Source organism: Podarcis cretensis (genome assembly GCF_951804945.1).
Source record: "Podarcis cretensis genome assembly, chromosome: 3".
NCBI classification, from domain to species: Eukaryota; Metazoa; Chordata; class Lepidosauria; order Squamata; family Lacertidae; genus Podarcis; species Podarcis cretensis.
Window position 1 is genome coordinate 95,930,935 of NC_137172.1, and position 72,089 is coordinate 96,003,023.

At 43.2% G+C, this 72,089-nt stretch overlaps 1 protein-coding gene and 1 long non-coding RNA gene across 2 annotated transcripts; one reads left to right on the forward strand and one right to left on the reverse strand.

The window, feature by feature from the left end:
- Window positions 1-7,370: 7,370 nt before the first annotated feature.
- On the reverse strand, window positions 7,371-11,167 carry LOC307213494 (uncharacterized protein; the record flags this gene model as incomplete). The annotated part of the gene is made up of 5 exons (XM_079971413.1): window positions 7,371-7,490; window positions 8,814-8,830; window positions 9,816-10,028; window positions 10,352-10,946; window positions 11,114-11,167. The coding sequence occupies 5 exons, from the start codon at window positions 11,165-11,167 to the stop codon at window positions 7,371-7,373; spliced, it is 999 nt and encodes a 332-aa protein (XP_079827539.1).
- A 3,340-nt stretch (window positions 11,168-14,507) lies between these two features.
- On the forward strand, window positions 14,508-21,176 carry LOC307212701. Its single transcript, XR_013837119.1, has 3 exons — window positions 14,508-15,905; window positions 20,516-20,591; window positions 21,067-21,176. It is a non-coding gene; the product is annotated as an uncharacterized lncRNA (long non-coding RNA).
- Window positions 21,177-72,089: the final 50,913 nt, after the last annotated feature.

Sequence of the window (72,089 nt, forward strand, 5' to 3'; positions counted from 1 at the left end):
CAATTGCCTGAACTCCCTAGCTAACTGGACCAGTGGTCAGGGATGATGGGAACTGTAGTCCCAAAACAGCTGGAGGGCCAAGTTTGGCCATCACTGGCCTAGAAGGATGCACCCCTCACGATTACATGCAAGTACATCTTGCATGTTAAAAAGGAAGGAGCTACAAATACACCTACCAGTTACCACACCCAGACCAAATTTTACCAGCTTCTCTGCAAGAATATCATGTGGAAGACAGCCAAGCAGTTAGCTCTTGGTTACAGTGCTCAGAAAATACTGTTTCAACAAGTAAATCATCTAGTGTAGACATTTATAAGATTTTACATGCCTACACATTTAGGAGGTAGTAGCAAAGAGAGCCCATATCATTATAATGAGTGTTTTGTTCAACATCGTGGGTATGTGGGGGAGGCCATTATGTTGAAGTCACAGCATACCAAGTCCAGAGTTCTCAATCCACTCATTTTCAGCAGTTCAACATGGACTGTTTTGCAAGGCAGTTGATTTTTGTGCTCTTTCCATTCACACTCTTTAACAGCTTTATCACCATCAGAGAAGGGGGTGACAGAAAGGGGTGCTATTGCTTAATTATCTTCATTACATACAAACACAGATACTGTGTACACTACAAATAATTTGTGGCTGTTAGGAAAACATATGCTCGTGTTCCATTGTCTCCTTTTTTTGAAAATGCACGCATAAGCTCCAACTGCAGAAAATTAGAACAGGAGAGGTGAAAATGGTGAATGTCACATTTTGTTTCCTATTTATCTATCAGGGCTATAGCGTTTATCTGTAAGTAAGCTCCACTATACCCAGGAAGACTTGCTTATGAGTAAATATCATGGGATCGCAGGGCAAGCAGTGTTCTAGGAGGTTGCTCCTATCAATTTCCCATCCGTCTTTCACTTCTCTTTCTATTCTGTGCTGTCTGTGTCACGGCAAGGTTTTGTAACGCTATGGAATCCTCAGTGGGGAAAGTGGGTGTGCATTCATAGATTTAACGTATTACAATTTTTTTTATATTAATTCACTGGTCTTCAACTGGTCAGGATACACTGCTAAAGCCATGGCCTGATCTAAGGTGGGTTGCAAGAGGAGCGCTGCAACAATGCAAATATACTGTATGGGAAAAGATTCAGAAAGCCCCCCCCCCCCCACACACGCATGTCTAGGTTAAAACCAAACAGTTTTGGGTTAAAACTGGGTGGTCCTGGGTATAAAAAGGTTGAAGACTGCTCTACTATACACTCTCACATTCCAAATCATTCTGTAAGCTACGGTGAATTTAGCGCACATCTTAAGAGCCCTAGGAGTCATGGAAAGCTGTAATGACAAAGGCTTCAGGTAGACTATACTGATCAGCTGGGATTATGTGGATGTAGCTACAGAAGAAGGCCAGAGAAGATGCAATGAACAAGAGGGTGAAATGGTGGGTATCCCTCACACATACACAAGACAGTGAACTGAACCTCCAAAGGAGACCAAGTGGAAACAGCTGCTTTTTACCGTGCAGAGATATAAAATGCAAGGCCAACAACAACATGCAGAAGCAAATTCTAATAATACACTATTACAGAAAGGTTACTTATAAGAACAAAATAACAACAACAACAACATAGCCAGCTGAGTAAAGTTAAGACTGATTGCAGATATTATAGCAGCTGGAAACCAACCGGGGTTCTCTCACACATGCGAACAGTAAGCAAAGGATTTATATTTAACACACTTATGTAAAACTGAAATAAAGGGAGTAAAGCAGAATGAATGCTCATACCCAAAATGAACTTAAAAATCATGGAAAGCCAGGCTGACTTTGCTTTCCCCCCACCCACACACCTGATTTGTGGCTCAAGAAGATGCTCTCCTCCCTGCCTCTGCCCATATTCCCAACCAAAAACTCCAAATGAAGTTTATACAATATACATGCCAAAAATGAATGACCTCGGCAAAATGCATTTCCTTATCCTGACCATTCCCTAGATCTCTGACTTAAAAAAAAAAAAGGAAAATAGTATCTGTTATTTTGACAGAAATCTAGCTGCCAAGCTTGCTCGCAGTAAAGGGTTTTTTTGTTTTGTTTCATAGAAGAGATTAAACATTACAGCTCATTTGCAGAGGGTTCAGCAGGACCTGACATGCAGATCTGATGCAACTCACACATGCCATCTCCCTGCCTATATAGCAGCCCAGAAAAACTGTCAGGGCAGTATGGGTGGCACACCCCAAACAGAAGGTGGTTGTGCAACGCTCGTCCCATGTACTCCTTCCTGTTCACAGGCATTGCTTCCCATTGCTCAAGTTTAACACTGAAGCAGTATATTGAAACTGCAAGAGCCTCCTCTGGTCGTATGTCCCATTATATTCAATACAAATGCAGGAGCACCACCACCGAGATGAAAACTCTTGTAATGTGTGCTAAATTTAATCAGGGACAGCAACCCAGGAAGACCTGTAGTAGTAGAAGGCTGTGTCCCTCATATACAGAGCAGCAGCTTGCAGCATAAATGCTGCCAACAAATAGGTGACTGCTGCTACTGTTACTTCTACCGCTCAGTATCAGGGTTCAGTTTCAGTTTGTTCCTCACTTCCCCAGAGGACAGCCTGAACCCCTACCTTGCCTCCAGCAAGGAACCTTGTCCCAACACCCCAGTCAGGCCTTGTCGTGATGCAGAGAGCACAGCTAATGGGAAAGAGACATCTACTACATCTCATGGCATCAGATGCAGGCCAGGCTATGCATGGAACATGCACGTCGTTCTCCTCTATTGTCAGCTGCCTCACTCTACCCAATAGTAGGGCTCACTCTGTGTATCATACAGGTAATCTCTCTCCCACCCCTCCCAGCAAGATTTCCCTTTCTCTTCGTTCCCATGCTGTTGTCTACACATTGGACTCAGTGCAAGAGCCTTCCTGGTGTGTTATTTGAGTGAACGGGCAACACAGATTATAAGGGGCAATAAATCTGGACATTTAGTTCTGCCCCTGAGGTTGCACAGTTACTCAATATCCTCTTCCAGGGGTGAAGGATAGCTTCTGAAGTAGGAAGGAAATATTTAGAATCCTCAAACAGGGCCCTAAACCACACAGCGAGCCTACAGGAATAGAAAATGCTCCTCAGTTCAGAAATTACTCAACATGTAATGGGTACGAGGGAGATGAGCCACATGGCCTCACAGCTCTGAGTAATGTGTGAAGAGAATCTGATTCAGGTCTGCTCATAATACGGCTCCCCACTCCCCTTTTAAAGGATGTGCTTGCAACAGTGTGTGCACTGATATACAGTACTACTAGAAAATATGACTGACTGCTGCTAAAGTCTGAGGCATTTTGTGTTCCATGTGGTTTGGTTCGTTCACTGTTGGTGTGGCGTGGACTATTACTTAGGAGTCTGCTGTGCATTTTGACCATTAGATACAGAAGTCTCCCATTTTTTCAACTTTTCTACTGAATCTCAGCTTATTCTTTGCACACAACATTTCAACTTACTGTTAAAATTCCTATCAGTCACTCTCAGAAGTCTTCACACACACATTGAATATCTAAACATATTGGTATTATACTGCCATCTTGATGACAAATCCAATTCATGTTCTGGCCTGCTTGCTGTATATTTACACGGAAGACTGAAGTTCAAGGCTAACCAGGCCCCAGATGTTCTACAGATAGGATACGCCATTAAAAGTGCCTCTACCCAAACTTTCTTGGCTTATTGGTTCTAATTTTTTTTCAACTCACAAAGTACACTACAGTGTGTTGCTCTGGCAACTAAGGATGTTGCACTTGGTACACAACGCATTTGGCTTTAATTTGAATTCTTTATCAGCAAACAATTGCAGCATGCACTTATACTACTTTAAAATATTTATATTGATTATGAAATCACTTTAAAGCCACAGTGGAAGATTTCCTCCCTCTTACGAAATACAGTGGTATGCCTTCCTGCCCATTAGAGTGGCGGCACCTTCTTCTACCTAATCTCCTATCTAATTTGTCTAAATAAGATGTAACTTGTTGTGATTAGGAAGACTGTCAAACAATTTCTTGTGGATGGATAGACTCCAATTAGGATGCAAGACCACAACGATTAAAGAAGCCCCTATAATCTCATTTTATCTTAAGCACAGAGGTATGCACAGCTCCTGCTTTGGTCAATATTGTTGCTTTTTTTACACCCATCAGATGAATGTACTTCCAAACCTCTTAAGTTTGAAAAGCAAAGGCAAATCCCTGATCTTTTTATCGTGAGCCAAGGAAGAATGTTGCAAACTTGTGTATTTGTCTGCCTTATTTTCCAGCCTTTGATGTCTAAAATAGGACAGTGTGAAACTGCAGGAATGTGTGTGTATGTGTTTCAAACTTTCAACTATGCTTTAATTTGTGTCCTGGTTTTCTGAAATAAATATTTTCCCCCAGTATTTATTTATTTTTTAATTTGGCCCAGAGTTATTCAGAACTCAGTCTTCTGTTGCTTGTATACATTTGCCTTTTGAGCTACCGTATTTTTCGCTCTATAGGACGCACCACACCATAAGACGCACCTAGTTTTTGGAAGAGGAAAACAAGAAAAAAAACATATTCAGAATCTCAGAAGCCATGACAGCAAGCAGGATCACTGAGCAGCGATCCCGCTTGCTGCCCTGGCTTATGGGATAGCTGTGCGCAGCCTCTCCCGGGCAGGGGATGAAGGCTCCCCCTGCCCGGGAGAGGCTGCGTGCGGCTAAGGCTCCCCCAAGAACTGCGCTCCCTTTTAAAGCCCTTTTCCCTCCTCGGGGAAAAGCTCTTTAAAGGGAGCACTGAGCAGAGCCTCCTGCCTGCATTTGCTCCATAAGACGCACACACATTTCCCCTTACTTTTTAGGAGGGGGAAGTGTGTCTTATAGAGCAAAAAATACAGTACTTATGTATTATTTCCAATATGACAGAGAAAAAGGGTCGCAGCTCAAGTCGTTTGGAAAGCCATGTAGAATAACTGAAGAACATGTGCATAGAACCCTAGCGTTATTTCTTAAAGCTACTTTAATTAAAATAAAGTATATTATAACTGGAGTGAAGCAGTTAGAACTGAGTGGTCAAGTAAATTTGGTTACTCATACTCTTGTGGTTTTAAAGTCACGTGATAGTGATTCTATGACTGGAGAGTCTGTTGGTCAACCAGAATGGTCCCCAAAACCATCATAGTCATTTGAAGTTACAACGTGGGGGAGAAGGTGTTTTCCTCAGTACAATTCATTTGTAAGGAAGTTTCAAATGTTCCAACTCCCATTAGCCCCCAGCCAGGATGGTCAATGGTCAGTGATGGATGGAGTTTTAATCCAGCAAAATCTGAATAACCACAGGTTTCCTACCCTGCCTCTATTAACCAGGAAGGTGCCCGTTTTTGTCTAGACAACAAAGTATTCTGTTTGTTAGACATCAGAGATCACAGAATTGTAGAGTTGGAAGGGACCACAAGGGCCATCTAGCAGCCCAACCCCCTGTGATGCAAGAATCTTTTGCCCAACATGGGGCTTGGACACAAGACCCTAAGATTAAGAGTCTTCTGCTCTACCGACTGAACTATCCCACGTTTTGGTAGGCAGTTTGGCTTCCTGTAAGACTGAGAGGCCTCATTATTCCAATTATGAGCAATACGTAATATTTTAGCTGGAACTACCTGCCCTAGATAGTGCACTCTGGGGGAATTAATGCACTTCCCCTATGAAAAAAGCTACTTAGTTTTCAGACATGAATGCCGCAGCACTAATGAATTCAGAGATCACAAAGAAGAACGTTCAGCCAAAATTAGTAGGCACCTGAAGGTTCCATGTCCCATGTGTAGAAATCAATCAATAGTTCTCCCTCCCGTTACTTTTTAGAGTTTGCTTTTTTCTTTACTCTTGGAAGGAGGGGAGGAAAGCATTCCACCCCATTAATATTCTTTCACAATTTTTTTCTTTCGCTTTTTCTCTGTAGTATGGAAGATGACAACTGGAGGAAGACTTTGGACTACATCAATCAAAGCAAGCAAGCACATGTAAAATCAATACGCCAACAGAGATTTGCAATTAGCAATAAGCTGCTAGAGTGAAGATCATTTGTTGTCCTGCACATTTGTTCGATTGCAAACAGGCAGAATACTGAAAAATCCAGAATTAACTTAAAACATGCAATACTCATTGAAGTTTAATTGATGGGTTTCTGCATGCAAAAGCCTTTTTGCATTGGTAAAGAATTTATAGCTCAGCCACCAGGGGTAGCCAACATTACCTTACTAATACGGTCAACCTGAGCAAGAGATAAATGACATCTTGCCAGCAGAAATTAACTCTACTGAGGGTTAAGCTCCCTCGCTTCTCATTGCCTCATATGCCCTAAAGGTATATATATTTTTGACTCAAGATGAAGTATTATTAAATATCAGAAACTTAAAAGTTTGCCGAATAACAACAAAATAATTGATCTTTCAATCCAGTAACGAAAAACAATTCCAATTACTACAAATTAACACCCATAATACATCACAACTTCCCAGAACATTCAAAATCTTCTTTCTTAAGGCATTAATATTTTCCGCAAGCTAGTTTTCAGATGGAATTCTATAATCAGTTATATACCAGAAACCCAAACTGGTTTCAGTAGGAGTAAGTGAACAGAGCAGAATGCAAGGCTTTCATTTATAGCCTTTGCAAAATTAAGCAAGATCATAGGCATTTTAAAACACATTAAGCAGACACTAACTCTACTTACCTGGGAGTAAATTGAATTAAATACAATGCAACTTGCTCCCGAGCACACATGCTTACAAATGCACATTCACCTGGGAGTAAGCCTCATTGAACTTATTTGGTCTTATTCCTGAGTGGACATGCATAGGACTGCACTATTACAAAGAGTTTTTTAAAGTATTCCAAAATTAGAAAATTACAACAGGATTTAATGGGGGTGGGGGGGGAAGGATGGGCAATGTAACTACTGATTCTCTCCTAAAATAGGTACTTTCCTGATTTGTTGGGCTATAATCAGCAAGCGTTTCCCAGCTGGAAAGAACTGACGCTAAACTATTTTCTCCTTTAACTGACTTTGCTTTGGGATAAATCATCTTATTTCAGCAAGTAAATTACAAATCCATAAGCAATGCTCTGAGATCTTCTGTCACATTAAACTCAAATGGTTACTTTCTTGCAGTTAAAAACAATTTTCAAAGTACTGGAAATGCTCACCAGCATCACATTAATAGGGGTCAAATACTTCTAACTAGCATTTCTGCCTCTGCCAGAAAAGAAATGTGACGTAAACTAATTTCTTTCTTATAGCTCAGGTCTACTTCTCTGGAACATTCCCTTTCCACTGAATCATGTACCCCTTGATAGAAGAGGACTCCGTCATTCTTAAATTTGCTTGTATGAGATGCACAGAAGCACCACAACCACTAAGTGCAAAAGGCAACTGACATACTGAATTATCAACACACTAAAATTGAGAATCTCAGGGTCCTCTTCATGTCTCTCCTGCAAAAGAATTGTTTAGTGCCAGTTATACTATACAAAACTCACACGTGACAGGGACCCTTCCCCGGAAGACTTCACAATCTACATCAAGACTGGAACTAGACCAAGATCTGAGAATTTATGAGGAACAGGCGCCATGAGGAGGGACATCCAGACAACTGAGGGACAGGTGGGACAAGCCTAGGTTGGATTTTCCCTGATAAAAGGAGGATGTTGACTACTCAGTCAGTTAAAGCCTTTTTTGGATTGGCTTGCACCCAGACAGTCTGGAGCTTGCAAAAGCGCATATATATATGTGTGTGCAACAGGCATGGGTCAGTCATACAAGCCTGAAAGCGGTTCTCAAAGACCAATAGGCAGGGCACTTCAAAGTCATAGCAGATTAACTGTTGTCACGGCTTTTCTTTTTTAGTGGCAGCAGCAAGCACTGACGGGACTTTGGCAAGAACCCATGCAAGGCAAGCTTTATCACAATAATGGTTTACAGGATATTTCCCTGTGCTCCCAGCACCATAGCTTAATTTCAAACACTGGAAGGTTCGAGCTCAAGATGGCGCCTTAACTTGCAGAATGTGTTGCTAATGTAAGGACTGGACTAGTGCGCTGCCCAGTCCTTTTCATTGCAAGAAGCATTTGCACTGCCTGACATGCCCATTGGAAGCTTTTCTGTTGCTGCTGCCAATATTTCATGAACACATATTATGGATAACAATGCTATAAACACAGACTTGCCAGCAGGCTCCACTGATCTGAGCAGGACTTAATACTGAGTAAAATTACTCAATTACTGATGGGTTGTTTTCTTTTTTTTAATGATGTGAAGCACCGTGGCACTTTTGTGTGTGTGTGTGTGTGTAAGTAAAAAGCTGCATAGAAATCATTTCAAACAAACAAACAAGTCTTGATGGCTGTGATCCTAAGTACAGATATATTCAAATAGTTTCCACTGAAATTAGTGCTACTTATAAGAAGCAGATGAGTTTAAGCTAGAGATATATCCTCAAGAGAGATGCAAAGTCATCTAGCTGTTATGCGAACTCACGAGGAGAGGAGAGTGTTATTTCAGATGCTGACAGGTTACATTTTGCTGCTTATTCTGTCGTTAAATCTGTTTGTATGGAAAGTTGTTTGAAAAGGACAAGTGGATTATTTTACACGTCATTCCCTAAGAAACTCCAAATGTCAAAGATCTTTTCAGAAGCTCAAGTATGTTGTCTCTATAAACTATCTAGCCAATTCAACCAGAAACAGTTTACAGGGGTTCATTGAAATTTCCTTCACAAACCCTAGATTTATAACTGTCTCTCTTATCAATATACACACCTGGAAGAAGTCAAGATCTGTGTTTTAAGAGGAAGGGGGGGACAAGAGGTTTTGACAAGACAGTTTGGAGAACAGCAGCTAGGAGTCTTTGTTTTGAAGTTAGTAACAGCTTAATATTTATGCATTTGTACACTGACCAGTCAAATATTAACTACCCTTAACACAAGCCTTGTGGGTACTGAATAACTTTAACGCTAGTATTCTTTTGCGGCATGGGACAGCTTGCATGCTCACAGTCACAAAAATACCACACATTTCTATTTCCTACAGCCCAAAGCAAAGGACTGTCACCTTTCAGAAAGCAGGGGATGGGGGAGGGGTAGAGAAAGTACCCCAAGTACTGGCGTCTATAAGGGAAAGGGGTGGGGAACCTATATGCCTCTCCAACTCGCTCCAGCCAGCACGTTCAAGGATCAGGAGTGATGGGAGTTGTAGTCCCAATAACATCGGGAGGGCCACAGGTTTCCCCCCCCCCCCCCCACCCCGGGTGCAGGACGAAGTTGGAAGAGCCGTTCATCTCCCTAGTGAACCAAGTCTCTCTCAGGAAAGAGAAATGTAGGAGTTTGCCTCAACAACCACGAATCACAAAGCGGCAGCCAGAAACACCACAGCGTTGTTGCAAAATGAATTGAAACCAAGCACACACCGGGGGGGGGGGCGGAATAAAAGCTGCTGCCAGGAATCCTGGAAGGGTGTAAAGCTCTTTTCTCCCCGAACTGGTCACATTCATTCAAGTTGGCCCAGAGGCTTGTGAGAACACACCTCGCTCCATAGCGGTCAACCCCGCCTCGTCTTACGAGTCTGGGCACCTCTCTTTTTTTGCGCGAGGATACCTGCAAAAATGCAATGCCTCCGGTTCGAGTCCCGTGACATGGCTGCAAAACCAAGGAAAGTTCCCCATTCGGTTCAAAGAGTCGCCTTGGCGAGGGAGAGGCTGGTCCAGAAAACAACCGAGCCGAGAGAGGACGAAGACCCCGCCAGCCCGCTCCAAAGCCCCCTTACCGGACTCTTCTTCCTCGCTCTTCGCAGGGCGCGGTGGGGCCCCGAGACCGACCGGGAAGACGGGAGTTGCTTGCGACGGGCGAGTCCGCCTTTGGCTGGCTGGCTGGCTTCTGCTCCCTCGCAGCTGCAGCCGCGCCTCGGCGTCGGCGAGGAAGGGAGCCGAGCAAGGGAGAGCGGGAAGGGCGAGGAGGCAGCGGCGGCAGCAGATGCAGCCTGAAAGGAAACGAGGGGAGGAGGAAGCGGAGGAAGATAGAGAGAAAGAAAAGTGCGTCTGAGAGACAGAAGTTGCCAGGCGCGTAAAAAGGGCCGTGCGCCCAGCAGCGCTCACTTCCCCATAGCGCGCACAGCCAAGCACTACCGCGCGTCGAGCCCTCGGGAGCCGCTCGCAGCCTCCGCGCTGGTTTACGCCCGACGGGGAAAAGAAGCCGCGCTCATATTGGATTAGGGGGCGGACCACGCGCGGCCCGGGAGGGGTAGCGGCTTAGCAAGGCGGCTCTCGGCTCCCGCGCGCCCGCTCCGCGTCGCCTTCTCCTCACCTGCCCTCCGTGTCTCCTCCGCCGCGGGAGGGCTCGCCTGCAGGGACCGGGCAGCGCGGCTCTGCCAAGCGGCCGGGCTGGGGCTCGGAGCGAGTTGGCGCCTCCCGCTGCTGCGCCGCGCTTGGTATCGCCTTCCACGCCCCGCCGATACCACGCTGCCCAGCCCGACGGCGGGGAGGAAGTTGCGAGGAAGTCCCGAGAAAAACAAAAGTGACTCGCTGCCGCCGCTCGAGTGGAGGGCGGAGGGGAGTTGTGCGCCGCCGCTGCCCGCGTGGGAAAACAAATGTGCAAGGAAGCGGCCGGGCAGGGGCGGAGGGGGCGGCAGCGTGAGCTCGGCTCGCGCCCAGGAAGAAGCCCGGCTGCTTTCGACTCCGTGCAGAGGCAGCTGCGTTGCCTCGGAGTCCCAGCGCAAACGGCTGTAGCTTCCTCTCTCGTTAAGGCTGCCAGCTAGATAGCTCAGTTGGTTAGAGCACAGCACAGTGCTGACAGCGCCGAGGTTGCAGGTTTGATCTCGTATTATGGGATAGCTGCTTACTCCTGCATTGCAGGAGTTGGACTGGATGATCCTTAGGGTCCCTTCCACTGTTCTATGATTCTATGTCAGTCCATGCCCTGTTACCCCTGAATCCTTATTAATGATGCTTCTTTATTGAGCAGTGCCCGTTCTGTGGAAGGACGACGGTTTCAAGTTAACATTCTGCAAGGCAATTAAAACAGAAACGCTTCTGCAGTGCAGCGGTTAGCCTTTCTATTGCAGCTCACCTGCAACATCACACCCTCAGTTGTTGATAAGGATGGGAAATCTGTTGTCGTCATTCCTTCCCCTTCTCTCTATGTTTTTAACTCTCCACTCGCATCACATCCAGCTACCATGGCCAGAGGTCAAGAATGATGGGAGCTGTAGTAGTCTAACACCATCTGCAGGGCACCAGGTTGAGGAAGGTACCACAGGCAATGACACATATCATGGATGAGGATTGTTCCCCATCCCTGGTTTACATGTTTACTTCCCACTCCACTCCACCGTGTTTCACCTTCCTTTTTTGAAAAAAAGAAGCAGCCAAACAACAAAAGGGAAATGATAAGTTATGCAAGGGCAGCGTGTCCTGTTTTGCTACCTGAAGAAAATCAGGAAAAGTGCCATGCCTTGCTCTACCCCTGCCCAAGCCTCCGTTGCCTGGGTTGCACACAGTGGTGGCAACAGGTTCTGGTGAGATCCTGTGGAGTGCATAAGATCTCATGAAATTTCAGGGAGATCTTGCAAGATCTCACACTGAAAGCCGCTGATGCCACTGTCGCTTCTCTGCCAGCAACAGGGCAGATTGCGTGCCACCTCTTGCGGTTTCGCTGCCTGAAGCAGCTGCCTCCATCCACTTCATGGGCGAGTTGGCCCTGAAATCATTAAGTGGAAACACATCAGGATGAAGACTAGCATGGTGGGTAGTCTTGGAACACTGGGGTTTACAGGGTGTTTATTGTGGGGTGTGGGTTCTTCCTGCATACACATTTTATTTTATATATTTTTGCAGAATTGTAGAATTGGAAGGGACCCTGAGGGTCATCCAGTCCAATACTCTGTGAATACAGGGATCCTGTCCACAGCCATCTCTGGGTGGACTCCAACCACTGGTTAACAGTCAGATGCACTGACCTATTTTGCCACTGTAGCAGTATTTCTGCCCACCCAGCTTAATCCCTAGACGTACAACTTTCCTGGGGAAAATCTCATAAATTAAAAAAACCCAAAACCACTTGCCTGTGGTATCCAGACTTCCCTTAAAATATTAAGCTCCTGTCCAAAAGCTCTCTTAAGTTTAGCTGAGGATCAGAACTCAGATCTCCCTAGTTGTTAAGCAATATCCTATGTGGCTTCCAGAAGCGGGCTTAATATTGTAAAGGGTTGGTCAGCTATCGAAAATGGGTGGTTGGCAACAGGTCTTTTTCTCAACTTAGGGTGCTTCCAGACTGTCACTCATTTTGAGTGGGATTTGATAATATATTGGCAGAGTCAGGTTCTGCAGTTGTAGCTGATTGGGAGGTCTCGCACAACGAACTCGCTTTCTCAACAGATCAGACTTGTTGTAACTGCACTAGAAAGTGTGAGGTAATACCTGCTTTGACACATTATCCTGCAAACGAATCAGAAGGAATTAAATAGCCACAGCATTTAAGCTCCCTGCAAACAAATCAGAATGAATAAACAGGTTACCTGGAAGCACCCCTAACTGTATTTTTCCTGGAAAGGTTAAATCTGGATTAAATTATGGGGGCGGGCAGGCTGGCAATTTGATGCTAAGAACACTGAATCAAAGAATAGACACCTTACCGTCTGACTGCATAAATCAGAGATCTGCACTAGCTGACAGTTTGTTACAGGACCAAATTTAAGGTGTTACTATTAGTATATAAAAGCTCTCAACAGCTTGGAACTAGTTTACTTGAAGGATCATCTTACTGTATAGATAAATATATAGATATATAGATATAGATGATATAGATATAGATATAGATAGGTGATACAGATATAGATATAGATCTGCTTGACTAGTTCAGTCACTGGAGCCAGTATATCTTTAGGCACCAGGCAAAAATGTTTCTCTTATCACCCTGAGGAACCCCACATTGAAGGTGCCGTGAGGCTGCAGAGCACCCCCCAAGCATCACCCTTTGGAAATGTCCATCCAGGTAGGACTGCAACCTCCACAAAGCGGTGCCAACCACCCCTAACTTTAGGGGTGGACACCAGAAGGACACTTCAGGCAATTGTATCAAAAGCTGCTGAGAGGTCAAGGAGAATTAACAGTGACACATTTCCTCTGTCTCCCGCTCACATACTAGCAGACACAGGTGGTGCTGTGGGTTAAACCACTGAGCCTCTTGGGCTTGCCAATTGAAAGGTTCGTGGTTCGAATCCTGGCAACAGAGTGAGCTCCCATTTCTCTGTCCCAGCTTCTGCCAACCTAGCAGTTCGAAAGAATGTCAGTTCAAGTAGATAAATAAGTACCGCTGCAGCAGGAAGGTAAACAGTGTTTCTGTGTGCTCTGGTTTCCATCACGGTGTTCCGTTGCACCAGAAGCGGTTTAGTCATGTTGGCCACATGACCTGGAAAGCTGTCTGTGGACAAACGCCGGCTCCCTTGGCCTGAAAGCGAAATAAGCGCCGCAACCCCATAGTCGCCTTTGAATGGACTGAACCGTCCAGGGTCATTTACCTTTTAGCTTTAAAGGTAAAGGTACCCCTGCCCGTACGGGCCAGTCTTGACAGACTCTGGGGTTGTGCGCCCATCTCACTTAAGAGGCCAGGGACCAGCGCTGTCCGGAGACACTTCCGGGTCACGTGGCCAGCGTGACAAAGCTGCATCTGGCGAGCCAGAGCTGCACACGGAAACGCCGTTTACCTTCCCGCTGGTAAGCGGTCCCTATTTATCTACTTGCACCCGGAGGTGCTTTCAAACTGCTAGGTTGGCAGGCGCTGGGACCGAAAGATGGGAGCGCACCCTGCCGCAGGGATTCGAACCACCGACCTTTCAATCGGCAAGCCCTAGGCGCTGAGGCTTTAACCCACAGCGCCACCTGCGTCCCTCACCTTTTAGCTTTACCTACTAGCAAATTCACATTGCTTAATTAAAGTGGATTTGGTGCGCCTGTATAACAGACCCACTCCCCCCCCCTGTCAAAATCAGACTTTTTGCAGTAAGGAAAGTGACGGGAAAGTGTGGGATAACAATTGCTTGATACAATGTCCTATAGCTCCCCTACAAACAAATCAGAATAAATGTTCACTAAACAGGGATGCGGGTGGCGCTGTGGGTAAAACCTCAGCGCCTAGGGCTTGCCGATCGCATGGTCGGTGGTTCGAATCCCCACAGCGGGGTGAGCTCCCATCTTTCGGTCCCAGCTCCTGCCCACCTAGCAGTTCGAAAGCACCCCTAAGTGCAAGTAGATAAATAGGTACCGCTTTATAGCGGGAAGGTAAACGGCGTTTCCGCGTGCTGCGCTGGTGCCGGCTCGCCAGAGCAGCTTCGTCATGCTGGCCACGTGACCCAGAAGTGTCTCCGGACAGCGCTGGCCCCTGGCCTCTTAAGTGAGATGGGCACACAACCCTAGAGTCAGACACGACTGGCCCGTACGGGCAGGGGTACCTTTACCTTTAAACAGGTAATATTGTCTAACCTTCCCACAAACTTGTGCAAATGATGAATGCTCAATAAACAGGTTATCTACAAGCTAACTCAGCCTCATATACGCAGGCTTGTTGTGAAGGCCTGCATACTTCCTTGCCGCACAGCCCTCAGTTGTGCTTTGGAATTGCAATAATCTTGTAAGGCAGGTCAGTAGCAGTCCTCTCTATACTTATCTAGGAAGCAGCACTCAGAAAGAAATATGGTATGATTTGTGCCCCTTCGCCCTGCACACATTGCTGGCTCTTCTCTCTGGCAGCACAACCTACAATTTATTATAGCTGTTGTATGGACAGAAAGATAACTTGAGGAGACTTTGCACAGGTCTGCGGGGCTTTGGGTGCACCTTGAAATATAAGGCATGAAATCATCTAACGAAACTTCTGTCAGAAACAAGTTTTATATAAAACCTGACATTTGTTAAGACCACTTCTCGGAAGGGGATGTTTGCTTTCAGTTCTTTATATGCACCCCAATAATCCCAGTCTCAGAAAATTATCTTGTGCAAAAACGTTTTGTACAAATCCTATACTAGTGGCACTCAGAGTAGACCCAACAAAGTTAATAGGCACAACTAAGGTTAATGCAATTCTTAAAAAAAAAATAGCTGAATGCAACCCTTAATTGAAAAGTGTCTTCTTGCAAATTAATGCCCTCTTGCAAAATAATTTAGCATGTGGAGCATACATGCGACTATCCAAGAATCACCGGAGAGAATAATTTTCAAACTACACAACCCAAACATCTGCACTATCCCTCATTTTCTAAAATTAGAGCAATCTAAACTGTTGTATATAATCAAGAGCACTCAGTACTAATATTGTGATTATTTGGCAGAAGTAGCTATAGCTAAGAGCTGATCCTAGGAACTATGCCAAGACTAATCTTGAAAAGGAGAACTGTTTGGCTGTATACCATCAAGAGCCAGGGCAGAGGAAGGGGGAAAATGGAGGTTATGGAGCCTGGTTTGATTTTAATGAATTTCTAGGTTCTTTATTGTGTAACCATCAGAATTTTTATTTTATTTTTTGGAAAGTGTATAAAAGAGAGATACCAGAAATGAAGCCTAATCCTATGGAGTAAGCTCCACTGAACCCATTAGGCTTATTTTAGGGCTTATTTTAAAATAAGTATACACCAAATCGGAGGAAAGTCATGTATTTAAAAGGGAAGATCATTATATAACCTTATTGTAGTAGCTACAGAGAAAAAGAAACTTGGCCACCTTCTCTAAGTTTTGTTCCAATACCTTCTTGTTATATTTCTTCTAGAGTTGTGAGTTGAAGCTGTTGGCAAGCCAGGATAAGATCGGACAGATTAGCCAGCAGGGACCTCTCCGTGAATGGCTGTTTGCCCGTGTGCTTCCCAACAATGGTAATATTAATAGAATTTTGTTGTATGAACAAATGAGGTTGGATTTAGTCACTAGAAGAGCATGCTTTTCGGTTAAAGGCTCTTGGATCTATTGCTTGTTCTTCTTGTTATTAGTAATGTAAAATGCATGTCTTTTGGCTTTTCCTTCTTGTTTGTTTGATCCTGCATGTCCTTTTCTGAATTCTTACAGAACACACACACTGGCTAGTTGATGTGTGCAAGGAAAAGGGATTTCTTCTTGAATCCATAGATGGTGATCCATCACACCCACATGCTGCATGCATTGATCATGTGTCAACCACTGTTTCCATGGTAAACACTAAAGTATGAAGTGGAAGTGTATGTGTTCATGGGGGCGACACATGGCATGAACCACAGATATAGAAGAGTTACACATAATCCAGTTTCTGTTTGAGCATTGCTATACAGATTGCAGGAAATAATGTTTTGGGGAGTCCCTCTAATTCCAAATCTCTATAGCGCCCTGCCCCTTTTACAGTGGTACCTTGGGTTAGGTACTTAATGTTGATTTTGCAGTGTCCCAAGCACAGCGGAATGATGAGGAGTACGTGCCACATACTTTTCTTTTACTTTATTTACACTTCAATGCTGGTAGATTACAGAAAAACATCTTGCCTCTGCCGGAGCAGAGAAAGCATCCTCTCTCCTCTAAAGCACGGAGAGAACACAGTGTGAACAGTGAAAAACAGGAAACCAGTGTACGTCACATCCAGTCTCCTTTCCCGTGAGAAACTCCAACAGCAACTCTGACTGGAATGTAAACATTGTCTTGTGACAAGCATTTCGCTGCACAATGAAGAGAGCAGAAACCAACATCCTCCCCCTTTCTGTGAACATCACTGGGCAGCGTGTTCGTACAATATCAGTACAAACCCAACTTCTGCACATAGGTACAGTGTTGATCCCTTGATACAATCTTGGACAATACATCAGCAGGAATTTCATTACCTGGCATATAGGACACCGTTACGAGTCCCTTCTGAATACGTTCCCTAGCATGTTGCAACTTCAATTGCAAGTGCTTCGTGCTTTGCTTACAACCTTCAGAATTCAGCAAAGCCAAACATGCTTTGTTGTCCTGGTAAACCTGGATTGGACATTTGACAGGAATTTTCATGTCTTTGCACAATTGTAACAACCATTCACAATCTTTGAGTGAATAAGACAGTGCATTCAGTTCAGCTTCACAAGTACTTAAGCTAACTGTTGTTTGCTTCTTGCATGACCAATCAAATAGACCCTGATTGTACATATAGCAAACTCCAGACGTACTTTTCCTGTCTGTAGTGTCACTTCCAAAACTTGCATCTGCAAATATCTCAAGACCACCAGACTTCTGATTGTTAAATCTCAGTCTGTAATGCATAGTGCCTTTCAAATACCGCGCTATGCGTTTCAGAGCTTTCCAATCCTTAACAGTAGGATTGTTGACTTGTCTGCTTAGCAAATTACAGCTAACAGCAATGTCTGGTCTTGAACATCTGGCAATAAAGTTTAGCTTGCCTAGCACACTTCTGTACAGTGTAGTGTCAGAAAATGCTTCTTCAGTGTCATCTACCTGATAACCTGTTGTCATCGGTGTGTCTACAGGGTTAGCATCCATCAGGTTTAGTTTGCTTAACACATCAGCAATTTTCCGTGACTGGTGTACTAGAATGTTACCATCTTGATTTCTTTCTATTTCCAGAGATAGGTAGTTGTTTACCTCACCAAGATCTTTCATGTCAAAGTGTTCTTTCAGTTGAGCTAGGGCGTTGTTGTACATTGTGACATCTTCCCAAAAGAATAAAAGATCATCAACATAAAACAAGCAATACAATTTCTTTTGCCCCTCCTCTTTGATAAATACACATGGATCAGCTTTCCCTTGCTGAAAACCTAGAGAAAACAATACCTCAGTGAGTTTTGTGTGCCAACACCGTGCACTTTGTTTGAGACCATAAAGGGACTTTTTCAGAGCACAAACAAATCCCTGTTTTACCTGTATGCCATCAGGTGGAAGCATATAAAGAGATTCACCTAGAGATCCGTACAGAAAAGCTGTATTCACATCATGGTGACTAATGTGTAGATTCTCCTCTGCAGCTAGCTTGAGCATAAGCCTAATGCTCTCATACCTCACTGTGGGTGAGTAGGTTTCGTGATAGTCTTCACCTGGTACCTGTGCAAAACCTCTGGCTACCAATCTGGCTTTGTGTCTGACTATCTTGCCATTTTGATCTGTCTTCGCTTTGAAGACCCATTTGCTTCCAAGCAGTTTCATTCCTGGAACTACTGGAACAAGTTCCCATGTTTTGTTTCTTTCCAAGGAATCAAGCTCAGCCTTCATGGCATTTAACCATGGCTCAGCTTCCTTTGAATCCAAATCCTGGATTTCTTGGAAACTTGAAGGTTCAAATACCTTCTTGGAGCTTTTAACAGCTGTTACTGCTATCTTGGCAAACTCATCAGCAAATCTCTTTGGAGGTCTGCCTTTTGTGGCTCTTTGTGACCTGCGAATTAGCCTTAGGTCTTCAACAACATCATCATAATACAAAACATACAAACGATCAACATATTCAGCATGCAGTACATAATCATTTTTTTTGTGATGATGCACCTTTTGTTCTTAAAGGAAACGTCAATTTTCCGCTTATCCAGCTGTCCAACGCTGAGCAGATTATGTTTGGCATCCGGTACATAAAGCACATCCTGTATCGATAAGTCCAAACTGTGAAGAACAACAGTTCCGTAGCCTTTACTGGGGATTGTGTGGTCATCCGCCTGGTGAATTGCACCTTCCTGCGGTGTAAAAGACACGAACAGTCGCTTATCGTTGCACATGTGGTGCGTTGCAGCTGAATCAACAACGAAGAAAGATCTAGACATCTTCTGGACCTTTGCAACCTCTGGAGTGAAGCGTGAGACCATTGCCTTGTGCTGCGTTGTCCTGGACACCGGACCTTTGCCTTTGCTCTGGCCTTTTCCACGCAATGAGCTTTCACTGCGCTGCTCTGTCTTGGCCCTGGGATATCTGCATTCCCTCTTCATATGGCCTAGACGTCCACACGAGTAGCATTTTACTGCCTTCAAAGCTTTGGCGCAATCTGGTGGTTCCACTGCACTCTGGGATGACGTCTGTGAAGACTCCCCCTTACCCATGCAGCTATCACCCTGGCGGTCTGCTTCATTCAGAATCATGGCAGTATCACAGGGTACTCTGAGCTGAGCATGTGGCTGATTGGCATCAGATTCCCCATTTGCATCAGCCAGTCTTCTGCAGCTAGCCATCATGACTCTGGCATTAGCCTTCTGCATCATCTCTGCTGCATTAAATCAAGATGCTTTATACAAGCTGTGTCTCTGCTGCCTCAAACCTCATTCCAAAGGCTCTTTTAAAAGGTACTTTCGGTTTCCCCCAAGCCTAGGAGCTTGTGCCTTTGAGCCTTTGCCTGTGCCCGGCAAACGGCTCTAAAAGTTCAAAGTCCAGCCATAAAGCCATTAAATAGGAGCTGGCAGGCTGCCCGGAGCATGAGCAACATACCTCTCATCAATCATCCTGACGCGCAGAGATATCGTCCGATCCGTCCCTCTGCATTCCGATCCTTTTGCCGGCATTCAGATGACTGCGTCTTTCTGGGCCCATAACCAGGAATGTTGATTTTGCAGTGTCCCAAGCACAGCGGAATGATGAGGAGTACGTGCCACATACTTTTCTTTTACTTTATTTACACTTCAATGCTGGTAGATTACAGAAAAACATCTTGCCTCTGCCGGAGCAGAGAAAGCATCCTCTCTCCTCTAAAGCACGGAGAGAACACAGTGTGAACAGTGAAAAACAGGAAACCAGTGTACGTCACATCCAGTCTCCTTTCCCGTGAGAAACTCCAACAGCAACTCTGACTGGAATGTAAACATTGTCTTGTGACAAGCATTTCGCTGCACAGTGAAGAGAGCAGAAACCAACACTTAATTCGTTCCGGAGGTACGTTCTTAACCTGAAACTGCTCCTAACCTGAAGCACCACTTTAGCTGATGGGGCCTCCTGCTGCCACCGCGTGGCCAGAGCACGATTTCTGTTCTCATCCTGAAGCAAAGTTCTTAACCCGAGGTACTATTTCTGGGTTAGCAGAGTCTGTAACCTGAAGCGTATGTAACCTGAGGTACCACTGTATTTGACGAACCAGCTAATTCAGTTGCGAAATGAAGGAGTCACTATGGTTTAACTGAGCCAGCCACCTCTTCGTGTGCACTGGTCCATTGACTCCACGCATGTGAACCAACTGGTCCTCCTATATTCACCAAAATAATTACAGTGCAGCAGTCATCCTAGGCAGGCTTCATTTAAAATGAGAGAGCCAAGCTGCTTTTTAAGAAATGTGCAGTATACGTAAAAACATACATGTATTTTCAAGCACGTGTATTGTACATTATTTGGCAACTGGTGTAGATTGTGGTTTCCTGCCAAATGTACAGTTAGCAGAAGACCTGGGTTTTGACCTCAAAAAGAATGAAATGGGGTTTTTTTTTGGGGGGGTGCCACTTTTTAATCACATCTTCACTACTACCGTCTGATCAAATTCTGCAATGATCATTCTTCCTACTTTCAGATTGCTCATGCAAAATTCTTAAAGGAAGATACTCTGGGGGATTTCAAATGCATGCCAAGCAGCATCACCAGCTGAGGTAATCAACCCACTTTTAGTGCAATGAAGTCAAAAGCATTCATCTTTAATGGTGGTGTTTGGGGAAATCTCAAGGAAGTCTGTCCTAAAAGCACCATTTTCTTCTGCAGGACAATATTTTCCTGGAATAATAGAACTAGATGAGTATTCAGTGTAAATTAACAAAATGCCTGACATTTGTTGCTGGCAGATGCTGATACTTGAACCTTTGCCCATTTCAGTTCGGCTCTTCAGCACTTCCTGATCCCTCTGGATTGCTAACCTGGGCTTAGAGTGTACATAAATAGGTCTTTGAGATGCTAGTTGCATATGTGGATTTTTTGATCAGACAGCAAAGGTTAGTTTAGTGCAAGAAGAATTGGTGTCTAGCTGTAGTTTATCAGTTAAGCTAAAGGCAGGCGGGATTTCTGAATAGTTATTTGTTTGACAGCAGATGAGAAACAGCTAATGGGATTTTCATTTTTATTTCCCTTCAGCTCAAAATTCCCATCTGCAAGCAGAAACAAGCATGTTGTTTGGATGTAAATTCCACTGAAATGAATGGGGCTTGCTTACAACTGAATATGTTTAAGATCTGGTTACAGGAGCAGATGTGTTGTGTTTATTTCTCCTCCCCCAGACAACCAGCTGCTTCTCACGGCAAGTTAAATATGCATGATAGTGAATTAGTTAACGGTAGAGTCTCAATGGGTCTTATTATCGTATCATACCTGAAGCAAATCTCTACAAACTCCCAAAGATTCTGTGAGGATTCACCAAATGTTAACAGATCCATGTTAAGCTGTAATGTTTTTAGTTAATTCCACATTATCCACAACGTAAAAGATTGTCAGTCAGAAAATACAGTGTTCGTGGTAATGCTTTATAGTGCACAGTTGCCTTCCTGAGAATGTCTGCCTGCCTCATTTCCCTCCCCAAGTTCTCAGAATAGCCACTGTTGTGTATTTTTTCATGCACCCAGCATGACACACGTGAGATACAGACTTGCACAGCTAGACAAAGAAAATAGGTTGCATTTCAGTCCCGACTTTTGTGTGAAAGTGCCCCGGGGGACACTGTCATGCGGAAGTATGAATATATGATAAGACCAAGCCACAAAGTTGCTCACAAAAAAGAAAAAGAGAAATGCTTTTCAGTTCAGTGATAAGAAATTGTGACAGTATCGAAAATAGAAAGTATGCCCATCCCTAAGGGCTTTCGTAAGATAACACAACAAACACATTCTGATAAAAACCATCAGTGCTGAGTAATGCTTGACGTTGCCATTCCAATTCACTCATAAGCTGGTCTGGAAACAAAATAGCATGGCTGGGCTCCATTCTCCAATTTGTAGGTATAAACTTGGGCTAACCTGAAATCATGAGTATCTGCAGGGGGAATGGGCAACAGAGGGCAACTGCCCTGCCTCACTGGAATAATATATAAACACAGAGATACACTACAGTTGCCAGATTTTTTTCAATGAATCCGGGGACATGTTTTAATTTTTTTTTTGAAGCTGAGTAGCAACAGGGAGTCAGTAGTGGGGATGGTGAGGCAAAAGACCCTGGGCCCAAGCACACATGCATATTGTATAAAGGTGCAAAGCCCTTCTTTGCACCCTCTGAAACATAAATGCACCGAGTTCTTAAAAAACTGGGCAACAGCCACCCGCCCACAACTCGCGAGCCTCCCCTGTTCAGTCAAAACAAAGGGGGCAGGGGGCAGGAGATCTGTACTGCCGGACGTCCCCGGTTCCCCTTCGGCAGTGGCAGCGGCAGTCAGCAGCCCGGAGTCAGCCTGGTAGTGCAGTTGGCTCTGACTGGCTTCAGGAACTACTCGCTGCCATGGTGTCCGCCATTTTTCCTCGCCAGAAGTTCCGGCAAGGAAAAATGGCGGGCACCACAGCAGCGAGCAGCTCCTGAAGCCAGTCAGAGCCAACTGCGCTACCAGGCTGGCTCTGGGCTCCTGAGGCTGCCGCTGCCACGTTTCCCAGGGACAGATTTGCAAATACGGGGACTGTCCCCGGGAACTGGTGACATCTGCTAACCCTAAGAAAACACACACTCACATCCAGCCAACAAGAGGTTTAGTGTGAGCTCTGTGACCATTTCTATTGAGAGCGGGTGCCAGATAGGCTCTTTGTACTTTTCTGGAGAAAAGCCTTCCTGGGCCAGCAAGGAGCTGAGATGTAAGCCACTGCTTCTGATCTAATGATGCTGCTTCTGCAAATGTTCAAATGATATAAACAAAGGAGTTGTGCTGGCTCTTGGTGATCAGGTGAGGAGCTTCAAGCTGCTGCAGGACCAGCTCTGCTTTATGAGGGGTGGGTGAGTGGCGGCCAAGAGTAGAAGCCAAAAGTAACCCAGCAGGAAAGAAATCAAAAGTGCCGATGAGGCTCTCAGGAAATGGGTAGCAAAAATCCTTTTTGTTGAGCAGCAGAAGCTTATTGCTTCTGTTTTGAATGGTTGAAAGAAAGGCACAAAGGTGATATGTATAAGGTTGCTAGAGAAAGCAAAGAAGCAGAACTGTTTTTATTTGCTTAGCTGTGGATGTTTTCAACTACTTTAGAACTCCTGCCTTCCAAATTATTTCTGTCAAGTTGCACGTCTGAAATGGCTGCCTCTGCTTGCAGGTGGCAAACTGGGTTAGCCATTTGTTTTTTGTCCCAAGGTTTGAGTTTGGAGGGTGCCTTTTCCAGAGTAATGCTCGTAGGAGGCAGCTTCCTCTTTCTTTCTCTTCTAAATCATTTCACAAAAAGATGCCACCAGGGGGGTGGGGGAAGATACCAGTTTTGGCCCCTTCTCCCTGAAATGGCTGCTCCTATTTCTGGAGGCCTTGAGGCCATGCCTACTTGGAGGGGTAACAGGAATCCATAACTAGCAGAAACCCAGTGCAGACATGTGAGGTGGATGGAGGGGAGTAAACATCCTTAGCTTCCAGCATTGGTTGTTGTTGTTTTTACGAGCTGAGTGACAAAATGCCTGGGATTTTTTGAGACCTGTTTATATGCCTTATGGCAATGGCTGCTGGGCTTTATAGGGCAACTTAGCTTTTACAACATTTCTATGTGTGGCTCCTGAAGCATGGAGAAGAAAATAAAGAGCCTGGCTAGATGCTGCTGTCCAGCTCCAGCTCCTTCCTCCTCCAACTGTCCTCCAACTGTCACCACAAGGGTTTTCTGAGGGGATGGAGAAGAATCGGTTGCAGTGGTCTTTCTCATTTTAACTTGCAACTTGTTTTTTTTAAAAGTGCTTATTGTTATAATAACCTTATGTTAACTACTTTGTGAGGTTTGCCTGCAAAGTAGCGTGCGAATACCATAAATAATCAAACGTGTAATGGAAAGTTAGGAGATATGAAGAGCCAAATATGTGAGGGCAGAGGAAATGCAAGGTACACAGAGATTAGGAAATTGAACTTAGGGCTGTGTGAGATCTACTGGTTGTAGGCTGTGCCAGTCTTTTTTCCGTTTTGACTTTCACTTCAAACGTGGCATATTTGATGCAGCCTAACAAATTATGAGAAGACATCCACAGCACTGAACATTTGCTTTGTTTCAATGCCAGTCGGTGCCCTTTTGCTTTCTTGGATCCTGCCATTTTTCATCTTCTTTTCCCTCATTGATAGTTGTGGACCTTCTGGTCCATGACTTCAACAAGCCAGACAAAGCATTGTGACGTCATCAGCAAAATAATTTGACTTCCTCCAGCCCAGAGGTGGATTTAGGGGCGCATGATTGCTTCACCCACACTGAGTTGCACCAAGGCGAGACGGCGCTGCATGGGGTGCAGTGTTACATATAGTTTCATATAGTAGTTTCATACAGTTGAAGATACAGCATCCCTTACAGCCTAATAGAATGCAGGCTTTCTTTCTAATCTCCAACAGTCTTTAATGAGTAGAAAAACATCATAAATCAGCCCGGCGAAAAAGCCGGCATCCTTACGCTTCTCAGTCAAAAGCGAAAGAACAGACACACACAGAGAAAGACTCCCGTATGTGAACATAACCACGCCTCAGAATGTGAGACGTCACTCAGAACTGTTTAACCCTGTAAGTTCTGATTCTCCTAGAAAAAGAATAAAGAATCTCTTCAAATTCAGTCTTCGGATTCTCCAACATTATAGCAGAGACCTCCTCTGCCAACTCAGTCAGGGACTGACTCAGTACACCAACAAGATCTTGGTTTTGTCCCTGCTTCCCAACACCAAGTACAAACTCTTGAATTCAGCTTCCTGATGGATTGGCCTCCTGGTGAGAATGATGGGAATTTTATGGATTACTGCTACGCCCCTTCCCTCTCCTTGACTGCTGCTGCACTGAATACTCAGGTGGGTTCAACTGGGAAGGTCAGAAACCCCAGGTCTCAATAATACACACCAGATCAGCCACTTCACCACAATCAAACCAAACTGGTTGCATTGCTGTGTTTATGGATCACTTAATCCGAGCAACCTTGGACAACCCGAATAAAATAAAGCATGCCAAAACCTCAAAAACATGTTGCAGTGTTCTCTGTTTCAGCTGGTTTCCACACAGGATCAGGCAGGCAACAGACAACAGTTTCATTCACAGTTGACTTGCCTTACCGTGTATCACACAAATATTAGAAAACATCAGGCCAGCTCATAGCTTATATGCAAATCTGCTGAAAGATCCCATTGTGTCATGAGTGATGCTAGGTATCATATTTAACATCAAATAATATTCACATAGCCGAGTGCCTTTTATGCACCGTCTATGGATTTCCCTCTGTTTGTGTTGGCTGACAGGCAGGAAGAAAATAATAATAAAAAGTTGCTAGATGGGTATCTCCCAAATCCTTAGCTGCATTACTCTTTCATATTAAGTGCCGGGTGACACCTGTTTTGTATCCATTTAATGAACATGGCACCAAAGTATCGGAATAGAATGCAGACTCTGGTTATCTCTCCCATGTTAGTGTATCGTCACAGAATGCAATTTTGCTTGCATTCGGCAAAGATTCCACAGTGACAGCAAAAAGAAAAACCAACCGCGATAGAAAATAGTGTTATCTTTGAAATGAAAAATAAATATGAGGCGTGAAATAGATATTGTTCCGATTTGCCTTCCCAACTAAGACTTACTGCATGACTTCCACCGGCTCACTTAACTGGTGTGTCACTAAAAATGGGATAGCAATCTTTCAGGCTGTAATCCTTGTATCTACTTTCCTGGGAGTAAGCCTCACTGAACTCAAAGGGGCTTCCTCCTGAGTAGGCATGCATATAATTGGACTGCCTGTAATTCACTAGGACCATAACCTGAAACTAATTTTGCAAAGGCCACTTTTAGGACAGGGTGACTGGCATCCCCTTCTCATCAAAGGAACTGTAAAAATAATAAACAAGTTCAGTTGGCCTGATGTTCATTCTGTCCACACACCACTTTTGTCTTCAAGTTGAATGTGGCTGTGTACACATCATACATTGATAGCATATGGCTCCCCTCCCCCTCATCAAGAATCCTGTTTATTAAGAGTGCCTGGATGGTAGCTCTGTAGTCAATAAACCACAGTTCCCAGGATTCTTTGAGGGAAGCCATGTGCTTTCAATGTATAGTGTGCATCCAGTTCCTCTGCTCCATTTGCAATTGTTGGCTCCTTTAATATTTAGTGTGACCAGGTTATTCTGAGCTTTGTAGGCTCGTATAATGCTCAGGCACAAGTCCACTTTTACTTGAGCTCTTTTTGGCCTGAAACTGCTTCCCCGATAGCAAGATTAATTTCCTATTTATTATCAAAACAAGAAAAGAAAAGAGGAAGGGGAAAAAAACAGTCTGAAGCGATAAGATTCCAAGAATCAAAGCATTTGGCAGAAAGAGTTCCTTTGCTTGTTTTCACACAGATCCTGTTATGGCTGACTGATTCTCATGTTGCATCATTTTTTTTAATAACTGTGCAAGCATGAAGTAGCCATTTATACTTCAACCTTGCAAATAGGATAAAAATGTTTACTAGCTCAAATACCAGAGAGAGGGAGAGAGCGAGAACAATCCACTAGTGCCAAAGCAAACGCTCACTCTATTCACCCACCATTTTGCCCTGACCAGGACTGCACCCTCAGCCCAATTCTAAAGCTTATCCCGTGCTCAAAATAGCACAGAAGTCCCACTGCTGTTTGTGTCATACACATGACCACCCACTTAGCTGTTCTCTCACCATCTTACATCATTGCTGCAGTCTTATTATCTCAGCTTCGGTCATTCTTTTCCCCCACTGCTACATTCTACGCTGCTCTCAATCACTTCTGTAAGTCACGCTCAGCCACTTTGGGTGCTTTCAGGCTGTTGCTATTTTCTGGTAAGATTTGGCCTCAGTAAATAACACCTCAAAAACTCAGTAAATTACCCCGCAAATGCATGGGAGACTGTTTGCTCTTCCTGCTTTGTTCCTGTTTGCACTGGCTCAGCCTCTCCTGCACTGCGCATGTCCCCTTAAACATAACCGTAGTTCATGGGATGCTGGATAGGTTTAAATATCTTCTTTTGATTCAATATGGTAGGGTTCCTAGGGACCAAATAAGCTTGTCTTGGAAGATGGATTTGGCCTTGCCTACCATACCTTTCCACCTACAGTTCCAATGAAAAGTGTTCCTGCAGCTGTTTTCGTTTGGTGCTGTAAACATAATAGGTTGGACTGGAAAGAGTAGATTGACTTGAGAAACTTTATTAGAGTTGTTCTTCAGTTGGAAAGATGATTTCATAAAAATCAATGACAGTGAGGTAATTATATCTAGCAATCTTATACTGCAGAGATGCTATAAATGTTCAGATGATTATGACACATATATTAATCACAACTAGGGAAGAAAGGAGCTGCCAATTCAGTTCTCTCTGTTTCTTATGTTTTCAATCTTAAATTCAGTTCTTTGCATTTCTGCACCAATTTGCAATTATTATTTTTTAAAGAACACCTCCTGAAAATTCTTCAGCATTTTACTGCGAATTTCTCCCAATAAACTCATTTTGTATGTTGTTTAGACAAATGGACACAATCGCTAGCAATTTGTCCTAATATAATGCATTTCTCTGTGTTATTTGCAGAAACATATGCATTTCTGTGTGCAATATGTGCATTTTTGTAAACACTCGTTGGTTGGAGAATTGCATCTCAAAATTTGGTGACATGCAGATTTCAAAGGATGGCTGTGTTTAGGCTCTCATATTGTTTCAGGATGTGTGAATTTGATACATTTGGCTTTAAATGTGAACTTAATTGACGTTCTCCATCATTCCTAGTCACAACACATATTTTTTATAACATTTTGTAATTTTTATAGTTGAACCTTGAATATATGCAAAAGGGGGTCTTTAGATCGGGCTGAACTGTACTCCCTTAACAGCACCCCATACATCTTGTTCCCTCTCACTAAGACCCAAAACCTCACCATAAGAATGAGACAACGATTTCGAAAAGGGCAAAGAAAAAGAAATTGGACATCTCTTGGTCTTGGGACAGTAAAATGGAACAGCTCCCAGCATTAGAGAGTGAGGAGGCTCAAAAGGCAATAGTGCAGCATGCAGGTGCTGGCAATGAGGGAAGCAAAAGGTAGCTCACTCTCTTTCTACTATGTGGAAAATCCAAGCGTGTGCCAAGCGTACATCAATTCACATTAGTTAAAAGCACTGCAGTCCGTAAGAGCAAGTGGAAAAAAAAGCAGCAGCAAGCTTCAGCAGCCTGAATAATTTATTCAAAGACCTATTTTTAAAAAAACCTATCGGAGGATGGAGTTAGGGGGGAAAGTATAATTTTACGATAATTATAGCATGAGGCAGAAGAACACTCAGATCTAAGGAAGATATATTACCCATAAAGAGAAAGCATAATGGAATAGACATGCCTCTTTCGGAAATAAGGACCTACCTTAGGACCAGGATAAAAGTTACAATACAACTGTATGGAACAGTCTCCCAACTTCATTTCTTAATTTAAAAGAAATTAGAAGGGGAGGCGCTACTTAATTATCTACAGAGTGGGGGGTGGGGAATCCTAGGGCATGATAGTTTTTCTACCCAGTGATTGGAGGGAGGAGGGAGAAACAGGATTGCCACACATCTGATTTGGGTCAGGAGAAGCCTTGGCTCTTTCAGCAGTGTGTCCGGTCGGTCCCATGATGGTTAGTAGATAGGGTGGGAGCCTTAAAGGTAAAGGTAAAGGGACCCCTGACAGTTAAGTCCAGTCGCGAATGACTCTGGAGTTGCGGCGTTCACCTCACTTTACAGGCTGAGGGAGCTGGTGTTTCTCCGCTTCCGCAGACAGTTTTTCTGGGTCATGTGGCCAGCATGACTAAGCTGCTTCTGCCAAAGCCAGAGCAGCACACAGAAACACTGTTTACCTTCCCGCCGGAGTGGTACCTATTTATCTACTTGCATTTTGACATGCTTTCAAACTGCTAGGTAGGCAGGAGCTGGGACCGAACAACGGGAGTTCACCCCGTTGCAGGGCCTCAAACCGCCGACCTTCTGATCGGCAAGTCCAAGCGGCACAGTGGTTTAAACAACAGTGCCACCCACATCCAGGGTGGGAGCCTTACTCTGCTTGTTAGGCTCCTCAGCTTCCTTCATGTTTAAGCAGGAGGCCTTCCACCCAGTGGCGTAGCATGGGGGGTGCAGGGGGGGGGCCGGCCGCACCGGGCGCAACATCTGGGGGTTAGGGTTAGGGATAGGGTGAGGGGGCGCAAATCCAGGGTTAGGGGGCACAAATTACTTGCCTTGCCCCGGGTGCTGACAACCCACGCTACGCCACTGCTTCCACCATAACACTTGGGCCAACAACACATATTTTGCTGCCTGAGGCAGAACAGCATGGCCCCTGTAATCAAGTCAAGGCGCACAGTGCCTATGGCTGGGCAAGTTATTTTGGCACTTGAGGCAATGTCCCTTCCTAGGAGTAAAAATACAGTACAGAAATTTGGCACTCTTTTATGAAACCCCATATTGGTTGCCCGAGGTGATCACTCTGTCTAATGGTAGGACCGGCCCTTGTCTAGCTGCTTTGGACATTTGCAGTGGGTCACTGGTAAGGATAAGGTCCCCATAACTCAATTTTTGCGTTCACATGTAATTGTTAAAACAAATGAAGATCTGTAAGCAAACATCGCTTCAGATTGTGATTTGCTGATAGTAAACAGATCTGCTCCTAGCATAGATGGACCATAGGATCACCCTGCCCAACTGATAAGAAGTACTACTGTGGCAATAATATTGTAATGGAATTGACTGCGGAATATAAACAAATATAAGTCATAGTGCGAATAGGAAATATAAATTACCGTAATATAGTAATCATCCATCCTCATGGCAACTCTTGAAAGAGTTTGGTTTTTGGGGAAGCAAATGGAATGACACTTGCATTCTTCAGTATGATTTTGTGTACTGAAGAATATGAGGTCTGCAAATAAAAAATGCTGTATAAACTGTTACTTTGCGTGGTTATATTTAGGAGCTTTTTGTTCTGAATGATCGCAGAGCTCCCTGCAAACTATTTATAGGGAAAACTTTGCACGCTGCTGAAAAGCTGCATCTGTTGTGTGGCACACAGTGACCTCCTGCAACAACTTAGTATGGAGAGTGAGTAATGCTGTATTGTCATCGTAACTGTGGGGGATTTTATAGAAACAAAATTCGTACCAGAAATGGAAATAGGCACTGCACCTCTGAGGAAAGGAATGTAGGTCCTAGTCACAACAACAAGTAACTAACACCTTTTCTGGGTGTAATTACTGACTTCTATAAATCTAAATAAGAATGAATTCGAAATTGCTTCTTTATATAGATATCTGGCATTCTAGATGGCACCTTGTTGCTTCATCCACATTTCAGTTTAACCTATGATTTAGCTTGATGCTATGGAATTTAACTCTTGGGAGTAATTAGTTGCTCTTCGGACAGGTCACCTCTTTCACAGCAGGACAACCAGGGCTCTCATGGAATTCGAGAAACTTCTTTCCTCTTGGTGAATGTGAACAAAAGAAGAAGAAGAAGAAGAAGAAGAAGAAGAAGAAGAAGAAGAAGAAGAAGAAAATGAAGAAGAAGAGGAGGAGGAGGAGGAGGAGGAGGAGTTTGGATTTGATATCCCGCCTTTCACTCCCCTTCAGGAGTCTCAAAGCGGCTAACATTCTCCTTTCCCTTCCTCCCCCACAACAAACACTCTGTGAGGTGAGTGAGGCTGAGAGACTTCAGAGAAGTGTGACTAGACCAAGGTCACCCAGCAGCTGCATGTGGAGGAGCGGAGACGTGAACCCAGTTCACCAGATTACGAATCTACCGCTCTTAACCACTACACCACACTGGCTCAAAAGAGGTCTGGTTTCCAAACTGTGAGGAAGTCTGCTAGCCCATTATACAGGAATTGAAGGAATGTTGGGAAGTGGACTTCCAGGATACTATCGGTGACACTGAATGGAATGAAGTTTGCGGTATCATAGCCCTCTACGATCTGCTCTTTGTTCACATGAACCAGAAATGTTGGCAGATCCAATATCCAGAACAGAAATCAATCCAGTGTATGGGCAGGGGTGGCCCGGGACATTTTGGCACCTGAAGTGAAACACCCCACTGCCACTCCCACAATTGGGGCAGGGGGGCCACTCTGTAAAGGCTTCTCCTTTCTGCAATACACCCTTAGAAGGGAGAAGCCATTGCAAAGCCCCACCACACTGCCAGGGGTGATGATGATGATGATGATAAAATAATAATAATAATAATAATAATAATAATAATTTATTTATTTATTTATACCCCACTCATCTGGGCAGCTCTGCGGGGCTTCCAACAAAATATTAAAATACCGTAATACATCAAACATTAAAAGCTTCCCTAAACAGGCTGCCTTCAGATGTCTTCTAAAAGTCTGGTAGTTGTTTTTCTCTTTGACATCTGGTGGAAGGGCATTCCACAGGGCGGGCGCCACTACCGAGAAGGCCCTCTGCCTGGTTTCCTATAACTTGGCTTCTCGCAGTGAGGGAACCACCAGAAGGCCTTCGGTGCTGGACCTCAGTGTCCGGGTAGAAAGATGAGGGTGGAGACAGACACTCCTTCAGATATACTGGGCCAAGGCCCAGTATAGAGCAACCCAGCAGAGCTGAGTTGTGGAATGCCTCCCCTCTCACTGGCTCGGCAGGAGGGGACAGTGGCGTAGCGTGGGGGTGCAGGGGGGGCCGGCCGCACCGGGCGCAACATCTGGGGGTTAGGGTTAGGGGGCGCAAATCCACGGGTTAGGGGGCACAAATTACTTGCCTTGCCCCGGGTGCTGACAACCCACGCTATGCCACCGGGAGGGGAGACATTCTGCAGAGCTTTGCTGCCAGTCCCTCTCTGCCACTAGAAGCCAGGGAGACTGGCAGCAAAGCTTTACAGCAGAACAGGCATGCTACTCCTTGCAGGGTGCCGTCTGAGGCAGCTGCTTCATCCTGCCTCATGGGCTGGCCAGCTATGCAGCTGGACTAGAAGCTGGCAGAAGCCAGAAAGTGAGAGAGCCACACTCAATTTCTGCTTGAATCCAAGGTTGTGACTACAGGAAAAGCACTACCTCTTGGGGTGTTAATGCTGCGAGCCCTTCCATTGTAGGTTTGCCTATACCAGGTTGTATGTATTTGTAAATAAACCATATATCATAGAGACAGCACAGCCTCTGCTGCCCCTCATTCCAAGGAAACAGAACCCTGGGTAAGCACCTGTTACTCCTGGAATCTCTCACTACTTAGAGATTAGGATGGCATACAACAATATGTTTGCATCATAAAGAATAGAAGCCAAACACTGGTATCTATTCTGATGCCAGTGCAGCTTCTGGCCTTAGCATTATTTTCTGTTGACAATACTGAATTTTCCCCCAGAGCTTCACTTTCCCTTTGTTCAGTAATTTCAAAGACCCAGGATTTTGATAGGCTATATTCAATGTAGCTATTGTTTGTGCTAACTCAATTTTCTCCCATATTGATGAGTATCATCACCATTTCAAATGGGTTTCACCGCCTGCCCCTTTTATTGTCAAATATTAAATTTCTTAAAATTGTTTTTCCTTTTTTCATATAAGAATGACAATAAGGTCTGATATTGCTGCCTCACTTGGGGAAATGAGATATCTCAAAATATAAAAAATAGATGCAATTAGGAGGCTGTAAGCTCCCCTCCCATAAAGCTGTGAAGAGTATCTGATGAAAAGACATAGACTTCTTAAAAGAACCTATAACTTATCCCAATATTCTCAGTGCATCAATATTGCATAATTGGGAGAGATGCATTTATGAAGATCCATGAATACGTCTTTTTATATGCATGTCATTGAAAAAAGAAAGTCTATTTTCTCAAAAGACAGCTTCAATCTCAGCAACAAACGCTTCTTAATGCCACATTTCTATATTGGTTAGATCTCTGTGCCTAAAATGTTGCTTTCATAAAAGGATAATTGGTATGTATGTGTGTACACATGGGGGAGAGAGAAAGGGGGGGGGAGTGTATGTGCAGCATACCACCTTAAGGACAGACCTTACAGGTTGATAGTGACAAATTCACCTAACCAGGAACTTAATAAATATTTTTTTTAAACAGCATTCATATTAACCATCTGACACTAAGTGACATGACTAGTGGTCCAGGCAAAAGTCAACCAACTAGGCCAGTGGTTTTCAACACGGGCAACACTGGCCTCTGCCCCTCTTTCCTTCCCTCCCTCCTCTGATGCTCTCTTGTGTCTCTGCCTCCCAAAGGCTTGCACAGCTGTTCGTTGCAACAGCCCTGACTACAAGCTTCCCAGGCAAATGATGCCTTTGGGGTTGGCCAGGGTGTGCTTCCCAGGCCCTGTTTGAGGAGGCACCTCTCTTTGGGACGGGGGGGGGGGGAGCAGCTCAGAGACCAGGGGGGCAGCTGCTGCTGCCCAGGGGACTCCCTAGGTAGGAGAGGGGAGGTGGCTGAGGGAACACTGCACAAGGGATGGTGTTTGAAAAAAGGTGAGAGGCTGCCAGCTCTGCAAGCAAGGGGTGGCATAACTGGGCTCCTGAGCCCCACCAAGAGTGCCACAGAAAGAATGTTGTTGGTCAAGTGAGCCATGGACTCAAAAAGTTGAAAACCTCTAAACTGGGCAATACAACAATCGGAGCATGAAGCTTCTGGATTAGCTAGACAAGGTGTAAATATCAGGGGTCTGATCTGATGTTCATTCAAAAGGACTAAAGCTTTTACAATACAGTCATACCGCATGTTACGTTTGCTTCAAGTTGAGCATTTTCAGGTTGTGTCCTGCGGTGACCCGAAAGTACCGGAAAGGGTTACTTCCAGGTTTCGCTGCTCGTGCATGCGCAGATGCGCAAAATGACGTCATGCACATGCGCAGAAGCAGCAAATTGCGACCTGCGCATGTGCAGACACGGGTTGTGTTCTGCTCATGTTGCGAACGGGCCTCCGGAACGGATTCCGTTCGCAACCAGAGTTACCACTGTAAAAGACTTCTGGGATCTTAAGTTAGAGAAAGCAACCCCTAGATTGAAAGAAATACGACTGTATATAATCTCAGCCATCCCATGGAAATACTATCTTAGTTGGATAGCAGTGGGAGGATCAAGAATACATAGATAAACACTGTGTATTGTGAATATGGCATTTTGTCTTTGGCTTGGTGGACATAAATGGCAAAGGCCTGCTAACATAAATTATTTGCAGTGCAATCACACCTCTGGCATTGTGCACTTCGAGCTCTGCCTGGTACCGGATACTCTATTAAGGGAGCTGGACAAGCGCTTCCAGCCCTACATGAACAAGAGTTTGGGTGGGATGCCTGTCAGGATTTCTTCTAGAAATGATTCGTTTTATTGAGAGCTGTGGGAGAATCGTGGCCGTTGGTTAACAAAGATCCTCACACACATCTGTAGAGTCCACCTGAGGCTGCCAGGTAACACAACTGCGAATACCAGAAGGAACGGAGGCATGATAGTAAACAAAAAGCAGAAGAATGTAATGAAAAGATCGGCATCAGGGTTTGCAGCGGAAGCATCACAGCTTCAGGATGATAACAGGAGCCAGGGAAGCATCATCATAGTGCTTCTGGAGCGAGGGAACCAGCATTATTACCATATCTATAATGTGGACATTCTGAATGTATGAGTTTGCTACAACTGAGGTTTGAGAGATACAGAAGTTCAGAGTACAGAAGGCAGAGTTCTCTGAATTTGCAATAAGACCAGGGATGTTGCCTGCAGCGCTTTTTACCCATGACTTGCTATTTCTGCAGAGAAACAAGCATAATCGGTTGGAGAGTTGTTGAAAAGTAATTTATTTTACGGTGGACTAGAGAATGCGCTTCTCCAACTTCCAACCAATCAAAAGCTGGAGGAAGAAAAAAAAAAAGCTGCTTGTAAGTTTGGTTGAGAATTTAAGTGGAGTATGGGGAATATTGGGAGTACTGCTGGGGTAGAATAAAAGGTAAAGCAAACAGAGATCCCAGAAAGTGAAGCGCAGATAGGAAAATGTAATGCACAAATTACAGAACAAGAAAAGCCTACAAATTACCTACGGTTTTTCTCAAATGATGTATTTTAGATTGCTTTAAGCAAAGCATTGTATTTGTGACAGTGAGGGAAAGCACTATTATTAGTCGAGATATAGTTTTCTTTTCCTACTGTGGATAATACCACTTTAACGGTGAAATCCAAGGCACGTCTAAGTCCCACTGAGTTCTCTGAAGCTTACTTCCAGGTAACAGTAATTTCATAGGATTGCTTCCTGAGAAATACATAGATGTGCATGCAACTCTATGCACACATGCTGGGAGTCCTACTGACTTCAATGGGGCTTGCTCCCAAGTAAGTGGAACATAGGAGTGCAACTCTAGTGGGAAGATGTTCAAAGCTTTTATTCAATAAATCCAGCAGGTAGGGTTGAGTTCATGTGGCTTATTCACTTAGTTTTATTATGCTTATCACATTTGAATCTGCCAGTCTTCTAAGGAAGTCAGGGCAGTATCCAAGAGTTTCTGCTATTGTATCCTCAGAACAGGTTAGGCTGAAAGACAGAGGTGACTCTTCTGGAGACTACACTGTGAGAAAAGCAGGAGATCTTTGTTTCCTCAGCTAAGTATGAGAAAAGCCCCTACCTACCCTAGGATGTGCCCTGATTATTATCATTTAAAAAAATCAAACTCCTAGCTTCAGAGGTACTCACCAATTACAATTACCTGCTTTTCAACCCCCCCCTCCTCCAGTCATTTAATTTGTGATGTTTTACAAATGATATTCACAAAGAACCAGAAGTGTGAGTACATTCTCTCCCCCCCCTTCTGAAATCAGGTATTTGCATTTTAATTGAATCTTTGTCTGAGAAGGCCACCCTGTTTAGTTTATCAAAAGGGAAAGTGGGAAAGCTATTTCACAGCTCTTGGGAGGGAAAAGACCATTATCTACTTGAATAGTTATTAATTTCCGTTTCGCTTAGATTTATTAGAGAGAGAGAGAGAGAGAGAAGTCAGTAGGGTAGATTTTCGGTTGCTTTTGCTGCAAAACTGCAGACTTAACATAGCCCTTGTGCCAATTTGCCCCAGCTGAGAAATCTGGCCCAGCATCTGGAAATATGCCTTTTTAATAAAGACAAAAGGTCAGTGTGAGTTTTGATGTATTGTCTTCAATATTAGCACCTTGCAAGATAAAAGGGAGGACTCACTGTGTGTTATTGAGAGCCATTAACATGTCATTCTCCATCCAGGGAGGCAGGAAAGTAGCTCTCCAGTCTATGCTGGTCAGCATATCAGAAATGCAAATATGAAAGATTGAAGACAGGTGATATGTTTATCCTGTATATGAAATATTTTCTTTTCTCCCCTGCTCTCTCTCTCTCTTTTTTAAATAGAGTGCCTTGACACATAATTTATTATGGACTCACTGATGCTCATGCTCAGAAACCCACAGCGTCCACATAATGAGAGCATAATCAAAATTGCAGGCTGGACTTTTTCTCTCTTTAATTCAGATTTTCCATTACTGTGGAAAATCGATCAAGTAAAGATGTTACACATATGCAGTCACTGCCGGTGTGGAAGCTTCTTAGTGCTTTTTTTTGGCGGGGGGAGCCTATATTACAACACCCTTGTGCTTCCCTTTGCCCTTTGCATGAGCAGATTTGTGCCAAGGTGTGTAATCAAAATGAAAACCCTTGGGGCAGGGGTGCGTGAATTAAAATAATAATTCCTCACTCCCAGCAGTCTTCAACTGATGTTCAGCTTCAGTTTGAAGCACCTCAAGATTTGATTGTGTTGCTGAGGGTGGTAAAGGGAATCAAATCAGTCCTGATGAGTAGGCTGGACTGGAACCCACTACAACAGAAGGGCTCTCTACTTAGGGCTGCCATACATCCAAGATTCCCTGGACATATCCAGGATTTCTCTGTCGTAAATAGCGTCCAGGAGGAATTTTTGAAAATCAGTTGTAATGTCCGGGGGAACCTGGTTGTATGGCAACCAATGTTGGAAGCGTTGGTTTTGTGGGTGTGGGTGTATTTCCTTAAAAATTGCTCAAAAATTTGCAAAAAAAAAAAAAAAATTCAAAAACTTTTGTGTCAGGATCTTCACTTTTTGAAATATGGCAACCCTACTCTACATATCAGCCTGATGATATCTATAGGCAGAGGTGTAGCTAGCTGCTCGGGTGCCCTGCAGCCAGGGGCAGGGCAGCGCCGAGCCTGCAGGCGCCCAAGTACCCATGTCACTCCCAGGAGAGACGCGTGGCTCAGGCATGCTGTAGGCCCCGCGATAAGTGCTGGCCCCCGCAGTATGGCACCCAATACCAGCCATATTTGGTTGCGTTTGTTGACTGAACTAAAATTTTGAGCCCATTTTTTTCTCTTTTCTTTTTTAAACACATATTTTTGTCATTTTGTAACACACACCCCAGTGATGATACCCAGGGCGGACCGTACCTCCTGCACCCCCTTCCTCTGCCACTGTCTATAGGTTAAACTAAGGCTGCAAAAAAAAATCTGCATTTTTCAATTAAACTTAAGACAGGTGTGTGGGGGGGGGTAAAGGACCCCTGAACGGTTAAGTCGAACTGCTAGGTTGGCAGGAGCTGGGACAGAGCAACAGGAGCTCACCCCGTCGCGGGGATTCGAACCACCAACCTTCCGATCAGCAAGCCCAAGAGGCTCAGTGGTTTAGACCACAGCCCCACCTGCATTCTAGATGAATCATGTTTATTTATTTCAATGGGTCTACTCAGAGTAAAACTTTGCTAACGACTACCCTATAATATGATAATGCATCTATTAGCTGGATATTTCCCTTGTTCATGAAAAAGCAACATGCTCTGTTAAGTAGTTGATCTAAAATGACAAAAAGGGTATCTGAAAACATGCTCATAATATGCCATCTTGAGGAGGAAACCAGACCCAGTTTCAAAAAAGGGGGAGGTGAAGTAAGCACTTATGGTGATGAGGATATCATAACCAATATAATCTCCCTGTCACTCCTGGGGATTCTGAATCTAGATATGCAGCCTATAAATATACCTCACCTACCGCTCAATTAAGGTTTTTTTTAAATATATATATAAGGCAGGCTAAAATGAGCTGTGATACCTGATATGGTAATTATAGTAACACCATCCAATCAGCATTCCTTGTTTTTAAAATTGCTAAGCTCCTCATATCTAAATAAAGCACCAAGTTGTTTGTGGGCAAAAATTCTAATAAGGCATGTATCTAAGGTTGTGTTCAACACAGTTGTTGTAATTTACATGATAATCAAAGAATATGTTTTCAAAAAGGTAAACACTATTAACTTACTAAACTTAGGCCTTGTTGTCATGGATCCTTGAGTCCATGATGAACATGGAGGAAAGGCATTGCTGTGCTGCATAGAGATGTAGCCTTGTGGACCCATCGCCATATGCATGACACATATTTCAGCAACTGTTGTCATCTCAAATATGGAGTGGTTTCTGGGTGAAATGTTTTATGAGAGAGAAAACCTGCATTTGGTCATCAGCGCAATTTTGTATACAATTTTGCCTGGCATGCACATTTTTGCAAGCGGTTATCCCTAATATAATATGTTTTGTGTTATTGTCACTAATATCTGCATTTGTATGCACTATTTCTTCTACTGTATACATTTCTGTATGCATCATTTGGTTGTTGAAACATTTAAGGTGCCACAAGACTCTGGGATGGATTTGCTGCAAACAGGCTAACATGGCTTCCGCTCCGGAAATTCTGGTCAGTATGGGTGCAGTTCTGATTCTAAATCCTTGTTAACCCTCCATCACTATTCAAAATTATGATTTAGAATGTCCATTTTGGTCATTTCCCTCTCTACACCTGGAACAGGGAGAGGAGTCTTTCTATTTTTAGCTTTACCATAGCTGATTTCTGTAGATGAGAAAGATGGAACGACTCCAGCTGTAAGACTCTGATGTGAGGGATACACACACACACATTTAGAAAGGCATCTTTCCTTTGATTTGGCAATGCTTACCTGGAGGCCTTCAGTTTTCATCATCCCTGCTGCTTGATACTGGCACTTCATCAAACACCCTGCAAAATGCAGACACAATGTTGTGTTTCCTCTGTATATTGCAGCTGGTTTTGCAACCAATAATTATGATAATTATTATTTGCATTCCATTCCAAGACAATAAGATAATGGCCTAATTTCTGGGAAACATGTTTCTGTCTGGAGTGATTTTCCATTTTTAGAATACAAATTGCTTCTGTTGCATGTATGTTCCTAAAGGGGCAAAAATAGTACACTATCTGAGAGAACCTTTTTTTTTTTATTAGTTTGTTAGGAGAACATGAGGCTATTTCTCTGTGTTCTCATGTCACACAAGCTCAGAGCACACAAGGGGGAACATCCTTTGTGGTGCCACCTTTTACTAAAGTTCAACTGGAAACAATGCAAAATAGAGCCTTTTTGGTGGTGGCACCCAAGCTTTGGAACTTCTACCCCTCTGAGATATGACCCGTACTGATGCTGCTGAACTACCAGCGCCTATTAAAGACCAGTGCTTTTTTGCCCAGGAGTTTAATGTCAGACTGGAGGATCATGGGCATTTTTGCGGGGGGGCAGGCCTTTTGTCGGAGGAGGGGGAAGAACTCAGTTTGCTATGTATTTTTATTGATTTTTATTGATTGGAGGGCAGCTGCGCCTCCCTGCCCCCCCTTGGCTGTGCCCATGTGGAGGGTTGTGTGCTTTTATTCAGTTGTTTCATTTTGTTGTCGGTGTGCTATGATGTGCCAGGGCTGGTGTGTCCCACTTCGCCACTTGAGGCGAAACAGGAAGTGCCACGCTGCCCTGCCGGTGGCAGAGAATCAGAAGAGCCAGTTTCCAGTGAGATCTCAACAGATCTCGCAAGAGCTCACACACTCTGTGAGATCTCGCAGAACTTGGGTGAGATCTCACAAGATTTTAGCAATACCTCACTGGAAATCCAGATCAATGCCAGTGCCGCTTCTCTGTCAGCAATGGAGGCAGGCAGATGAGGTGGCCATGGATGAGCTCGGGTCTGTGATGTGTGTTTTAGCTACATTTTACATGTAATGCATGCTGGAACTTTTCAGTGAACACTGGGCTAAAAATGTTTTTTATACATAAACAATGTTGATGATAGTCAATACAGTTGTGGTGCAAGTGTGCTACTGAGACAATATGACTTGGTGGGGGAGGGGCAGTATCATGCACGTGGCTTTGAGAAAACCCTTCCTTACCTTATCCTTAACACATTTTTATTCTGAATAAAGCATTTAAAAAACAACAACAGCCCAGTCTCTTTGTGAAAGTGGAACTCTACGTTGCTTTGCTGGTGTTTTAAATTCATCTGGCAATTAAGAAGAGCATAAGAAAGTAAACGAAAGAAAGTAAACAAAGAAGTTCTTTAAAAGATACTTCCCTTTGTCGTGTGCAGTCCTGCATAGCAAAGTTCATTGCATTGGCAAGATCCACACTTCAGCTGGTTGCAAGTGACTTATGGGGGTAGTCAGTGCTATTTTACTAGAAAAAAGAAGTGTTTGAACTCATCATGAACGCCTCACTTGTTCTCTTATAATGGCAATGGCGCCCACTTGAGAGGTGCCAGAACTGAGTTCCAGTGAGTTCCGGCTGAAAAGAAAGCCCTGGGGGATAATGGTTTTTGCTTTAAAAGAGACTTTGTGGCGGGAAGGGGGGAAATGTCAGTAACTTCTAAGAAAGAACAAGAGAGACAAACCCCCTCCAGGACGGGCTGCCCAAACAAGACACCGGGATGAACTGTCAAACTGTCAAACTTTCTAAAGTGGGGGCTTGTTTGTAACAAAGTTACTGGAACTTAGATTTCACCCTGTTGCATTTTGGTTGCATAGAAGACAGAGACTTTGTGGTTTGGACATTGGAGTTTAATGGCTACTGTTATACTTTCCTGCTTCTTTCTCTTTTCCCTGCCATTTGGATACAATTGAATGCTCCCTCTAGAGGGTCTTAAAAGATTGAAAAGAGTGTTGATAGAGGAGATTCATAAGGACCAAACAGGCTTTCTCCCAGGGAGATATATGTCAGACAATGTGAGGAACATTATAGACATTTTAGAATTGCTAGATGTTGACATTAACAGGAAAGCAGTCCTGATTTTTGTAGACGCGGAGAAAGCCTTTGACAATATCTGCTGGACTTTTATGAAAAAAAATCTCCAAGGGATGGGGGTAGGCCAAGGTTTTGAAAACGGTATAGGTGCAATATATTCTCAACAAAAGGCCAAGCTAATTGTAAACAATGTGGTTACAGAAGAAATACCCATAGAAAAAGGTACACGGCAGGGATGCCCAATATCCCCTTTGCTTTTTATATCAGTCCTGGAGGTTTTGTTAAACATGATTAGAAAGGACCAGTTGGTTAAAGGAGTTCAGGTCGGAGTTAGACATTACAAGTTAAGAGCATTTGCAGATGACCTAGTATTGACTTTGCAACAGCCAGACACTAGTACTAAAAGAGTATTAGAATTAATTGAAATATTTGGTCGAGTAGCAGGTTTTAAATTGAACAAACAAAAAACGAAAGTGTTGGAAAAAAACTTAACAATGGAAGAAAGAGAGAGTTTTCAGAATGAAACAGGCCTGGAAATAACAAAAAGGGTAAAATACCTGGGGTTAAACTTAACATCCAAGAATGTGAATTTATTTAAGGATAATTATGAAAAAACTTGGGCAGAGGTTAAGAAAGATCTGGAAATATGGTCAAGGTTGAAACTTTCCTTGTTAGGCCGAATTGCTACTATTAAGATGAATGTATTGCCTAGAATGCTGTTTTTATTTCAGACGTTACAGATTTTGGACAAGATGGATTGTTTCAAGAAGTGGCAGAAAGACATATCAAAATTTGTCTGGCAGGGCAAAAAGCCCAGAATTAAATTTAAGATTTTAACTGATGCAAAGGATAGAGGGGGGTTTGCCCTGCCGGACTTAAGACTTTACTATGAATCGGCAGCTTTCTGCTGGTTGAAACACTGGCTACTTCTTGAGAACACTGACATTTTGGACCTGGAAGGGTACGACAATAGTTTTGGTTGGCATGCATATTTATGGTATGACAAGGTAAAGGTGTACAAAAGTTTTAAAAACCATATTGTGAGGAAAGCATTGTATAACGTTTGGATTAGATATAAAGATCTGCTGGAAAGTAAAACCCCTAGGTGGGTGTCACCAATGGAAGCTAGGGAAGTAAAAAAGCTTAATATGGACTCTAAATGGCCAAAATATCATGAAATTTTAGAATATGATGGTGAAAGGGTGAAACTTCAGAGTTATGAGAAACTAAAGCCTAAGGTTCGAGATTGGTTGCATTATCATCAGATAAATGAGACATTTAAACAGGACAGAAAAATAGGATTTCAGAAAGAGAAGTCAAAATTAGAAACAGAACTGTTGGAACCCAATACTAAGAATTTATCAAAAATGTATAACTTGCTGTTGAAATGGAATACACAGGATGAAACGGTGAAATCAGCTATGATTAAATGGGCACAAGATATCGGTCATGATATTATGTTTGCTGACTGGGAACAGTTATGGACCACCGGTATCAAATTTACTGCATGTAATGCTTTAAAAGAAAATATTATGAAAATGATCTATCGGTGGTACATGACCCCAGTCAAGCTTGCAAAAATTTATCATTTGCCTAACAATAAGTGTTGGAAATGTAATGAGACTGAAGGCACTTTTTACCACCTTTGGTGGACCTGCCCAAAGATTAAAGCTTTCTGGGAAATGATCTATAATGAAATTAAGAAGGTCCTTAGGTGGACTTTTCCTAAGAAACCAGAGGCTTTTCTCTTGGGCATGGTTGGCCAATTGGTGTTAAAGAAGGATAGGATTTTCTTTATGTATGCCACCACAGCAGCAAGAATTCTACTGGCAAAGTATTGGAAGACGCAAGAACTACCTACTCTGGAAGAATGGCAAACAAAGGTGATTGACTTTATGGGACTGGCCGAGATGACGGGCAGAATCCGTGACCAGGGGAAAGAGACAGTGGAAGAGGACTGGAAGAAATTTAAAATATATCTCAAGAACAATTGTAAAATTGACGAATGTTAAGATGTCAGGGGGTAAGAGGTAAAGAAATTGCAGCAGTAATCAAAAAAAAAACTAAAGGAACTTTTATGAAAGGGAATTAAGATAATGGACCTAAGGGTTGCTAAAGAATCACTAAACAAGAATGCAGGGATGGGGAGGTATGGGGAAGTCAAAAGAAAGAAGGGTATGAAACGATCAGTTGGAAATTATGTCGTTTTGTGGTACTTTTGTTATCTGTTTGAAAAACGAATAAAAATTATTATAAAAAAAGAAAGAAAGAAAGAACAAGAGAGAAAAATAATAATCAGCCTCTACTTTTGTCATTCATGCACATCTATAATTAGCAGGTTCAAGTGGGATGCAAAACCCATTCTGAGGAACAACCGAGTTCTTAACAGAAGATCTATTTTTTTATATAATTAAAAAAAAACCTCACACTGTAACTGCATCATTTAGGCTACTGAATCTGCTATTCTTCCACTTCCTCTGCAATTATGCAGCAGGTTCTTACAGACCATTCATCAATTGTAATTGGCTCAGATACTGCACTAGCTCTTACCAGAAGACTAACCCATTATTTTGCAGCCTCCAATTCCTGTATATCACCCCTCTTTTGTCCTCCTTTGAACAGAGAAGTGCTGGGCAGGAAATAGCTCTCTAAGTCAGACTCTTCTCTGTCTGCTGATTTTTAAAAAACTTTTTTTTAAAAAAAGAAGATGACAATGCAGAACTTAAAGCTTAAGAAATACAGCATTCAGTCCTATTGGTGAATTATTTACACCACACTTCGACTGTTACCTCAAATCAATATCACAATGTGATGCAATGCCATTAAAGTTATTTTGCTGCCATTTGGCTTTTATCAGATGGGAAAGTTCAGCTCCTTCAAAATCAAGACCAGTGATTTCTTTGAGGGCTTCCAGCAGTTAAGAAGAAGCAGCCCAGTTGCCTTCCTCTGCTTGGGATACACACAAGAGACCTGAGAGAGATGAAAAGGCTCTGATTGGGGAATTGGAGGAGAATCTTCCGTGCATCACTCTGAAGGAACAATTGCCTTCTGTTCCCCCGAATGCTCTGCCACTGAACAACCCTGAAGCTCCTCCAAAGCTTCTCTTGTCTTTACACCAGTCTTACAACTCTGACAACTTTGAACTGCAAAAATGTTCATAGTTTCTGCGTGCATGTGGCACATGATGAGACAAGACAACAATGTACAAAGTTTACTTTCTGGGTAGGGAAATGCCACAGGTATAATGTGTTAGGGCTTAAGCAGGCAGGGGGGGCATGGTTGCTGCTGTTGAGCCACTTAATAATAATAATAATAATAATAAATTTTATTTATATCCCGCCCTCCCCAGCCGAAGCCGGGCTCAGGGCGGCTAACAACAATAAAACAGTACAAAAGTACAGCACAAAATCACCCATATGTCTCCCCAGTAATGACAGATAAAAGAAATATCTGGCCCTGATGTGCCATCTGAAAGTGCTGTCTTTAATTTGCCCCAGTCAGCAGGAATGTGTTAAACAGATAAGGCCAGGGGCTATTCCCAGTGAAGTCAGTTCGGGGAAATTATTTAAAATCAATTGGCAGAAAACCAATAAATGCATTTCAATCTATGCTTATGCTGTAAGCATAAACCTACACAGGATATAAAAGGAAAATCAAAAGTACATTGTAAGTAAGTAAATCTTAGGGATGGGAAAATATAAGAGGCGGTAACATCCTGTCATGAGCCCTCAATGTATATGCTTTACTTCTTCCTAAGTGCTTTATACCAAATCACTGTTTACTGAGTTGGGTTGTGGATTTAATGAGAGACCTATGGAAAGAAAAAACCCAAGAAGTCCAGTATAAAATCATTAATATATTAAACTGACTCAGATCCATGTTTATTAGATTTACTGATTTCCACAACTAGGAAGAAAGTGTTTGCCACACAAAATCCTAATAATAAATAGCCTTGTGTCTGTTTCTTTTCACAATTCTCATTTAAATTGTCTCTTGGGCATACTCAACTAGTTTCTGATATTGCCAACTGACTTTGCTTGTGGTTATGTTCATTCTTTTCATTTTCCTTTCGTAAAGGTTACTTGGCTTTCTTCCAGTTGCTATGGCTTTCCTGCAAGCTTTCTAAATATTCTACTCATGGATACAATATTATCTGTATCTTGATAAAGGTTAGAGAGTAAGCATGGGAAAGAAATAATAAGCTACTATAAAGGCACAAGTGTGTTGCAGAAAGTGCTTCAGAGCTGATACGAATCTGGAATTCTCCTCCAGCAATGTCATCACGTCTTTCACATGCTAAGCTTTAAAATTTAATTTACTATACAGGAAAGGTGGGGTGGATTAAAAAATAAATACAAATGACATTTCCTAAAAGAATGTGTACGATTTCGCAACTGTGAAGAATTAATTAAACCTAACAAGCAAGCAGCTGCAAGAACGTGATTGCAATCCTGCTTGCCCCATGCATATGGTGCAAGGCGCATGGGGCAAACAGGAACTGTAAGCTAGCCACATAACCTAGGGAATATTATGGGAACGGCTAGGCCTGTACAAAAGGAGCTGGCTTCACTTCAACCAGGCTGTTGGCATGTCAAATAAAAAAGCCCCAGTTTTGACAATCATAAACAATCATTTTCACCCCTTAGGGATGATTCATCCCAATCCAGATGCTCATCAGTTCCTGTTAGCTTACCCCCAGGGGTCAGTTTAAAAGCTGCTCTCTCTTAATACTGCAACCTGGGGCCACTGAATGAAGTTGGATGGACAAAAGTACTTATTCACACAGTGGGTGGACTCTACTGCAATCAAACCTCGGTTCCCAAATGCCTCTGTTTTGGAACGTTTCAGCTCCCAAATACCAAAAGCCCAGAAGTAACTGTTCCAGTTTTCATACATATTTCGGAAGCGAAACATATGACACAGCTTCCGCTTGAGTGCAGGAAGCTCCTGCAACCAATCAGAAGCTGTGCCTCGGTTGTCGAACATTTCGGAAGCTGAACGTGCTTCCAGAACAGATTACGTTTGACAACCAAGGTTTGACTGTACCACAAGATGTGGTGATGGCCCCCAACTTGGATGGCTTCAAAAGGTGGTTAGACCAATTCATGGAGTCCACTGGTCATGCTGGCTGTGTCTGCTTTCAGTACTGGAGGTGAATGCCGGGTGCTGGGAAACACAAGTGAGGGGAGTGCTGCTGTACTTACATCCTGCTGCAATGCTTTCCTTGGAGGAATATGGAGGAATATGGACTAGACAGAATCTTGGAGGAATATGGACTAGACAGCCCTTGAAAGACCTACACTGGCTCCCAGCACGTTTCCAAGCACAATTCAAAGTGTTGGTGCTGACCTTTAAATTCCTAAATGGCCTTGGTCCAGTATACCTGAAGGAGCGTCTCCACCCCCATCATTCTGCCCGGACACTGAGGTCCAGTGCTGAGGGCCTTCTGGCGGTTCCCTCATTGCGAGAAGCCAAGTTACAGGGAACCAGGCAGAGGGCCTTCTCAGTAGTGGCACCCGCCCTGTGGAACGCCCTCCCACCAGATGTCAAAGAGAAAAACAACTACCAGACTTTTAGAAGACATCTGAAGGCAGCCCTGTTTAGGGAAGCTTTTCATGTTTAATAGGTTATTGTATTTTAATATTCTGTTGGAAGCCGCCCAGAGTGGCTGGGGAAACCCAGCCAGATGGATGGGGTATAAATAATTTATTATTATTATTATTATTATTATTATTATTATTATTATTATTTGCAGAACTCTCCTTGAGGTGGTACACATAGTGGGTTAGTCTGAGAGACTGTGAAGAATACTTATTGCAAAATATTGGAAGACACAAGATTTACCCACTCTGGAAGAATGGCAGATGAAGATGATCGACTATATGGGATTGGCAGAAATGACCGGCAGAATCCGGAAAAGAGTCGGCGGAAGAAGATTGGAAGAAGTTTAAAGACTATTTACAGAAATATTGTAAAATTAATGAATGTTAGAATGATGTTGGACAGAAATTAAGTGGTTTCCAGCTGTAATGCTTAAGAGATATGGAAAATAAGGTTTTGAAATAGGTAAAAACTAATGGTGAGGATTTGCTGAATTAATAATTTGAACTGGAATATAAGAAAGGGAGGTATGAGGAGGTCTGGAAAATAAGTTAAAAGAAAATAAATAATTGGAAATTATATGTGTTTTTAGTTGTTTTTGTTTTTGCATTTTTGTATTTTTGTTGTTTCCTTTTTTTGTTTTACATTGTATTATTTTTGAAAATTTCAATAAATATCTTATAAAAAGAGAGAGAGAGAGAGAGACTGTGACAGGCCGAGTGTCAACTAGGTACATTCAAAGTTAACTAGGGATGAGAACCTGGATCTTACCCCAAGTTGCCACCTGATATTCTAGCCAGTATATCCCACTGGCTCTAATATCAATAATAACAATAGAAGAGTCCTAATGATGAGTCAGACTAAAAGTTCAGGATATGCCTTCCCACAGTAGCCAGAGGGATCCCAGACACGCACAGGAAGAGCACGAGACAACAGTCCTTTCCCAGGAATCTGTAATCAAGGGCATATTGGACGAAGGAGCTACATGAGGAAGAGATTAGAACGGTGCAGGAAGTGAATCAAAGAATTACAGAAAGAGGGAGAGAACAATTAAATTGTGAACGGACTGCTTAAGTGCCTCCGTCACACTGGGGGGAAACCAGCCCATGGTACATTCCTGCGCACAGCATTTATTCCTTGCCTTGCAATATATCTGAAAGGGACTTTCTTCCAGATCAATTCATTATCAATTCTAACTAACATCAAATGATCAACATAGGCTAATGACACACAAGATTTTGGAAGCATTTTTGTGACTAATCAACTGTTTAGTCAAAGCATTTAAAAATACCAAGGAAGAGAGAGACTTTTCTTTTTCTTGCCTATAAACAAAATTCTTCTGCGCCTAAAGCAACTCTCTCATGAGTATGGAATGTACATTAATCATATGCTGCACAGAAATAAAAACACAAGCATCTTTTACATCAGAGATGCCATGGGACATCCAGATGACTTACTTAATAGGTATCTTTAACATTCATTGCCACAGATGGGGGATGGAGGAAATGGAAAAGAATTCAGCCTTTAACTTTCATTGCTGAGCCAACATTGCTTTAGTATAAAAGTGTTATTCTTTCACTCTCTCTCCCTGCACCATTCCCAATCTACTTAGTGCTAATGAGAAAAGTTAGGTCTAACTTTTAAGGAAGGAATAGCAGGGAAAGATATTCTGCATGGAAGGAGAGAATATGTTTTTTTTTTCCTTTCTTGCCATGTTGCCAGGTTTTCATTTGAATCTTCTTCTCCTCCTCCTTCTCACAAATTAAGCTATCGGTTTTGACAGATATGGAAAACATCTGCCTTCTGGCAATCCATTTGTAAGTATGAATTATTCTAAATTAATCCCAAGAGTTTCTCTGAAGCCTGCTTTTATTTTTATTTTTTTAATGAAGATACAGAAAAGCACACTGACAGTCCCTCTAGTACTACTGTCTTTTCTGACAGTCAACTACATTCCAAGATCCCAGAAGATGATTTTCCCAGGTGTGCTACCACAGGAGCCTCTTTTAAAACGTGAGATGCCAAAAGGACCAAAATACATTTAAGCAGACTCCCACTTTTTCACCTTGGGGTCAGTTTCCTAGCCCAATAATGCACAGGGAAATATGTGCATCTTTCTTCAGTGGAAGAGACACCAACTTCTTCCATTGGAGGCAATCAGAAATGGGATGCCTTATTCCCATACAGGAGAAAGAGGAATTGGCTGCATTCAGCCAAGAGCAACAAGATGATATATCAACTTGGGAGCTCATGTATGTAGAAAGTGCTGCCTTCACCACACTGAACAGTACACTTTGAGCTATCCTCCTTTATTTCATCTGACATACACAGCCAATCATTTTTTTATGAGAATTAAAAGTGATTTGTGAGATGCTTCACTTCCCATTGTAAACACATTTCTTTCTTTTACCCCATAGATCCACCTGGTCAGACAGATGCAGGTTTTTGAAACAATACATAAACCTGCAAAATCTGTTAGACCAGTAGCAAAAAGCTAGATGAAAGCTTTGTTTTTCAATTTGCCGCAAACAGCAGATTCCTTCTTGCTCTACCAGTCTCCACAGGATGCGTCCCCTCACTGTTGTACTCAGTCCACAGCCCAGCCCAGCAAGCCATTTCCTTGATTTCTGGGTGTTGTGTTTACCCTAAGAGTGCACATTTTCTATATCCAAGTGTTAGTGTTTTAAGATTTGGATACTCGCAAACACCCAGATAATCCCACCATTGCTGAATTTAAGAGGGTCTTACATTAAATCATACTTGTCCTAAGCCTTTCTGGAAGACATTCAACAATTTTGAATTTAGTGTGATAACCATGAATTATAATGATTGCAAATGGTTCTTTGGAAATACCCATTAAAAGACATTTCAGAGGATTAGTTTGACTTCCAAGATCTATACTGTGCTCATTTTTTATCAGGTTTTGACATAAGCTGCAGGAGGGATAGACAGGAAATAATGAAGAGTCATGACATTCAATCCCACAGTTCTTCAAAATCCCTTCTATTGATCTGATTTGCTCAGTCCATTATCCCCCTGCTGGATGCAGCCAAAGGACTGACCCTCATTCTTTTGAGAGTTAGCGTTTGAAAATCCTGCTAAATGCTATGAAACAGAAAGGTAGATTTAATCATTAAGGTCATCAGGGACCCATAGATGGACCAATTAGAATCCTGCCATCTGGCCTGTACTGCTTCTAAGATTTTGTGAAATATTAAAGTAGCTTGGTAGCAAGGGCAATGCTGCAGGATAAACATCTTTTCATAATCCAGGAGGCCATGGGAACATTAAGGACATTTTATTGAATGCAGTTATTGCAGTAAGGCAGAAGACGAATTTGTTCTGTAACGGATAATGGATGATATCATAATGCTTTATTTATTCCCTGTTGTTCAGTGTGGTGGTGAAAATCTCAGGACAAATTGAGTTGCTGTTTGGCTGAATAAGGAGTATAAAAGGAGTGCTATTCATAATGTGCTCTGTGGGTCATGCATTTTATGGAAATTGTGGACCTTAATTAAATACAATTAAATGTAGACATTAATTAAATGCAGAACCCCCTTTATCTGACCTTTAGTCTTCGATATTGTCTTCAAATATGTTTTGAGGAAATGGAGAGATATCAATCTGCCATATATCAAGGAGACAGAAATGAGAACACGTAGGTGAGCTCTGCCCCTCCTGTACTATTTCGAAATGAAATCAATTAATGCAAATGCAAAAATAAAATAAAGTATACTGGCTGCAGGTTGTGGAAGCATTACTATCTGAGTTGCCTAGAGGGGAACAAACCCCAGAACAGAGAACTGTAATTCTAAACATGCATAATGCAAGTCTCACTGGATTAAATGAAAGTAAACATCCTTAAGATCAGGCATCAGGATAACCAGTTTAGAGATTCCTTATTTTCCAAATGCCACAGTGCAGCCCTCCCCAACTTGGTGCCCTCCAGATGTTGTTGGTCTACAACTCCGATCGGCTCCAGGCAGCACGGTCAATGGTTGGGGATGACAGGCGCCGTGGTCCAAAAACGTTGTAGCAAGGACCAGGTTGGGGGTGCTGCCCTAGCAGGTCAGTGCAGTGGCGTAGCGTGGAGGGTGCAGGGGGGGCCGGCCGCATCGGGCGCAACATCTGGGGGTTAGGGTTAGGGGGCGCAAATCCACGGGTTAGGGGGCGCAAATTACTTGCCTTGCCCCGGGTGCTGACAACCCACGCTACACCACTGGGTCAGTGGTAGTTGAAGTAAGACAGCAGGAACAGCAACGACAGGTGATTAAAGTGCCACTCTTTGACAAAAACAAGGATACAGAAGTACAAATGCTGCACCCTATATCTTATGGCAAAGAAGCAGGTTGACTTGGTTGGGAGATCCTAAACATGAGAGGTACTATTAGAAGACTGCAGTGTGCGAAGATTAGAGCTGTCAAGCAGCAAAATAACTTCTAGTTGATTCACCATCTATGCTGTAAGTTAAATCAGTTTGCATGTTGGTGTCATTTTTATGAGCCAGACTTGAGCTTCAGAGGAGTCTAGGCATGATTTGAATTGGGTTCAAGGTTGGGCTGAGTCTCAGAATTAGCTTTCTGAACCCCGCTAAACTCAGCCCCTACCATTGCATACATTCAAATAAACAAGAAAATAAGGAAAGGCCACCCTCAATTTTCTTTTTCATTCCCTATGACAGCTGCACATCAAATCAACAAGAGGGAGAGAGAGAGATGAGGGTGCTATTTTTGTTTTTAAGTGTGCCTTTGACTCAGAGCCTCGTTGATTAAAATTTGTCCTCACGATTAGATAGCGGTCCTCACAGATGAACGAATGACAGGTTGCAGCCCTCAAGAAAATGACAAAAGGAGCATGGAACACAAACTTGAGCCCAACAATATAATGGAGGAAGAAAAAGAGGACATGGAAAGGAGGGATTTATGGCATATAGACTATAAACAGTTTCCTGCAGTTCTCCAGGCTGTGTCAAGATCCAGTGTTTCACAGCATTTTCAGAGAAAGGGAAGGGGGAGGGGGAGTCCCTCATCTGTTTCTGACAGGGTAACTAAGATACCGCTTTGGGTAAATGTTGACTTTTCAAATGGCAACAGCCATGATTGCGATGGGAAATCACAAGCAATAATTCTTGAGACAATTCATTCTGCTCTTTGTTTATATGTGAGAGAATCTACATTAATAAACTGCTGGAAAACCTCCCTGTTTTGAAAGCATTAGTTTAAATGTTATCACTCCCTGATATTACTACTGCTTTTTGAAATTAATGCTAATTTACAAGTTCAGTTGCTAATGTGTTGGATGTGTTGTTTTCTAAGCAGTAATGGTATAAAGAGCAATTTTTGGTTGTTACTGCAATCATTTGACAGAATTATCCTAAGACTTTTTGTGTCAGAATTAAGCACCAATGCAACATCACATTAGTAAGTCCGGAAGAAACATTCATGGAATTGCCCTGCATGGGTGCATAAACTCTGTGCTGTTACTGAACTGTATATAAAAAGTACTCCACTGTTTCCTGCAGTTCGGTTTTATGAGCCTTCAAGTGTTTAAAGTTCTCCTGTCCTCTAAGGCTGAGGTGGCTAACTTTTTGAGGATTGAGGGCAGCATTGATCCATGGTCAACTGTTGGGGGTGTGGCACATGTCAATGTGGGCGTGGCCAAAGTGTAAAAATGGGTGTGGTAAGAACTGCATTTTCCAAGGCTGCCTTCCAAAAGGCTTTCCTATTAGAATAATTTTTCCCATTAGAATAATTTTTTATCTTTTTTTACAAGTACTGTCGACATGCAGAGGGCTGGGAGGCCAGCTGGCAAGCCCCAGCTGTGCCGTCTCCTTCCATTGGCCCGTGCTCCAACGTAAATCAGCGACCCAGGCTTCAAAAGCCAGGGCACGCTATCAGCAGATAGAACTGTGCACACAGAATAGGCGTGAGGCTTGTGAAGTCACACTACAACTACAGATTTATTAATCATAAATCAGGACAAAGAAACATGTCTGTCTCTCATGTTGTCTCAGAGAGAACGGGGAAAGCAAAAGCTATACACAAATGGAAGTTCCCAGCATACTGTGCTGGAATGTAAACAGACATGTGACATGTAACAATCCCATGCCTGTTCCTTAACGTGGAATGGAATTCTCAACAAGTACAACCTTTCATTTTGCCTGTTGTGAACTGTGATACCTAAGGCTGGTAATGTTTCATTTGGCACTGGGATTTTTTTTTATTTTTTAAAAAAAGGTATACATGCATCGGTGCAGAACTACCTCTATGCATTGCCAGGGTGTAAAATGGGTAATGAATTGCCAGGGAGGAATGATGGAGAGGTGGGACCAAAAACAGCCTGGATACATTCCATCAAGCGCTGCCCAACTGATGAGATGGGAAGCAGCAGAATAATGAGTATGATGGCTGAAAAAAATTGGAGTGTCATGTACCAATTGCACAAACAGAAAAACTGGATTTCAGCGACCCATTTGTGTAAGATAACATCTCCATCTGGGCACTGAGCTGCGGTAGCCGCCGGGACTGGAACTAAGCACAAGCCCAAATGGTTTTTATTGCTTCACATACTTGGATTCATATTTGGAATAAACCTCAGCGAGTGGTTGCTGAACAACTCCAGGCACGCCTGGAAGAAGCGGACCATTTGGATCCCTTCCAGTCGGGATTCAGGCCTCATCATGGGACTGAAACTGCCTTGGTCGCACTGGTTGATGATCTCCGGCGGGCTAGGGACAAAGGTGAGAGCTGTTTCCTAGTTCTGCTGGATCTCTCAGCGGCGTTTGATACCATCGACCATAACATCCTTCTAGACCGTCTTGAGGGGCTGGGAGCTGGGGGCACTGTTATACAGTGGTTCCGCTCCTTCCTCCTGGGCCGTGTTCAGAAAGTGGTGGTGGGGGATGAGTGTTCAGACCCCTGGGCTCTCACTTGTGGGGTGCCTCAGGGTTCTGTCCTCTCCCCCATGCTTTTCAACATTTACATGCAGCCACTGGGAGAGATCATCAGGAGGTTTGGGCTGGGTGTTCATCAGTATGCAGATGATACCCAGCTCTACCTCTCTTTTAAATCAGAACCAGTGAAGGCGGTGAAGGTCCTGTGTGAGTGTCTGGAAGCGGTTGGAGGATGGATGGCGGCTAACAGATTGAGGTTTAATCCTGACAAGACAGAAGTACTGTTTTTGGGGGACAGGAGGCGGGCAGGTGTGGAGGATTCCCTGGTCCTGAATGGGGTAACTGTGCCCCTGAAGGACCAGGTGCGCAACCTGGGAGTCATTTTGGACTCACAGCTGTCCATGGAGGCACAGGTCAAATCTGTATCCAGGGCAGCTGTTTACCAGCTCCATCTGGTACGTAGGCTGAGACCCTATCTGCCTGCAGACTGTCTCGCCAGAGTGGTACATGCTCTGGTTATCTCCCGCTTGGACTACTGCAATGCGCTCTACGTGGGGCTACCTTTGAAGGTGACCCGGAAACTACAACTAATCCAGAATGCGGCAGCTAGACTGGTGACTGGGAGCGGCCGCCGAGACCATATAACACCGGTCTTGAAAGACCTACATTGGCTCCCAGTACGTTTCCGAGCACAATTCAAAGTGTTGGTGCTGACCTTTAAAGCCCTAAATGGCCTCGGTCCAGTATACCTGAAGGAGCGTCTCCTCCCCCATCGTTCTGCCCGGACACTGAGGTCCAGCTCCGAGGGCCTTCTGGCGGTTCCCTCACTGCGAGAGGTCAAGTTACAGGGAACCAGGCAGAGGGCCTTCTTGGTAGTGGCGCCCACCCTGTGGAATGCCCTCCCATCAGATGTCAAAGCAATAAACAACTACCTGACATTCAGAAGACATCTGAAGGCAGCCCTGTTCAGGGAAGTTTTTAATATGTGACATTTTAGTGTATTTTTCATCCTTGTTGGAAGCCGCCCAGAGTGGCTGGGGAAACCCAGCCAGATGGGCGGGGTACAAATAATAAATTATTATTATTATTATTATTATTATTATTATTATTATTAGTGTCTCTTGGAAGTGGGGCAAAACAAAAAATCACTACTCGGGTGCTTAAAGTTGAAAGGCAGAAAATGCACATTTCAATATCCTCTCTACATGATTAGGCATTTAATGAGGCCATAAGATACTCATGCTAGATATTCACCCGCTCACAGCAAGACTTATCCTTCCTTTGGTAAACACACAGTTTTAGGCAGTGCTTTTTTTCTGGGGGGACGCATACCTCTAAACATTTTGTGAATCTAAGTTTGGTGTCATTGAGGGGCAGTATTTCAATATGAGTAGGAAAATCAGATTACCCCCAAACATTGTTTAGGGGGGGGGAGCACTGGATTTAAGCTACTCTCAACAAGATAGGTGAAGCTGGGCAGAGCTTACTCCCCACAGGGAGGCCGTTTTGTGGCAATATACTATCGCCATGTCTGTTTCACTCCACACATTTTAACTTTCTCCTCTAGTCTCTTAAGTAACTGCAATGCTTCATCTTGCCTAACATTTGTGTGTGCACACGCACCCACACAAGAGGAAGTAATTCATTTACTACCATACCCAGGGACTTGAATCTGTCAGAATCTGACCTTTAAAGGGAATAATGGAATGTGACTGCAGCTTAACTAGAACCGAGAGTAAGAGCTACTGAAGCTTTCATTTTGGTGGACTCGTTTTCCCTTTCGTCAGACCTTTGCTGCTTGACAGAAAAATAATTACTTTTGTTGTGTTTTCTCATCTTGATCTTTCTGGGGATAGTATCTTTAAGATCATCAATCATTATATCTTAGCAGTTACCTTTTCACTGCAGCCTGCCCTGTTGTGTCTGATTTAATGATACAGGAATATCAGGCAAAAGGAAGTAAAGGATTTCTGGGTAACTCCTAGTAATTAAAAGTCCTACAGGAACTGTAGCCCACCAATTGTTTCAGGAAAAGGAACTAGAAATACAGAATTACATGGTAAGATTTTTAAGAATGGAGGTGGGGATGGAAATCAAGAGGCTTGCCTTACATAGGCACTATTCCCGTGTTGACACCGGGTGTTGTAGGTTTGCCATTCCTTGCTTTTATCCAGGAAGTATTAGATTGTAGTTTTTACAGAAAGTGAGGAATGAAAAATGATCCCTCTTGTTTTGTAAATGCCTGCCTAGAGACATATACTGTATCACCATGGTAAACATTCAATGAGTTTTGGATCTGTCCCTAAACTGCCAAAGTAAAATGGACTGCAGCATCAATTTTGCAAAACTAATTTTGTGCTCAGTTATACACATTGGTGGGTTTGTTTGTTTGTTTCAGGAGCTCAACATAATTATGTTTTAAAAATAATTCTGAACTAATCTTTTTTAAAAAAATTAAAACTGAATGGCAATGAATTTACTCTTTCATTCATACACCATAGACATTTGTACAACCGAACAAATATTTCATTAACAATAAAGACTGACAGAGACAAAATCTTCATCCTATTTTGGAACAGGATCTCTGTTTCATAGCCAAGATTTCATTGTGTGAGCTATCATTGTGTCAGTAATAATATTGCAATGAACAAATGAGGCACTGTTGTTGTAGAATAAAAACCCATCTGCATATTGTTTACACTTAGAGAGTGTTGGTTGGCTCAATAATACTGCGATATTATATTAAGGCACACAAAATGCACACACCCTCTCTCCTCAATATACACCGTAATTGCATACAGCATAGGTTGACCTGGATATTAAATGGTGTTATCACACATGATAAAGCCCCAAAGGCTGCTTATTCAAGGTAAAACAGCTTTAGGAGGTGTAATCTGTATTGGAGAAGAAGAACAGACACACTAAAGGCCAAATTACACACTGTACATTTAAAGCGCATTCAAACCACAATTCTTCCCTCAAAGAATTCTGGGCAACTGTAGGTTGCTTAAATTTAGGTTAATATCCAATGTTAGCAAACCCTCCAGGTATCGCTATTTTCCAGGGGCAGTCCTGGATTTACAGAATCCCAGTTTATGATTCGATCCTCAAATATCCTGCTTTTCCTTAGGATGTCCCTATTTTCATCAGAGAAATGTTGGAGGGTATGTGATAGTTGTACTCAGAATAGACCCATTGAGATCAGTGGACTTAAGACCCTTGAAATTATTAGACCTACTCTCGAGTATGAGTTAGCTAGCGATCAAACAAAAGTTGTCCTTGTGCCTGACTAAGCCATTGTCTGTACGTATTAGATAGTTCACCAGATATTTCTGTTTTGCTTTATCTTATGCACTGGGGCTCTTGATGTGTTAAAAACATTTTGATCATATATATCAGGATCAAGCTTTTTTAAAGTCTCGCTGATTTCAAACAGATATTTAAAGACTTTTAAGTCTCACTGAACTCATTCTGTTTTAAAATCTCTTTTTGCATAAAAATTCATTTGTAGGGGTGGACCTGCATTAGCTCATGTGGGACAGCATGAACACCACACAACAAGCATTGGGAGGAGGCCAAGTTTGGAGGCAGGGGGCTGGGCTCCATGCTCGGCTTTGTACTTAGAAAAAAAAGTGAAACCCCATTGGCTTGCCCTGCCGCACCGCGTCAGCCCCAGCCCCCTATTTCTTTTCATGCTCTGTGTGTGCCACATTCACCCCAGAGCATCCATTCTTTTGCCCTGTACTGACACAATGAATGTCCCAGAGGCCGGTTCGAGTCGTCAGCACAGCCCAATCCTCCCAGCTAACTCTCTTCAGCAGGGCTGTGGTAGAACCCATATGCCCCCTTTCCCAGCAAAGGAGGCTGCCTCTGCCCCGTCAAGGGCTCAGCCCCATCCCTACAGACTTTATGTGGCTGATGACACCTCAGAGCTCTACAGAGTTGGTGCTTTTGCCTGGGAATATCCCTTGTCTGAAATCAGAATTTCAGATCCTCTGCAGAGCCTCTATCAGCCATCTGTGCTGGATGCACCAGTAGTCTGCCTCAGTATAAGGCAGCTTCCAGTGTTCCTATGTGGGGCAATGAGTTTACTTGCCTTTATAAATGCAAATTTGTAAATGTATGTTTACGAATGGGGGGGGGGAATACGAAAAATATTATTGCAAAAATGCAGTGATCTCGCCTCTAAAAAGAAGCCAAATTTTGATAAGTGCCATCTCTGGAACTTCTTTTTTTTTTAAAATCCACACAACAGGCCCCAGTTAACTTGTATGAGGAGAGGTTGGGGTTTAGAAGGAAAATGAGCTGAGGCTTGCGAATTAAATACAGGCAAATGTAAACTTACTTGACGGCTTGGCCATCATCAACTATAAATAAAACAGCCTGCACTGATAGTTTCAGGGAAAGGACAGACTGGATTGGATGACAGTAATGGAGTCGCACATGGATGGATGTCGTGCTTTGTTCTTTAAGGACAGATGAGGCTAGTAGAATATGAGAGCACTCCATGTCTTTTAGGAAGAGAAGTGCTAGGGGAGGCCCATTGGCAGACCAACTCTGCGCTACAAAGATGTCTGCAAATGTGGCATAAAGGCTGATAACATCAACCCTGCTGTGTGGTAATGCCTTGCAGGTGGTCACAGTGCCTGGAGACGGACAGGTCATGCATCCATAGTAGTGACCAGAGGAGAAATGACGGCTGGGGAGGAGCATAGAGAGAAGAAACACCTTGGAACCCCTGCATCAGCACAACCAAACGCCTGTTGAGATTTCCACTCCACCTTAAGGAGCAGACGTGTGGAACTCTTGCGTGTCACATGTCTGTTTACATTCTGTAATGGTTCTAAGGGGGGTTGCTCGTGCGTAAGTTGCTGCCACTCCTGGCTAGGTTGCCTGGTTGAACCCTTTCTCTCTGGACAGCCTTGCACTTGTGGCTGTCTCAGTCGCTGGCAGAATCCGTCAGTGGGCGTTTCTTAAACTTCTTCCAGCAAATAAGTTCTTTGACGCCAAGTCTCCCCCTACTCTCCCTGCGCGGAAGTCTTCTGCGCAGGGAGGGTGTGAGCAGCGGAGTACCCGTGCTCTCCCCACTGGTCTCCGGTGAAGAGTCCTGGAGCCTTCTCTCCGATTCCCCCATCTGCCCCCCTTCACCCCTGGTGTTATGCTGATTTCCTTCCCCAGCAGATGGGCTGCCTCTCTCCCTGCTGGGACCCTCTCCGGCATCGCTCTGGAGCCTTCCCTCCGCCTCTGGCTCCGATCACATTCCATCACAGCTTGCTGGGAACTTCCGTTGTGTATAGCTTTTGCTCTTTTTCCCTTTCTCTCTGAGACGACAAGAGAGAGAGAGACGACATGTTTCTTTGTCCTGATTTATGATTAATAAATCTGTAGTTGTGGTATGCTTCCACAAGCCTCACACCTATTCTGTGTGCGCAGTTTGCTCTGCTGATAGTGTGCCCTGGCTTTGAAGCCCGGGTCTCTGATTTACATCGGAGCAGAGTCCGGTGGTCTTCACAGAAGGAAGACTGGAAGGAGACGACCCAGCTGGGGCTAGCCAGCTGGCCTCCCTGCCCTCTGCATGTTGACAATGCCTTGATTGGCCCCAGTTGCAACCAACATGGCCATCTCATATTGGTCTCTGCAGCCACAGCAGGCATTGTAACCTTACAGCCATTGGACTTCACCCCCAAAAGCACACTTCTCCATTGTCTCTCGAGACAGACGGATGCCAACCAACAACCAACTATTGTTAATTCAATTTATGTACCACCCTTCATCTGAGGACGCCTCTCATTCCTCCATTCTAAATCCCCTTAGGGACTTTTTTTCACTGCAGGATTTCAAAGCATGTTCACCCAGTGATCTGAAGTGATGAAGCGGCAGGTGGATAAAGACACCCCTTTCAGTGGCTTTTTGTTTGAAAAAACTGGCATCAGAGCTCAGTTCCAGGCATTTGCCCCCTCCTTAGCTATGCACATGCGCAAGTCACTCAGCATCCCTTTGCTTCAGGTTTCCCTTTTGCCAGTGGAGTAATTATACTTTCCCCGTTATGCCTGAGAGAGACACAGCCTCCCTGAATAATTCATGTCTATTATATGTGGTCTGAGATCTTCAGATGAAAGGTGCCATACAGGAAAAAGTGGAGAATTGTACAGTATGAAAAGTGAGGAAGAAAAACGGAAGAATAAGCTAGCATTTTGTGTCTCATTTATTCAGTCAGACATTGTCTCGAATGAGAGGAACGGGGGGCGGGGGGAATATTTTTGGAACATGAGCTTTCAGCTGACCTAGACAAGGAGGAAAAGTGAAGTTTGTTTTGGAAAGTGATCTGGACAAATCTGTTTGACTGATTTAGCGGTGAGGAGGGCATTGGGTCCTCACCATGACAGGCTTTGAACAAGTCAAACAATATTATCTTCCTTCTTTTAAATATATATGCCATTCACTTTCCGAGGAAAGTATAGCTTGGCAGGCTGACTTCTCTATTCTACAAGAGCCGTATGATTTGAATAAATGGCTCGCTTTTTAAAAACACGTTATATTGAAAATATTGCAGGAAACAAAGAATAAATTTAAACACAGATGTTTAAACAAAACAGAAGTCTCTTGCAGAAATCCGGGGGAGTCAGGCGGTCGAACCAGATTCTTCTTGTCAAGTGAATAGCATAGAAAGTTCTGTAATCATTGCATTTTATTTATACGTTTTCATCCCACCCTTTCTCCCAAAGTTGCCGATTTCAAACAAGGATGATCATTTTCAAGGAATCCAACGCCGCACTAAGGAGATTGTTCCATCAACACAAGCATTTAGGCTTGCCAGACAGAACAATCTCCCCACACCCATGCACTGTTATGGGGGAATCTCCTGACCCTCCGGGGTAGATTGGGGGGCATGCGGGGGCAGGAGAGGAGGGAAAACCCTGCTTCAGTCCTGTTCCACTAGCAGGAGGCCTCCTTCAGCAGCCTGCCTGATCTCTCCCTCTTGGCCCCCCTCATCTCCAGCCTCTGCTTCTGCCTCTGATTCTGGACTGCTCTCTGCCACAGACTCTTCCTTCTCACTAAACCCTGTTACCTCTTCAGCTTCCAACACCGACTCCTCCCAATCTTCTCCCTCTTCTCCCTCTGACCACTCACTGTCATCCCACCACCAATCCCCTGTCTCTTGTGGGTTCGCCAGCTGGTGTCTCCGAGCATTCCTCTGCATCCAGTCAGTGCACAACATACGATAACTTAGCACTGCAAATGACAAGAATGTTTCTTCAATAACTTTCCAATATCATTATTTTAAACAAAAACAACATGTCAAACCTCTATGTTGACTATATTTTCCTGCTGACAATACTACACCATATCAATACCATACCATATCAGATAAATATTCACCTTCGGAAAGTTTAGCGGAATCCTGAACATCTCCCCCAAACTGTGAACACGTTTAAATGAAATTGTTAATACTAAGGGAAAGAAGGCGAGTGAAAGATTGCTCTGTACACTTGTCTTCTCCGTTTCCAGAAGCATAAAGTTTCCGTCTCAAAAACATAGTTTTAAGAAGCTGAACTTTCTGCTCATGAACTCAGAAATATAAGGTCACTCAATGTCGCTGTCATTCTAGCTGTAACCTGAGATGGCTCGACAAAGGATAAACCTGACTAGCCGATACGTAACTCATTATTTTTTCCAAACTCATTTTTCAGTAAGGATGCTACACCTGATATCTTGGAAACAATATCTAGGAGCCCCCCCTTTTTTACACAGTAATTATAGTGCAGGCACTTCACCTTTTCTAAAAAATGAAGGTGATGATGGTGCATTATGGAATGAATAGCAATGGGGATTATTTCAGCTGCTTTGTACTGCTAATGACATGAGAATAAATAGAGTCATTATCTATACTTAAACACGTGCTTTTAGATTACTCATTATCCCAGTGCACTGGAAAATTGGTATTCAAGCATGTATATGATCCTAATGGTGCTTTACAAAAAGGTTCCAGCTTTGTTTATTAAAATGTTGTTTTAATCATTTTATTTTGCTTAGAAGGGTAATACTGGGTGGAAACCATAATGGGCTGCAGCTTCGGAAGTGGAGCTCCTTTGTAAAACAACAACAACATGACAGGTTTTTCAAAGTTATAGAGTTGAAATAATGAATCCCTTTTATCATGTGATAATTAGCATTTTCAAAGTATATTAATAAGAAATGGGGAAAAAGCTTCCAAGAAGGTTAGGCTGATTTGATCAACATATAGACAGCCTCCAAACATTGGGAAGAGATCATTGCTTCTGAGACCACTGCATTGCAGGGTGTTGGACTAGATGACCCTTGGGTCCCTTCCAACACTATGATTCTACGAGATACTGCCACTGAGAAAAGCCCACAAAATAATTTTTGGGAAGGGATAGGCTTTTCAAAAATATGTTGCTTCCTAAAACTAATAAAAACAACCAACCAGAATTTACATACATTTGTGAAAAGAATGAGCTCTGCGAAGTCTTCCATTGTGGCTGTTATCGATTAGTTACAATCCAATACAGATGCTTCTGAAGAACATAATAATATGTTCTGCACAGGTATAAGGAGTAAATTGCAGCCCATTCTGGCCAAAGAAAGATAGTTAAAGAATGTCCATGAGCTTTCATGGTTTGAATATCTACAATTATGTGAAAATAACAGGAAGATAAAAGCATGTGGCTGTCAGCTGCAAAGATGTAGTGCATTTGCAATTATGCATTTGTCAGGTAAAGGGAAAAAAACCTCTGTTGTATTAAACTGCTAGGCATTCATTGTGAAGAAGAGGGATAATTTAAAAATTATATATAAGCTGGGAACAAGATATAGGAAAGCCTCTAACTTTTGATGTCTGGGAATACATGTGAAAAATCTGAAAATATTTTTCATTATGTGCTAAGACGTTGAGTTGGTTGTATTGTATGGAGTTTGGGGGTGCCGGGCCCCTCTAAACTCCTGGATCCAGTAAGTGTTAGAATTTAATCAAGGCTTCAGATTTCAAACTGGGTGCCAGATACTTAATCCCTGGACCCAGCAAGTGTTAAGAACCAATCAAGCCAGGCTAGCTTCCTGTGTTCAAGTAATCGCCTGGGTGATGGGCCATTAAGAAAACAAAAGAGATGGGGCTCTGGGCAAGATAACAAATTGGTGGGGGCCCTTCTCCAGCTCTTAGATAGTGGCATATAACAGTATATTACATTGAAGGAACAGCATAAAACATTTAGTGGGATCTAGTTCCCCCACACAAGGGACGCGGGTGGCGCTGTGGGTTAAACCACAGAGCCTAGGGCTTGCCGATCAGAAGGTCGGCGGTTTGAATCCCTGAGATGGGGGTGAGCTCCCGTTGCTCGGTCCCTGCTCCTGCCCACCTAACAGTTCAAAAGCATGTCAAAGTGCAAGTAGATAAATAGGTACCACTCTGGCGGAAAGGTAAACGGCGTTTCCGTGTGCTGCTCTGGTTCACCAGAAGTGGCTTAGTCCTACTGGCCACATGACCAGTACACCAGCTCCCTTGGCCAATAAAGGGAGATGAGTGCCGCAACCACAGAGTCAGTCACCAGGGGACCTAATGGTCAGGGGTCCCTTTACCTTTGTTCCCCCACAAACTGATAACAATACTTACGCTAAATTTGACCTATTATATTAGAATGAAAGAAGGGGGGAGCATTATTACAATCATTCCCCACCCCAAGGGGAAAAAAAGGAAATAGTTTGTTGACTGTTGGCAAATTAAGTTACACTTTGTAAGGGATGTAGCATTTATTCCCGCCTGCTGCAAAAAGTGATGGTTGAGATTTGTTATTGCTCCCCAAAATGACCAACCTTGTGGCTAGCCCCTGCTGAAAAACTAAATGTACCAAATGTCTCATGTTTGCTCCTCGTCTTGAAAGTGGACACAAGGATACGAGGCCCTATAACGCTGGTGTTGCCATGGAGCTTTTTCTCGACAACTGCTGGTAAATTGCATGTAAACAGATTCATGGCTGGCTATCCTGACTGAGATACAGATCCTTTGAACAAATATTTTTATTTTAGATAAACACAGAAGTTCTACATATATGAACTAACATTACATTTTCCCTAGTTCCTGTTTTCCTCTCTCTATATATATTTGTACCAGGGTTGTGTCATTGCTTGCTCCACTTATCAACCACCCTGCCAACCCCCCACATCAACCCCATAGAACAACTAAGCTTGCTTTTCATCTTCCCAACCCCATTTCTCTCTTCAGTCCTGCAGCCCCACTTCGTACCTGTTTGACCTTCAACCCCAGGTCCATACTTCCTCTTCTTCCTTCTGTGCATCACCCTTGCACACAAACCGTACCCATAGTAACCTCCTGTATTGTCCTCCCCACACACATTACAATTACTAAACCCTTTTCATTGACTGCCCAATTATGAAGTCACCATCCCCTCCTATTATTCATAACCTCATTTTCATATTCACCCCCATTTTCATACCCCCTATTCCCTCCTTTGTTGCAACCCCTTTTGCACCCTGTGTTCACCTTCATTCCCTCCTCCCTTACTTTACTCAACTCTTCCTTGCACACAGATCACACACCCCCCCCATTTTCATGCCTAATCTTCTCTCTCCTATTGCACAGCCCCCTTTGCACACAAAGCTGCAATTCCCAGAGTTCCCTGGGAAGAGGGTTTGGCTGTTCAACTGCTCTGGGAACCAACCATAGCTTTGTGAGGGATCTCCTAACAACTCTCAGCATCCTTAACAAACCACAGCTCCCATAATTCCTGGAGAGAAGCCATGGCCATTAAAAGTAGTATCATGGCAGACCTCGGACAGAAAAATTGTTCTCTGCTTTTGATCTACAGCTTTATGGTAAGGTTACCAGATTTTTTTCAATGAATCTGGGGACACTTTACTTACTTAATTAATTAAATACTACACGTCTAGGACATTGATGCTGCAGCGATGGCGGTGGCAGAGGGGCGGCCGCCACCTTGACCACAACCGCCACGTTTTCCCTTCCTCCGAGGCTTCTATCTCCTTTCTCCATGAGCCTGGGCAGCCCCTGAGTTGTTGTTTCTTCGGTGGTGGTAGTGGTGGGGAAGCGGTGTGTGGTCAGGCATGGAAGGAGGAGGGGGGCTGAAAGCAGCAGCAGTGAGGCTCGGGCAGCGCGGTGCCTCCCTTCCTATCAGAGCAGCCCCAATCCCATTCCTACTTGCGTGCAAGCAGCAGGGGGCGGGGAACCCTCAGCTGGGAAGGGAGGTTTCCATTGCCTGAGAGATCCCCGCCCCACTCCTGCTTGCACGCAAGTAGGAGTTGGGAGGCTGCTCCGATAGGCAGCATGAAGCCTCCCTTCACAGCTTAGCTGCTTGGGTCAGAGAAGGTGGAGGCAGCCCAGAAGCTGCATCTTAGAGCCCCTGCACCACCATCATATGGGGACTTCTGAGCAGCTCCTGAAGCCAGCCAGAGCCAACTGCTCTGGGCTGTTAAGACTGCCGCTGCTGCGTTTCCTGGGGACATTAGATGAAATCCGGGGACATTCCGGGGATGGAATTTGTCTGGGGACTTATTTGCAAATCTGGGGACTGTCCCCAGGAAACAGGGACATCTGGTAACCCTACTTTATGGTCAAAGTCCTTGGTCTCCCCATCAAACAGTAATTCAGCCATACACCTGGTTGATGGCCATAGAAATTGTGGTAACCTCACAGTACTGAACACATCTTGATTATCTGAGGCAGTCCAAAGGATCATATGTGTAGATGTCCACAGAAAGCATTTTATTTTATTTTATTTATTACATTTATATACTACTGTACCTTTTCCTCCAAGGAACCTGAGATGGTGTACATGGTTCTCCCCTCCCCCATTTCATCCTCACAACAACCCTGTGAGGTAGGTTAGGTTGAGAGGCAGTGACTGGCCTTAGATCACCCTGTGAGCTTCCTATTTCGTTCTTAAGTTGAGTTTTTTATGTGCTGTACACACTGCTTGGAAACCTTTTGTTTCAGTGATCTATACACAAATAATGCTATTAAAACATGAGCAGATTAAAACACTGTAAGGTCACCCACACCCACACACTCCTTGAGTTCCAAATGACTATTGTGCATTGCTTTATATCTCACAGAGGTATCAGGGATGCACATTACCTGATTCGTTTTCCTGTGCCAAGCTCCTGTTCAATGAAGCTGTCATCTGCACATGCTCATTGGCTGTCTCAAACGTACACACCTCAGCTTAACTACAGGTTTGGCCTTCAAAATTATTTCTCAATAAACTGTAGGATATATATGGATTGTAGCTAAAGTTGTGTGTACTTGGCTTCAAACATCAGTGAGAGAGCACTGGAGCCAGAGTAAATAGTATTGGGTAAAGGTAAAGGGACCCCTGACCATTAGGTCCAGTCGTGACCGACTTTGGGGTTGTGGCGCTCATCTCGCTTTATTGGCCGAGGGAGCCGGCGTACAGCTTCCGGGTCATGTGGCCAGCATGACTAAGCCGCTTCTGGCAAACCAGAGCAGCGCACAGAAACGCGTTTACCTTCCTGCCGGAGTGGTACCTATTTATCTACTTGCACTTTTGACATGCTTTCGAACTGCTAGGTTGGCAGGAGTATATTGGGTACACAACCAATTTTTTTTAAAATGGAAAAGATTCACTTGGAATCTTATTAGCTACTTGATCAATGTCTATAGAAATACTTGCATCAAAGGATGGTGATAGCTTGACTGAAGAGGAAGTGATCCAAAAGGTGTGGGTATCTTTTTATTTTTTGTTACTATTCTTCTTGTAGAAACACATGCCAGTTTGCTCCGAAAAACCTAATCTCTTTTATTTAATATAAGCAAGATAGAAGCTTCTGCGTTCAGAAATGTCTACAGCCTTGTTATTACAATGCAAGCTCATCTCCTTTTCTGTTATCACTGCCATAGTTATTAAGTAGTGTGCCTGGACAAGAATTTTGAAAAGAAAATAATGCAGGTTAGAAATTACTTTTCTCCTTGTCCCCTACTGCCAGGAAAAGAGAAGGTTTAAAACAAAAAAGTAGTGAGCTTGAAATTAATAAAAGAATATAGTTTTTTTGCCTAATTTGTAGTCAGACTGTGGAAATCAATACAAGGTGCCATTTCATAATGAACTGTAGCTGTGTACCACTTTTGCAGATGTGGCTTTCTATCCCTGGTGATATTTCTAGGTGTCTGAATGCATGCTGTCATAGCTGTCTAGAATAAAACACAGCCAAATCAAATGTTTCAGCTTCAGAATCTGTGAACGCTTTTTGAGCAGTTTCTCTAATAGGCAGCCAGTTCAGAGGATGGAAATTAGTTTGAAGCAAGCAGAATCTCATTGGCTAAAACACTCTACTTGCCTTTGTGGATCAAGCATGTTGTTGTTTTGCTTTATGCTGAACAAGGCCATCACTAATTCAGAGCCATACTAATAGACTTGGTTATCATATGCTGGCCAGTGTTCCACATAGAGCTTCTGGCTGTGATGGAGGGCTGCCGTATGATACAATCCTCAAATGTATTATGTATTAGGGATCCATTGCTTTGTAGATGTCCAAAATGAGATCAACTTGCTGTATTTGGTGAAAAATAGACCTCAAACCAGGGACTGTTTGGGGCACAATGCTAACCCACAGATCCTTTGGCTCACGCCTTACCCTTTCCTGCTCCAATATGGTGTAGCCTAAAGGAGGAGTTTGGAAGTGTCAACTTCCATTTTAGATTAATCACAATTGAATGTGGTGTTGCTTGCCACCTCAGTCTCTGAGCACTACAAGATTTTAGGGGTTCCAGGCACTTACCCATGGTTCATGTTTCCTGTTGAATTGAGGTGACTGTGTTGTCTTTATGATAAGTGGTTTATTGACACATATATACAACTTGAGTCTACAATGGAGGGGCTCGCAGCATTAATACCCCAAGAGGGCCTTGCTCTTGAGCCAGTGTAGTATAGTGGTTAAGAGCGGTGGACTCGTAATCTGGTGAACTGGGTTCGCTTCCCCGTTCCTCCACATGCAGCTGCTGGGTGACCTTGGGTCAGTCACACTTCTCTGAAGTCTCTCAGCCTCACTCACCTCACAGAGTTGTGGGGAAGGAAGGGAAAGGAGATTGTTAGCTGCTTTGAGACTCCTTAAGGGGAGTGAAAGGTGGGGTATCAAGTCCAAACTCCTCCTCCTCCTCCTCCTCCCATAGCCATGTTGAGAAATCCATTCCTCCCGTGCTGCAAATGTGTGTGGGATTGTTACATGTCACATGTCTGTTTACATTCCAGCACTAATTATTGGAGTCGTGTAGGTGGAAAGGGAGATACGCTGTTTCCGCTCTGTATAGCTTTTGCTTTTGCAGCTCTCTCTCTAAGGAAGAACGACAGAGAGAGGAGCCATGTTTCTTTGTTCTGTTACATTTGATTTAATTTGCAATAAATTAGGCTAAGATGTTACTCCTCAAGGCTGAGCTTCTGTTTTGAACTCTGCTTGTCGTGTGCTCATGTCCCTGGATATGGGCTGCATCAGCATGATGGGAGGAATGAATTCGGGGCGACGCTGAAGTTGGGGGGAAGCACCAGGCCTCGGCGTTATTGCCTAACAAGCCACAGCCTTGGATTCAAGCATCAATCAAACATTGTCCTGTCTCTCTCTCCCCCTGCTTGCTGCTTTGCCTCTAGCTCACATCACTTGTAACTCTGTGATATCAACCCTGGCTTAGTCTTTTTAACTACCCATGAGTTGAGGGAGGGACTCCACCCATTTACTGTCTCACAGAGTGCCTTTTCCCGCTTTCCTTTCTTCCCCTTAAAGGTCCATCACCCAGGTGATCACCTCATCAGGAAGCTAGCCTGGCTTATTTTTTTAACACTTTCTGGATCCAGCGGTTAGAAGAATTTCAGCTTATGCCCTCCCCCACCCCCACCCCGCAAACTCATAACAAAGGCATCTTAACCCTAAACTGTGGTTAATCTCAACTATGAAGCTGGCTTGTTTCTCCTAACCACAACTAAGAATAGTTACATACACTTTAGGGTTTGGACAACACACCAAATGACGGTTATTCTAAAACTGAAGTGGAAGCTTCCAATCACCTCCTTGTGGCTGCACCAGAGGGAGCGGGGAGAATGAAAGCCCAAGGCGCATAGAGGTTTATTCTCATAATGGCAGATCATAGTTTAGCATTACATTTGAGTACAGCCACTAAGTCGTTAATCAATAGCTTATAGCAGTCAAGATAGCTCCATGGTGTGCTTGAACAGATATCTTCCTTCTTAGGAACTACAGTAAAATAATTTTCCATCCTTGAGCTTTCACTTTTAGGCTTTTCTCTATGGCTGCACATCCAAGAACACTAGCTACCTCTTAGCCCTTGATAGCCAGTGTTTATAAACTGAGTAGTTACAAGAAAAGAAAAAAAGGGACTTTCTCACATGTTCCCCAAGGCCTCCAGCCAGTCTGCACAATATATATATATATAACATCCAAATGGTAAATTATTAATCAAATACCCCAAGGACAACACACAAACTTTCCCCCCTTAAAATAAAACACTTGGCATGACCACACAGAATGAGTATGCTAGGCAGATTCCAGTGCTTTGCATTACAGTCGGATTCTGCCCTGCAGGGTGGAACAGAATACTAAATTAAATATGAAGCTGTTAGTTTGATTTGTTAATTTTACAATCCAAACTCTGTCCATTCCGAACTTTTTCGTATCCTGTACAATTTTATCCAATACAGCCTTGTGGAACGCTAGCTGACTTGCAAGGTCTCCTGCCTAAAACTGCTGAAGTTCCACAGTGCCATAATAACAATTGAGCCAGATGCTCCCTAAGTCCAAGATAATTTAAAGGTTTAACTCATTAGACATTCTCCTCTCAGCTGCTACTAGAGCATGTCATTTCACTTTAATGTATTCACCACATATTATGCAACGAGCTATTTATGAACCTCAGTTTAGCTTCTGATTACTGTAGCGACCAGGTTGGCGGAGACTTTTCTACCTAATTTCTTTACTTTACTTTCTGTCAAACAGTATCATAACCATATCTTTATTTATAGGCTTTTAGAAAGATGCTCCTTCCTAATTAATTCCCCACCACCACCACCAAGACTGCAATCCTAAGTCTCTTGAATCCCATTGGCTTCAATGAGATTTAAGGTGCCAAAGTGCAGGCAGGGTTGGTACATGACCCCAGTCAAGCTAGCTAAAATATATCACCTGCCAGATAACAAGTGTTGGAAATGCAAGGAAACTGAAGGAACATTCTTCCACCTCTGGTGGATTTGCCCTAGGGTTAAGGCCTTCTGGGAAATGATATATAATGAGCTGAAAAAGGTATTTAAGTATACCTTTCCTAAGAAACCAGAGGCCTTCCTTTTGGGCATTGTTGGCCAGAGGGTGTTAAAGAAGGACCAAACATTATTTATGTATGCAACAACAGCAGCAAGGATACTTGTTGCCAAACATTGGAAAACTCAAGATTTGCCCACGCTGGAAGAATGGCAGATGCAACTGATGGACTACATGGAGTTAGCAGAAATGACCGGCAGAATCCGAGATCTGGGAGAAGAAGCAGTGGAGGAGGATTGGAAGAAATTTAAGGACTATCTTCAAAAACATTGTAAATTATATGAGTGTTAAGAAGGATGAGAGATTTGAAAACAATAGGGCACCATAAAGTTAGCAGAAAAGATTATGAGAATGAGTGAATTTCATGAGAAAGATCAATGGTGAATGAATATCATGTTAAAACTAGGCATTAAAAATATTGGAATTGTGTACAATAAGAATGAAAATAAGGTGATAAGTTGCTGGCTAAAGTTTTATTAACTTGGAATGTAGGAGCGAGAGACGTGAGGAAGTCCAAAAGGAAAAAATGAAGAAAAGATGGTTATTACAAGATGTATAATTTTATGTTTGTTTTATTCTTTGTTTGTTGTCTGTTTATTCTGTCTTTTTTTCTTTATTGTATTAACAAAATTCTTAATAAAAAAAATATTAAAAAAAAAAACAAAAAACAAAGTGCAGGCAGGGTTGCAGCCCAAAAGGTATTTTCTTACCTTCAGGGTGAAAAACTGGTGGAGATAAACTAAGAATTTTGGTTTCTCTCAATTTCTCATTTTTCCAGTCTTAAATTTCTGCATCAGACTGTGAACTTCTTAAAAAATGTTTGCATGAAAATGCACATTTTTGTGTGCATTTCTCCTAATATATGCATTTTTGCAAGTAATTTTCCCAAATATAATGCATTCTTGTACATTATTTTCACTAATATACACATTTTGTGTGCACTCATTTGCTTAATAGTTGGTGCCAGGGTGGAAGAAAGGCAAAAAGATCTGGCTTGGACAAGGAATTGGATTCGGTATTGGCTACCTGTAATGCTTGTTCCCAAAGCGGAGCCCGAAGTCTGGAAAACTACTTTCACTGAGTCTGTCAAGGAAACTTTGGCAGGGCTCATAGACCTCAACAATGCATCTCCCTCTCTGGCACAGTAGACAAAGAGAGGGGCATGTTAGTTGTTGAAAGTTTCCATACACCACAAAAAGAAAGGAGGGAAGAAGGCAGAAAGGAGTAAATGTATTTATTTAAAACATTATTTGGCTACAAGTCAGGAGAGTGTTCCGAATGATGTTGCCCACTGTAAAGATCTTGAATAGGAGGCAAGAGCCCCAGTAAGTTGAGCATGTGCATTGTGCATGGGTTGCCAGTCTTCCCAAACACTTGCTTATATCCATAAAAGTTTCAAAACGATGTTTACACAGGCACAAAACTCATTATCCGTTCCCTGTACAGATACCATAAAGAAGAACCCTTCCCCCCAAATTACCATTACAGCTCCTCTTTTTATTTATGCTAGGCAGGTGTTTAAAAATAACTCACAAAATTAATTAATGTTGTGTACACAATATCTTGCATACACATACAAAATAAGGGAAGTCGCTACCTTGCTTAGGAAAAGCCAACTCATAAGAGGACACGTATTATTTATGTTCTGTTCTGATGAGTCATTCTGGAGGAAATTGATCTGCAGGGACCAATGAGTCAGAACCCAACACCTACTGTATATTCTTCCATTGCTTCCTCCCACCTTACCCATAAAAAAATAAACCAAAAAGCATTGTTTTGCTATCCAAAGGTTATTTCCTCTTTCAAGGAAGCTGAAGCCATAATGCAACAGTATCATTTGTGCCCCAAAACTGTGGAAGTTTTTGAAATAGACAGATGAGTCAAATTTCCAGCCGTGAACCCTCATCTCGAGACTTTCATTCTTGTAGAGTTAAAACTCCTTCAAATCCCAGTTCACAACAATAATTGAACATCTCAGTCAATAAACCCTGGTTAAGAGGTAATTGATCATGGGCTAAGCGGGAGAAGCCTGATTTGACACATTACGGAGTTCATTTGGAATACTTTTGACAGGTATAATCTCATATGTAAACCATGGCCACGTAGTGTGGTTATTCAAGCGACAGCTGGGAAAT